General features: G+C 36.4%; 1 pseudogene; it reads right to left on the minus strand.

The window, feature by feature from the left end:
* Positions 1–36,212: 36,212 nt before the first annotated feature.
* On the minus strand, positions 36,213–36,332 carry LOC122488889 (annotated as a pseudogene).
* Positions 36,333–72,089: the final 35,757 nt, after the last annotated feature.

Consider the following 72,089-nt stretch of genomic DNA (forward strand, 5'->3'; position numbering starts at 1 on the left):
TTTAAAAAGGAAATAGGAAAAAAAGAATGAACAGGCTTTGGAAAGCCTTTTTTTTAAGCATTATTATTTTTGTGAGCCTCTAGACTCAGGGTGGTTGTATCTAACTCTAGAGAACATGAAAATTAATTCTCAAGCTTTTCCAAAGGTGGTAGTATTCTTGTCGTTGATGTTGTTGTTGTTGTTAAAAGCCAATTAACCCTGTGCTATTTCTATGAATAATTGACTTTTCAGGTTTGCTTAGAATATAGGTTTTCTGGTTTAGGTCACTCTCAGTTTTATTAAAATTAACACACCTTATATACACTCCCTAAAATTTTGTTAAGTTTTAAATGTGTTCCTAGCCTTCACAGACTCTATTGTTTTATAAGGATTTTCACTGAATTTTCTGTGAACACAGAGTTCTGTCACAGCTAAACAAAAAAATCTGAAACCAACATTCATGACCAAACATTTTTTAAAGCAAGAAATATAAATAAGAAACTTACTTTAAAATGTGTTTTTATATTAATATTGAGAATCTGGATTTACCTCACATGAAAGCTTGCAGCATAATTCTAAGAAATTAATCTATATTTTCAAATATAAAAAAAAAGTAATAAGAGCTCTTTGAAGCAAACATTATAGAGAGACTTTTTAAATAAGATGAGAGCAATTTGATCAAAATACTTTCTTTTTCTGCTCAGTTCAAAGCCTGACTCAAGTCAAGAGGTCATATGGTTGGTGCTCTAGATATATCCTTGGGTTTTCTTTTGTCTCATTATTCCTCCACTCATTCCTACCTTCAGGAGCTTACAAAATTTCAGGTGGAGGCAACAGAGATCTACCTCTCCTTGAATGGGAGAGGATATTATGTATCCCTTAAGTATGTGCTGGTAATTATAATTTAAGGTATTTTGCTTAAATCTTGCTGTAGATCAACCTGGATAGTCATTCCACTATGCTAATATACTCATTAAGATTAAGTCTGTGCTTAGTTATTGCATTGAAAATCTTCCTTTCATTACCTTTTGATGTTGTTTAAGATGAGAATACATAAAGAGCTGGTGTGGCTCTCTGTAGAGTACAGTTACAAACAAGGTTGTAAAATATCTAGGATAGCTCCCAAGTAACAATCACAGCCATAAAATAACTCTGGTGTTTAGCCATACACCAAATATCTTAAGTGGTAAAAGTAAGCACACACCGAAGTGTATCAAATATATTTTCACAATGTTATACGACAGTTTTTTTTAATTCATCTTATATTTCAAATTTTAAACAATGTATATTATTTTATGATCAACAAAGCACATAGTTGTTTAAAACATAAAAAATATGTTATATTATCAATGGAATACATTCATTCAATACTCACTTAGGTGAAGTTTTTTTTTTTTTAATTTTTTTTTTCAACGTTTATTTATTTTTGGGACAGAGAGAGACAGAGCATGAACGGGGGAGGGGCAGAGAGAGAGGGAGACACAGAATCGGAAACAGGCTCCAGGCTCCGAGCCATCAGCCCAGAGCCTGACGCGGGGCTCGAACTCCCGGACCGCGAGATCGTGACCTGGCTGAAGTCGGACGCTCAACCGACTACGCCACCCAGGCGCCCCTTAGGTGAAGTTTTAAATCTAAAAGAAGTCAATCCACAGGGGCACCTGGGTGGCTTAGTCGGTTAAGCGTCTGATTCTTGACTTCGGCCCAAGTCATAATCTCACCATTCATGGGATGGAGGCCTGCATTGTGCTGTGCACTGACAGCATGGATCCTGCTTGGAATACTCTCTTTCCCCCTTTCTCTCTGTCCCTTCCTCTATGCTCACACAACTCTCTCTAAAAAATAATAAACTTAAAAAAATAAAATAAATAAGTCAATCCCCTTCCAAAGGGAGGAGGAGAGAGAAAATTCTGTCAATGGCATTGTTTCTTGTTGCATCATAATATGGCAATTAAACTATATTCTACCCAGTACCATAGATCCTGGTCCACTTTGCCATAATGGCAGATGCCTGCACAGCTGTGGCAGTTAGGTCCCCATACTTGGACTGTCATAGTCAAAGCTTTAATGATCACTCCCTGAAGCCTTCCCTCAGCCACTGACCATACTAGAACCAGTTCTGCGCCATAACTTAGTCTGTGTATAAGCTCTGGGTTACCGACTTCACCCCACCCTCTCTCCTGCCTCCGAAGTACTACATTTCACCTTGCCAGGTCCTCCTAAAATTAGAAGATGAAATAAGGTTCCTGGGCTCCTAATTAAAATTAAACCACACTCTGGTGGTCAGAATCCTATAGGTTTCTCAAGGAGTCGCTTTTAATTAAGTCAACAAAACTGGATAATATATTAATCTCAGGACCATGGCTGTCTCCTGTCCCTACAATTGAACAACCATAATGTGTCATTTAAGCACTTTTTTTAATTTTTATTCATTTTTGAGAGAGAGAGAGAGACAGAGACAGAGCATGAGCAGGGGAGGGGCAAAGAGAGAGAGGGAGACACAGAATCTGAAGCAGGCTCCAGGCTCTGAGCTGTCAGCACAGAGCCCAATGTGGGGCATGAACCCACCAACCATGAGATCATGACCTGAGCTGAAGTCGGATGCCTAAATGACTGAGTCACCCAGGCACCCCATCATTTAAGCACTCTTACTTCAATAACAATGTCTAAGCCAGGTTACTGGAAGTCTACCTTCTGGACTGGCATTTTTGGTCCCTCAAAGTGAATAATCTATTAGCTTCAACTTTACATTTACTTTCTAAACATTTAGTATGTTAGCGGAAGCAAACATTATAGAAGCAGGACTAGAAGCAGGACCAAAAATCTTGTATCCTAAATAAATCTACCATTTCTCATTGGGAAACATTTTGTCTGATTCTTTCTCTCAGTTCTAACAAGTCATCAAAAGAGAAAGCTCCCCTTCCACTCTACACACCCAAAAGGATGTGAATGTAGTCCCTTTTCCTGGGAAAATATCAAAGCTCTGGCCACAATCATTGGAAGGTGTTTTGAAGGTAAACAGATCAATCTGTAGATCCAAGTGATTGACTTTTATGAATTGTTAATTGTCTTTTAAATGTGCAATTGAGTTGAAGAAGTGAATATTCTATTTTATGTAAAGTAAATCTCAGCATGGCAAATTTCCTATAAGAAAAATAATCAAAGAAGGAAGATATCTTCTACACTGTATTAGACAACTTCTGCATTCAAGTAACATCTTCCTTGAGGCACCACTAAGTTCTTCTCATACACAAAAGGTTTTGGGGTATTCTGTTTCTCAGGAGTGGTTACATGACAGAGACAATTAAACATTTCTAGAAATGAGAATCAAAGAGAACAAGTGTTACAAGAATCATAAAGGGAGAGTAAGGAAAAGAACTAGAGGGCCCCAAAGGGGACACCTAGAAAAGTGGGTGAAAATGATGCCCTGGCTTGCAGTGAGAAAACAGAAAAAGATTGGAAGGGAAAAGTCACTAGAAAAAGCAGTGTTTTTCTCTTTTTTCAGAAAAGATGAGAGAAATGAAATTCTGATATGTTTCACCTGCTAAAAATAAAACTCATTGGAAAAAAAGCAACTGCTATGTGAATAAGGACTCAGCCAGAACCCAACATTAGAGCAGCATCCTACTGAGAATAGAATAACAGCTAACATTTATTGAATATTTGCTAAGTGCCAGGCACAGTTCTAAATACTTTATATGTATTAACTCATTTAATCCTCATAATAACTCTATGAGGAACTGAAGCCAAAGAAATCTGGAAACAGAGTATGGGATGCAGGATAGAAAATCTCTCCTGGTGCTTTGCAGATTATGACTAATCTGGTGTCATACTCAGTGTGGGACTCCATGAGCCTGGACATTGTAGGATTCTTGATCAGCTTCTGCAGGCTACAAATCCAATGTTTTATGTTCAAAAGAAAAACAAAACAAAACCTCCTTAATGAAGTATGTGAACCAAGGATCACTGAAATATCTAGTGTATTTTCCAGGAGCTGACCAAAGTCAACTATAATGCTGAGGACAGTTCCGACAAACGCTTATATTGATATTCAATAAATACTGACCGCCTGAGCCTTTTCCAGAAGAAAAAGAAGTTGTTCAGCCAAAGCAACACATATATAAATGAATGGAAAAATGGAGCCACATCTCTGAGAAAGGTGTCTGATGAGTTTTCTTTGTTTTTGTTTTTGTTTTCTTTTTGGCTTAAGTTTTAATGAAAATAGTGACCTCTAAAATGTGGGGGTGGGCATGGGGAAAATACAAAATATGTAAAGAAATGACAATAGAAAATTCAAAGTAAAGATATATTGATCATGAAGATACTAGTTTTCACCATACCTTGATTTTTTTTTGAGCTTTCATTCAGATAACCAAGAAACACACAAAGAAAATAGGTTAAAACCCAATTTTTCTAGTTAAAAAAAAAAAGTCCCAAACCAGTCCAGCCACTTCATAAAGGGTGACTTTTCTCTTTTATTTCAACTTTATGCAAAAATTGCTCTCTGCTCTCTCAGCAGTATTCTTTACCCCTTTAAATTTCCAAACTGTTCTGAAGCTGTTTTATGATTGTTTTCAAAGACCTCGGTGAAGTATTGGAGGGTGTGTGTGTGTTTGCTCACACACACACGCAAGTGCATTCATGTGAGTTTTTAACAGTAAAAATAAGAAACTACCTTTCCATTTGGGTTAGAACTGAGATGAAATGAGGAATGGCCGCCACCAAGCAGAAAATGTGCTCACTTTATGTGTGCCAGTTAATTACGACACTTCAGAGGCGCTTCCGAAAGGATAAGGCAAGCTGCATAAATTTAGCTGTAATCCAGGCAGGCAAAACTAATTTGCAGGGGATGGCCTTATCTAGCCGCTGCAGCTTTCTCAGAAAATTAACCTTGGATATTTGGGCCCAATTCAGAAAGTGTTTGATTTTTTTTTCCTTTCCCTGCTCAGCATAAGAGAATTTTTGAATTCAGTACAATACCTGACTTTTAAGAGGCACTATGAATGCTGTAGGCAGTTCAGAGTTATTACTGACAAGCAAAAATATATATTTTATATATACATATAGATGATTGTCCTTCATGCCCATTATCCTGCCTTCTTACATGTGCATCAGAGGGTTTATCAGTGTAGGTATAGGGGCTTTTTTGGATTAAGAGAAGGATGCAACTCATTTTTTATGTACTTAGAAAAATTCATCAAAGTTCATTGCAGAATAAGTCATGCATACTGACTTGTTCATTCCAGTGGAAATGAAGAAATCCCCATAAAAATAGAAGTTTAATGAAGTGTTGGAGCCACGTCTTGCCTGTCATTGCAATTATCACTGATTTCGACCCTTTCTTAGTCTCCCACTACTAATTAATCTCACACAGCACAGTTAAAAGCTTACCATATTTTTCTTTACTATGCAGTCATTCATTCAGTCAACAATTACTGAAGTCAGCACGCCTTCATATGTGTGCTCATTTACTCATATACTCACTCTGTTTGTATTTCACTCGTTATATCAGTGCGAGAGGCAAAGATTCATATGTCAATGTTTCCAACGTGTTTTTAAATTTCTCAAAGCCATGTAGTATGTAAGCATCCAAAGAGTTCTAGTGTTTGCATGGTAATAGTTAGGTGCCCCCCCCCACACACACAAAAAAAATTTAATTTTGTTTTAATAGTACCTATAGAATAAAAATAAAACTAGTTTTATTTTTCTAAATTTTAAACTGAATTTTTATTGACCACCTTTAATAATAAATTCATAAGAAGCCCCATATGACCATCAGTAGTGGCTGAGCTAGAACTTTAATGAAAAGGTTTTTTTTAATATCCTATCTACAATATAATTATTGCTTCATTCATTTCAAACCATAGAAGTTACTTATTCTGAAGTGCCATGAACTCAACTGGCATTAATTGTTCTTGTAGATGTCACAATTAGGCAAAAAGGAGCATATTTATAATAATGAGAAAGCCATTTTAAAACACAGATTGCATACTGAATCATGAAATTTGAAGCAATGACTCCCATTGTGATCTAAATTTTCATCATGCTTGTTCAATAGCCAGGGCTAAATGTTATGGCTATTTATAGTTATACTCTAGGGTGAAAAGGGGGGATTAGATGTCATAAAGAATCATACATAATGCATAAAGACTCAAACTGTATTTTATGAGAACTGAAAAATTTAAGAAACTCTGGCTGAAATATGGAAATGCTGTGTGAAGTAGAACTTCCTCATACACAATAATGTTCGTAAAAACTTAGCAGACAAGAACACAGTAAACCCTCAAACCATCTTGGTCTGATCTGCATTTCTCCTACATATAATATATTTTAATGGGGAATTTAGTAAATACATTGAGGCTAACTTTGAAGGTCACTGGGGAAAAGATATCACTATGGATGCCAATGCATTGAATATCTGCTATATGTGTAATCAAAACTACAAAACAACTAAAAAGATGTTTGTTCATATAATTTACTTATCAATAAACCTTTTGTAACTGACTTTTTAAAAAGTTAATTTTTCAAGGCAGTTTTAGGTTTACAACAAAATCGAAAAGGAGGTAATAGAGATTTTCCATATTAACCCCTAGCCCCACACAAAGCAGAACATCCCCCATTATCAACATCACTCACCAGAATGATATATTTTTTACCAAGGGTGAACCTGTACTGACAAATCATAATCGCCCAAAGTTGATAGCTTACCTTAGAGTTGTAATGGACTTGTAAAGGATATTTTCTATTTCAGCCAATTTCTAAAAAATTGATCAACTCGATTATAAAGAGACTCAATTGACTCTAACAACACAAAACAGCAAGGTTCTATAATTGATCCCACTGTGCAGCAATCACCCGCAACAATGTAAATCCTTTGAGGTCAGGAGATTCTGTGTAACCACTCTGATTACCCTAGGGGCTAAAGCAGTGTCTACAACATAGAAGAAACAAAGCAAATGCTGGCCAAAAGAATGTGTAATTGAATAAGTAAATGTATGGATTCTGGAGGAATAAATGAAAAACATCATTAAGTTGTTTAACTTACAAAGAGACCTCTATGTTTTATCATCTCAGTACTCGGAGAAACTCTAGGGTGTCTTTGCTGGTGGCTCAAGAGTAAAGGACCTAAAACCACACCCATTAGCTCCCCCTTTGATTCCCACCACCCTCCCTTTCCTCTTACCCCACAAACACCCTTCTCATCTAACTTCAGCAAGAATAACTCTAATTTTAAAAGTTTTTGAGGGGCGCCTGGGTGGCTTGGTCAGTTAAGCGTCCGACTTTGGCTCAGGTCATGATCTCACAGTCTGTGAGTTCGAGCCCCGCGTCGGGCTCTGTGCTGACAGCTCAGAGCCTGGAGCCTGTTTCAGATTCTGTGTCTCGCTCTCTCTCTGCTCCTCCCCTGTTCATGCTCTGTCTCTCTCTGTCTCTCTCTGTCTCAAAAATAAATAAACGTTAAAAAAAATTTTTTTTAAGTTTTCGAAATATGGTGATGATTTGAAAGAACAGTTCGGTTTGATTTGCCCAAAAATTTCCCAGAACATTTCTAGTATATTAAATAAAATACATATGTTTTCTATTTGTTCAGTCTTTCTAAAAGGATGCATTAATCTTATCATGTCATATATGCTATAAGTAATGTAGTTTTTGTTTTTGTTTGGTTTAAACAATTATATTTACTGTTTCATAGTTGTTAAAAAAACATTTCCATCCTTTAGACTTCATTTTCCCAATTATACTAAAATGATCTCACATAATTTACTAACCCTTCCTAAGCTAAAATTAATCACATAACTCTTCCTTAGACTGCCATAGATTTTCAGAATTTGCTAAATAAAATGGTTTTCATCAATATAACATGCTTCTTTTATTCAACCAGCATTTATAGGTTGCCTATTATGGACTAGAGCTTTGCATAACACCGGAGGTAACAGTATCTGATCTCACAGAGTGCTATTCATTTGCTTTCTGAATCCTGGAGAACTTTTATAAATATTTAGAATCATAAGTATATGCATACTATATGTTTATAGTAAACAAGTCAGCTACAGAATTGGAAATGTATTTTAAAAACCAGAGCACTCCTCAAATTTTCATCCTTGCCCCACTTACTGGGGACACATCAAAGGTCATAATATAATGCCAGTTATAGCAATGATGATCAAACTCAGTATTTAAGACAAGCATGCTAAGAAAGGGAATGGTGCATCTTTTCAAAAGGGGGTTCCAAAATCCCACTTGTAATGTAAACATAAATATATGTGTTTTATTGAGAGCCATACATACACACACACACACACACACACACACACACACCAAACAAACCAAACAAACCAAAAAAACAAAAACAAACAAAAACAAACCACTACCCCTTATTTCTGCACCTTCTCTTAGGACAAATACATGGTTTTATTTCTTGGAGAACTTCAAGCACTGCCAGTAATTATATTGAGCAACATAGTCCCAATTTGTCTGGTACACTGTAACACAGAGTAGTGGCCTCCAAATTTGTGTACATATTCCTCAGAATGTATCCAGTAAGATTCCTTCATTGGGGTGAAGGAATACCAATATTAGTACTTTAACGTATATTTATGTTTATCAAAACAAAGTTCACTAATCATCAATATACTGATTGAACATTGGTACCCTCCCTGGTCCACATATGGAAAGTACGGGGGCTGCCATGCCATGAGTGAGGTATTCTGAGGGAACAATAGAAGTCCTACCATGTGAAAGGGCAGTAAGACTACCTTCCCTTTTATCATTCTTTTTGAGCATATCATGATACATTACAGTTTACACATGCTGTGTTACATACATTTATTGATTATGTAGCATAAAGCGATCAACAATTATAAAGCACACATAAGAATTGAAAGATTGGGGACACTACAATCTCAGGTGAATGGCAATAGCCCTCCTACTCCCCGTCCAAGCACTTCATCAGTCATGTTATAAGACAAGAACAATGATAATCCCATTTGCCAAAATGTCAGCCTAAAATATCCAAACTTACAAGGTCGCTTGAGTGATGGACTTATATCTACTCTGGGCAACTATGTTCTGTTAAGGAAAACAAAGTAATTTTGAAAAGATTGTTTAATCCACCTTTATCTTTTTCCTTCCCATTTTTATACATGCTATACATAAAGTAGTTCAGCCATATAATTTATACATAAATAACTCAATAGCAGGAGCTATGCACAGAATCTTTTATTAATGGGGTTGCACAATATAAAAATTTTGAAGCACACTGACCCAAAGGATTACATTATATTGTTACCAGCATCCAGGCAGAGGACACAAATGTCCCTCCGCATCTTGGTAGGAATCCCCAAACCCTCCTTTTTCCACAGAGGATAATGATTGAAAAAGAGACACAGTAATTACAGAAATAAGACACTCCTGATTCTATTATACTTGGTAGCATGCCTCTCATTTAAGCTTCCCACAATAAAATAATTTCATGGATAATGAGCTTTCACCATCCCCCTCCAAAGAACTAAACAACAGATTTAAAACATAGATAACCATTAATCCCTTTTATTTAGCCTCCTATGTGATAAAGAAGGAACCTGCAAAGACATGAAGATTTATTTACTTTTTTTTTAATGCTTATTTATTTTTGAGAGAGAGAGAGAATGAGAGAAACAGAATGCAAGCAGGGGAAGGACAGAGATAGAGAGGCAGAGAGAGCATCCCAAGCAGGCTAAGCACTGTCAGCACAGAGCCCCACATGGACCTCAATCCCACAAACCACGAGACAGTGACCTGAGCTGAAATCAAGAGTCAGACGCTTAACTGACTGAGCCACCCAGGCACCCGAGATTTATTTACTTTTTAAAGCTTCATAAAAATAAACCTTCAGTGCCTAAGCTTAGTGGTAAGTCAAGTTCCATTATTTAAAATGTTAATGTGATTCCTCTTGGGTTTTGGGTTGGGGGAGCTGTGCCCTTACTAGTGGGCATGTTAGACAGATGGTTGGGATGAGCCTTTATAGTCTAGCCACACATCCCCTAGTTCTGGGGAAACCACATTTCTTCTGACATCTGCAGGCTTTAGGAAGACCAACAACAGAAATCAGTCTCTAACTAGAATTTAAAATAACACTCATTTAGGTCTAAAATTTCTCACAGGAACATTTTTAATTCAGGCTTAATGCTCATTCGCCAAGCTTTGCCCTGAACCTGTAATTTGGGTCTGTGTCCTAATTACTATCTTCTAGATTCACATATTCAACACTCATAAAGTATTGGAGGAGACAGCATTGTAAATAGACAGTAAAGAAACACTGTGGCAAGAGGCATAATAGCAGTGTGAAAAAAAAAAAGGGTACAAAAGCAACAAAAGCTGACTGACCAAGTTGGCTGGAATGACTCAGGGAAGTTTAGTGTCATATTCTGAATAGGTCTCCAAGGATGAATCACATGAACAAGGGTAGATTTTTCAGGTAATTGTCCAGGGGGAGTGTACCACATATGCAAAAGAATGAAGGTGTGGGTATTCACAGGAATACTAAAAAACTTTTCAGGTGGTTTATAATGGCTGGGAATTGCATGGGCAAAGTTAGGATGCCAAAAGAAAGAGAAGACAGGGATAGGGTGGCAGCAGGTGAGGCTAGTAAGATAGATCAAGATGAAATTTTAAGAGGCTTTTAATACTTTCAGAGAATATCGATTTTATCCTGGGGTACTACAGAACCCTTGTCGACTTCTGAGAATGGTTAGATATTTTTTTTCTTAGAAAGAGTTCTTCCAGGCATCTCATTCTCATTTATTTTGTAACTTCTGACCCAATATGTATTCTGACTTTTGAGTCATGTGTTTCTGAATCCCTGACATTTTACCAAGTGGCTGACCCACATCTCTTACACACGGACTTTAGAATGTTCTCTATCACTTCTAGCCTCCTAGGTTGTCTGTACCCTGATATCACCACTCCAGTCCTGACTTTGGCTTGCATTGTAATATATTGATATATTTGGATAAACTCTCAATGGTCTAATTGGGAAAATCTTTGAGTATTATACTTTTCAGATTCAAAAATTTATATTTTAATATTTTAGGGACTTAAACTTTGTATAAATGTCTCCCCAGAGCATTGAAACAAAATACAAGAATTTTCTGATCTCAGTAATTTAGGAAAGCAAATTAAGAATGATGTTTTTCATCATTTTTTTTGTTTTATTACTTCTACAAAATCATAACGAAGTGAACTCCCCTCTCTAGTCTTTGGAGGGGAGGCCATGTACCTTTATAAATAAGGAGGGAAGTCACTCGGCCGCCGCTGAACAACTCTGGTGGCATCATCACTGTTAAGAATTCTTTATGTTGATGTGCAGTATATAGGACTTTGGACTGCAGGAGGTCATGGAGGATAGGATCGTCACAGCAGAAATCATTGGATCACTCCTAAAACTGTGCATGGTCTTGCCCCTCCCCCCTCTCAATCCTCCACCTTTGGCCCCACCAAGAGACCAACGATCAGTTATAATTAGTCTGGACTAAGCAAAACTTAACTTACAGGTAACACTACACCTCTTTATTTTCTTGCCTTCCTTTTTTTTTTTTTAACGTTTATTTATTTTTGAGACAGAGAGAGACAGAGCATGAATGGGGGGAGGGTCAGAGAGAGGGAGACACAGAATATGAAACAGGCTCCAGGCTCTGAGCTGTCAGCACAGAGCCCGACGTGGGGCTCGAACTCACGGACCGCGAGATCATGACCTGAGCCGAAGTCGGCCGCTTAACCGACTGAGCCACCCAGGCGCCCTTGCCTTCCTTTTTAATGTTTGCAGTCTAGTTACAGAAATTACCAAAAATATCCTCTACAGTGACTTTTAAGGAGACTTAAAACACTAAGATAACCAAGAGCCTCTTAAAGGTAACTGTTAACAAATTCTAAATACTCATTATTTAAAAATATTATTTTCACAAAATAACACCCATACTTTTTAAGTAACACTTTTCAAAGATCAGTTTTCTAGAATATAGCCATGCTGGTATACATGAAGAAAGTGTTACTAACGAGACATCAAAACACCAAGTGGTTACTTTTTAATTTAGCCCAAGGTAAAATTCTGTAGTTTAAAGCCAGTGATCCATTGTGAAATTCAATTTCCCAATTGCTTAATTAATTTATGTATACAATTTAATTACATTTAATATGGTATGCATATTTGAAATTCAGTAAGCTTCCAAATAAAAATCTAGGACAGGATTCCAAAAATACCTGAAATTTTATGTTTTTCTAAAGACAATCAGCAGGCATTTAAAAAATTAATTTTGTTTTACCCATATAAAGTATGTATCATTAGAAGACCAAAAATAGCCACTTGCTTGTGAAATATAGAAATTAATAGACTATACTGCTTCCCCAGCCCCCTACTACCAAAGTTCTTGTGAAGCTATCTCACACATTTATGTTCTCTAACTTCTATAAACATACTCATTAATAATTAATCTAATTTTATTTTTGCCATTTATTACTTATTTGACAAACTTTAAAAAAAAATAATGCTAGATAAAATAAAAACTGGTGACAAACTAAAGGGACAGCTCTATTATATCAGAAATGAACACCCTAAAGTCACACACAAAATTCTGTACTGGCAACCAAGTGACAATATCCTTGATATTGTGGAAAACTACATACAATAGGAAAAAAATTCTACTATGATGTTTATCTCTGATGTTTGGCATCAGGACACTGATACAAATTTTATAATGCTATTAAAAATCAATTTTGAGGGGCACCCAGATGGCTCAGTCAGGTGAGCATCTGACTCTTGATTTTGGCTCAGGTCATGATCCTGAGTTGTGGGATCGAGCTCCACACTCAGCTTAAGATTCTCTCTCTCTCTCTCTCTTTCTACACCTCTTCCCAGGTCAGTCAGTCTCTCTTTCTCTCCCTCCCTCCCTCTCTAAATATATATATATATATATTATTTTTTAAAAATAAAATAAAAATAAATTTTGAAAATATATTGGTAAAAAGAACATAATCGTGAACTATAAAATTTTGAATAGAAAGAGCATAGATTTTAGGGTGAATTTGACCTGAACTCACATCCCCACTCTCTCATTTACCCATCTGAGCCTAAATTTCTTCATCTGGAAGATATCTGCTCATTCACTCAATAAATATTCACCTTTCAACTACTTGGGGAAAGTACTGTGGAAATCTCTGAAAATATATTACATGTAAGATATCTGTACCCTGCCCTCCTGGAGCTTACTTTGTAGCTAGGGAAACATATATTAGACAGCTAATTACTCAAATATATGTTTAATTACCATCATGCCCACTCTGAAATAAAAGCACTTAACTTCTCTAGTCTGGACAGTCAGGGAAATCTCCAGGAGGAAGTGATATCCAAAATAAATGTGAACTGACAGGGAGTAATTAATTATGTATATTGGGAAAGAGGGGCCTGAAGCAGAAAGAAAACAAACAGCAATGGCCCAAGAGCAGGAAGAATCTATGCTTCTTCAAAGAACTGGGAAAGGACCAGAGGGATTGAAGTGCAGAGAGAGTAAAAGGAGAGAAGCCTCGCTGAAGTAGAATGTCTGTTTAGTATTTTACTTTCTAACCAACATGAAGGAGCTACTGAAGTGATTTAAGGAGTAAGGTGTCCTGAGAGCTCTGACATTTTTTGAAAAGATATCTCTGATTATAATGGAAAGAATGGGTTCAGAAGGGAGAAGAGTGGGGAGAGAGATGGGAAACCAGCTAGAAAAACACTGCATCAGTCCAGCTGAGAGTAACAGACATTTGTAAGAGAGTGGTGGCAATGGGAAAGGAGAGAAGAGATTCAAGAAACATTTAAGTTACATTTGGCAGAACTCGAAGTTAGATTGTATTATATATGATGAGGCTGGAGTGGGTGGGTCATTTCTGGGCATCCTGAGTTCAGGGTGCCTGGGAGATATCCAAAGGGAAATGCCCATTAAGCAATTGGATATACAGATACAGAGCTTAAGGAAGAAGTCAGAGCTACAGATATTCATGTAGATAATAACATTACCTCATATCAGAGAAAGACATGTACTCTGAAAACTATAAAACACTGACGAAAGAAACTGAAGACAACACAATGAAATAGAAAGGCATTCCATGCTCAAGGATGGGAAGAAAAAAATGTTAAATGTCTATACTACCCAAAGCAATCTACACATTTAATGCAATCCCTATCAAAATACCAACAGCATTTTTCACAGAGCTAGAACAAACAATCCTAAAATCTGTATGGAACCACAAATACTGAATAGCCAAAGAAGCCTTGAAAAAGAAAAGCAGAGCTTGAGGCATCACAATTCCAGACTTCAAGTTATACTACAAAGATGTAGTAATCAAAACAGTATGGTACTGGCACAAAAATAGACACATAAATCAATAGAACAGAAAAGCAAACCCAGAAATAAACCCACAACTATAAGGTCAATTCATCTTCAACAAAGCAGGAAAGAATAACAATGGGAAAAAGACAGTCTCTTTAACAAATGGCATTGGGAAAACTGGACAACAACATGCAAAACAATGAAACTTTTCTCACTTTCTCACACCATACACAAAAATAATTTCAAAATGGATGAAAGACCTAAATGTGAGACAGGAAACCATCTAAATCTTACAGGAGAACACAGGCAGTAATCTCTTTGATATTGGCCAAAGCAACTTGTTTCTAAATGTGTCTCCTGAGGCAAGAGAAACTAAAGCACAAATAACCACTGGGACTTCATCAAGATAAAAAGCTTCTGCACAGTGAAAGAAACAGTGAACAAAACTAAAAGGCAACCTACAGAATGGGAGAAGATATTTGCAAATGACATATTTGATAAAGGGTTAGCATCCAAAATATATAAAGAATTATAAAACTCAACACCCCAAAACTGAAAAATCCAACAAAAAATGTGCAGAAGACATGAATAGACATTTTTCCAAAGAAGACACCAGATGGCCAACACATGAAAAGATTCTCAATATCACTCATCACCAGGGAAATACAAATCAAAACTACGATGAGATATCCCCTCAAACATTGCAGAATGGCTAAAATCAACAACCCAAGAAATAACAGGTGTCAACAAGGATGTGGGCAAAGGGGAACTCTGTTGCACTCTTTGTGGGAATGCAAACTGGTGCAGCCATTCTGGAAAACAGTAAAAATAAACTTAAAAATAAAACTACCTTATGACCCAGCAACTGCACTACCAGATATTTACCTTAAGGATACAAAAATATTGATTCAAAGGGATACATGTACTTTGATGTTTACAGTATCATTATCTACAATAGCCAAATTATGAAAACAGCCCAAGTGTCCACTGACTGATGAATGGATACACAATGACTGAGCATCCCCACAAGTTGATAAGGGAGCATTCAGGCTTAAAGAATAGATATTTCTTAGGGGAGGAGCTCCTTTTGAGAAATCTGGCTTAGAGGTTTGGAATCTGAACATTGTTGACTTAATATATGCTTTACCACATGAATTTTTCTCTATCATTTGAAGCTTTCCCTACAGAAATTGTTAAATGGCTTGGTAGGGCTCTAAAATAAAACTTCCTTTATTTCAGTGACTATATACAATGGAATATATGTATGTATGTACACACACACACACACACACACACACACACACACACAAATGGAATATTACTCAGCCATCAAAAAGAATGAAATCTTGCCATTTACAATAACATGGATGGAACTAGAAAATATGCTAAGTGAAATAAGTCAGTCAGAGAAAGACAAATACCATATGATTTCACTCATGTGGAACTTAGGAAACAAAACAATTGTGCAAAGGGCGAAAAAGAGGGAGAGAGGGAGACGCAAAAACAGACTCTTAATTACAGAGAACAAACTGATGGTTACTGGAGGTGGGGGCAGGAGGTTTAAATAGGTGATGGTGATTAAGGACTGCACTTGTGATGAGCATCAAGTGTTATATGGAAGCGCTGAATCATTATATACTTGAAACAAACATTATACTGTATGTTAACTAATTTGAATTCAAATAAAAACTTTTAAAAAATAATATTACCTCATATCTGTCAGGTAAAATCAATATAAAATGTGCCTAATGATGCCTGAAACTTAGTAGGTATTCACCACACTCCTAAGAAAACTCCTCTTCATAGTGGATTTCTTCCCTGAGTGATGACAAGTAGACCCCATCCCATTCCCAGAATCCTGATTGATAAATGAACAAAGTAATGGCTTTGAGCCCACAAGTTACTCAGATCCTTTCAAATGACCTCTGTGATGACTCCAAGAGCATCCTACAGGTCACCAAAATAAAGTTATATCTTAGAGTGTTGCCCAGCCATTTGGCACTAAAAAGTAGGCAAATTAGAGCCCCAAGCTTTCTGCAGGAAAAGCTTCAAATGACAGAGAAAGTTTGATGTGGTAAAGCATGGGTTAAGTCAACAGTATTCAGATTCCAAACCTCCCAGCCAAATTTCTCAAAAGTAGCTCCTGCCCTAAGAAATAGCTATGCTTCTTAGCCTGCATGCTCCCTTATCAGCTTTTGGGGATGCCCGGTCATTTTGGGGTTCCCTGTGTGGTAATTATATCTAGAGTTTAAACACAGTTCTTATAAAAACATATAATCTGGAGGGACATCAGTCCCCATAACAAGATAATACTTACCACAGAACTCTAGGTACAAGTCTATTCCCAAGAAAAACATTTATAGACTTTGGGTGAAAGATTGTTTATAAAAAAAAAAAAATTAAGTATCTCTCCTCTATCCAAGCAATATATCTTCCCTTTTCTTTTTCTTTGTTTCCCCCAGAACAGGATATAATTAATTTCAAGAAACTGAGTAGGTGAGTGTATACTACCCATGTTCAGATTTGTGGCACCTGTCCAAATTTAGCGAATTTCAGTTAAAAAGAATCTTCAGAAATATAATTCTTGTCAACCAGCCAGTAACTGCCTACAAACTGCTTTAAGCACAATTAGTTGAAGCTTTATTTTTCTTACCCTATATTGGACTCTTCTTCCCCAAAGTGCTTTAACTTTTCTCAGAAGTTACAAAATTATGCTATTGAGAAAAAGCCCTGAAATCTAAAGCTAGAAATGTTTTCTGTATAGATGGATCGATGGTATATGATAGAGGTAGATAAATAGATATACTTATATTAAACCATTTAAATTTTGTGTGAATCCGCCAAATCAAGATCATTCCCTTTACTACTGCAGGAAATGCAGATTTCCACTGAGTTCATACACAATTGAATCAATTTAATTTTTATGAAACACAAAATTCTGAGAAACACAAGGACACAGCTATAGTATAAGGAAATTTTTCATGATGTCTTATGAAAGATTTATACTGAAATAAAAGCATGATCCATTAGCCTTCTATCAGAGCTTACACATTCTGCGAGATCAAGACTGATGCTGACTTGTAGCTTCAGAGAAGGAGCATAGAATATTAGAAAGGCATCTGCTGTGGGATTTGTGGCAAGTCACTTAACGTGTTTGCACTGGTTTGCTAACTCTAAATGGGGTGATAATTCCTACCTGGCAAAACTACCTGAGGACTAAGCCATTATGTATATATAGCTGCCACAAAGTAAATACTCATAAATGGGGGCCATTATGATTTATTACTGTTAAGATTATTATCGATCTGAATTTCATTTTAAGATCATTTATGTAAGCATCGCACCAGTTCTTACCCAGTATCAGTTCATCACAGGAAAAAAAAAAATACTTCATTGTCGGGAGTCCTTGATATGTTAAGTCCTTACTGAATAACTAGTAAGTAGGCTACGTTGTTTTCTATCAAAATGTTGAATCAAGCCTCAACAAGATCAGTCAAATCATTAGCTGTCGAATTACTGTGTTCTATCAAGTTGGCATAGTTCAGTGTTTTAGTGTTTAATCTAAAGATGGTTGCAACTTTTGCTTGCTGATCTTTTACAATGAGAACCAATTAAGGATTGTTTTTTAGTTGGAGGGTGGGACTTGGTATAATTATGTTAATCATTCTGACTTATATTAACATGTATAAAGCTATCATTTGTACTATGCCATTACACATACAATGTGCTGAGTAAAGTATACCTAAAAAAAACTGGAATTTTTAGATGCCCTATAACAAAGAGGATACATCTTATCCAACCTAAAGATATACCAAAGCAACTAAAATAAATAAGTGATGAGGTAACAACCTAAAAAATTGAACTCTTGATTTAAACTGACTACTTTTTTTCTCTTATTTTTGTTTGTAAAATTCTAAATTCTGGTAATGGTTACGCAAGTGAATATAATTTATTATAATATAAAATAATTATTAATGTTAAAACTATGACACTATCCCATATACCATATCTGTATGAAAATTATAAATTCTAGATAAATACCCAGAGATGTTTCTTCTACTTTGTGGAAAAAATATCACTATTGGAAACATTAAAGAAATTAAACAGATACTTCTTTTTTCATACCAATGTTTTGTTTTAAATGAGAAGTTCTATGTTGATTATAAACTCAGAAGGAAAACAAAGTTAAATTTCTTATTTAACATCACAAATCTAAATTTAAAAAAATAAAACAGCCTCAAAATCAAGTTAACTAAAAGAACGTATAGATAAATATACCTTTTTGTTCCTTCTTCAACTACCCATGGGTAGATTTGTATCTCCTCCTGTTCAGCTTACCAGGACTTCTTGCCTCAGTCTTTTTCCTCTGTCCTCCCTGCCAGTTCAGACTTCACTTGGGCCACAAGGTTATCCATCTTAGAGCCCAGCTGTGCTCATGGGAAATCTTGCCAAAGCCATCAATTACTTCTGCTGCCTACCATATGAATTCCAGATGTTATAGCTTTGTCAGTCTGAACCCAGAATATCTTCTCTTCCTTCCCTTTTCCTACTTTCTAAACTGTTCTTTCCAAATCCTGTTTCTCAAACACTTGTCTGGTGAGACATCTTTCAAAAAGAAAAGGCAATGGAGCTGGGAAGAGTTACATGCTAATACCTAACATGGCTTTCCCTAATGTAATAACCTTAGGAAGGAATTAATAAATTCTAGGAAGGAATTAATAAATTCTATAGCAAAGACACCTTTTTTTCTTTTAATCTAACATGCTAGCATTTTCCTTACTTATTTGACTTCAAAATTAACACACTCAAACAAAATTGACATAGTTTCTCTCTTTTCCAAAAATTACTTATTCAGATGTTCTATGCACACATTTTGGGACATTCTGTTCTTAAATTTGCCCTGTGCTTCAGGCAAATTGAATACGTGTCCACTCTTTGGTTATACCTGTGCTGTGACACGCTGTGCCACCCTGCGGTGTTGCTCCGTCTAGAACACCTTAGCTTCTCATCTCTGCTTACTGATTTATGCATATGTTTTACTTCTCCGACTATGTTGAAAGCTTTGTGAAGCACCAGATTACATCTCCTTAATTTTATAAAGTCTTCCAGAATATCATACATATAGCATAAATTTTCCTATTTGTAACCTGAATGAGTGCACAGTCATAGCTTACATAGCAAAGGCCCTTAGGGAGGGAAGAGGAGAATTAGGGGAGTTGGGAAGGAACAACGAAAATCATGGGAGAAGACAAGCTCTCTCAGCTATTATACAGTCAAGAGAAAAATGCTGTTTCTATCCCTGATGGCGGCATGAGGTGCAAGTGGAGCTCCACTGTTTGCAACGTAGAGAAAAAGAGAAGCAAAGCTAACAAAAGAACTAGTACTTACAGCCAGCCTCTTCAAATAGAGGACATGCTTTTGAGATGACAGGAATTTTAGAGGAATAATTGAGGTTCTCAACTTCTGTATATATTCTGTCCCAAACCCAAAAGGTTTTCCTTTCTCTCTTCCCCTTCACATTCAGCAGCTTTCCACGTGACAACAGAAAGTCACAGCTGTCCTATGGCTCATTGCCTCCCAAGGTATAAATCTTCCACAGCAGCAAAGGCACAACTTTACTACTGCTTTAATCAAGGCATCATAATCAACCCTCCCACCCATCCATATAATTTGACACCTTACATTTCATAATTACATATGAAAATGTATAATATATTTATATTGTTCTGACCAATTGTGTATTAATATTTATAATGATAACTGAAAGAAGGAAAAAAGTGTAATACAGTGAAAGCCTTTGGTTATATGAAAAAAAATAATTTAAATTTATAAATGATTTTTGTTGCAGAGAAGTATGATAGGGTGATCAATAAAAGTCTTTCAAGCATTAAAGTATATTACATTAGGATAAAATTCTCTGCAGAAAGTAAAATGAAAGTACAATTCAAGGAGAAAAAAGAACAAGGTAAAATTGCCAACTATTATATTAGATCTTATATAAATACAAAATTTGTAGGTGATGGTTCCCAAGCTACTTGTGATTTTTGAGTACTGCCTTGAAACATTTAAAAGAATGATGAAAAATTTTATTTCTTAATGTCAATACTTATAAGATGCTGGTAATTAGATACTTTCTAGCTATTTCAAAAATTTTCAGTTGATAATGAAAAATTATAAATATCTAGTTAAAAATGTGTGATGGGTACATTTTTTCAAGTTATTTTTAGAGACATGTGGGGAAAAAAAGAGATCACAGACTTAAGGCTAAGTAAAAGGAAAAGTCTTGAGCCCAATGGCTACCACCCTGCCTCTAGATTAGGGAAAATCAAAAAATAAAGACAAGAAACAGCTACTGATGATCAGTGCACACATATACACACACCCTCCTTTGCCTCATTACACCTAACCCCTATCCTTGGCCTCACTCCTCCACTAGCTCCACCTCTGTCACACCTGCTGGTTAAAGCCAAGAGTTTCATTCACTGACAGAATCACAAACCCGGAACCCTAAGCTACTCCAGACCAATGACCTTTGGCTGTCACCCTGTCCTTACCCTAGAAGGACCCACACTTCTCTAGCTAGAGGATACAGCAGGAAGTGGAGGCTCCCAAGGAAGTGGCAGCAAAGACCCTGACCACAAAGGAAAGGCACACAAAAGAGTGCACTGGAGTTAAGTGTGCAAAAGTATTTTGAATGAGGACAGCAGCAGGCCACTCCAGAAGCTGAAAAGCCTTAGAGACGATGCCGTGACTAAGGTTGTGAGCAACACAAGGCCTGAAAGATGGAGCAGCCTTTATAGGCTATGTAGACTGATGCAGTGGAACACTTGTGAGCCCTCTGGGGCCTTGTGAGGAGAGGGAGACTTGGGTTCAATGATCCAGAATTGGCGGGGGGAGGGGGAGGGAGGAATCTGAGCCAGAAGACATCAGAAGGCCCTGAGGCAAATGCCTATCTTCTTTAACTGTTACTGTCTTCTGCTGAAGACCTCCATGGTTGTATGGGCCACACTTAACATCTTTAAATTCTGGGAAATCCCCCTTAGAATCACTTTCATTCTGTCCTCTTCAATTCTAGTGTCAAAATCACATAGAGGGCTAACAAAATATTTACTTAATTAAGGTTTAAACATGCACAATTTTAAAAAATAGCTTAAATGCTGCACAGTGAAGGAAACAGTCAGCAAAACTAAAAGGCAACCAACATAATGGCAAAAGATATTTGCAAATGACATATCAGATAAAGGGTTAGTATCCAAAATCTATAAAGAACTTATCAAACTCAATGCCCATAAAACCAATAATCCAGTGAAGAAATGGGCAAAAGACATGAATAGACACTTCTTCAAAGAAGACATTCAGATGCCCAACTGACACATGAAAAAATGCTCATCGCTCATCAAATACAAATAAAACCACTATGAGATACCACCTTACACCTGTCAGAATGGTTTACATTAACAACTTAGGCAACAACAGATGTTGGCGAGGATGCGGAGAAAGAGGATCTCTTTTGCATTGTTGGTGGGAATGCAAGCTGTTGCAGCCATTCTAAAACAGGATGGAGGTTCCTCAAAAAACTAAAAATAGAACTACCCTACAACCCAGCAATTGTATTACTAGGTATTTACCCAAGGGACACAGGTGTGCTGTTTTGAAGGGACACATGCACCCCAATGTTTATAGCAGCACTACCAACAATAGCCAAAGTATGGAAAGAGCCCAAATGTCCACCGATGGATAAATGGATAAAGAAGATGTGGAAGATGTGGTGTGTGTGTATATGTATGTGTGTATATATATATATATACACACACATACATATATATATATATACACACACATACACACAATGCAGTATTACTCGGCAATCAAAAAGAATGAAATCTTGCCATTTGCAACTACGTGGATGGAACTGTAGGGTGTTATGCTAAGTGAAATTAGTCAGAGAAAGACAAAAATCCTATGACTTCACTCATACGAGGACTTTAAGAGACAAAACAGATGAACATAAAGGAAAGGAAACAAAAATAATATAAAAACAGGGAGAGGGACAAAACAGAAGAGACTCATAAATATGGAGAACAAACTGAGGGTTACTGGAGGGGGTGTGGGAGGGGGATTGGGCTAAATAGGTAAGGGGCACTAAGGAATCTACTCCTAAAATCACTGTGGCACTACATGCTAATTTGGATGGAAATTTTAAAAAATAAAAAATAAAATTTAAAAAAAAGGTAAAAAAAGATTTTAAAAAATGGACAAAACTTGAACTCACGCTTTACAAAAGAAGATATACAAATGACCAATATGCAGAAAAATAGGTGCTCAACATTGTTTGTCTTTGGGGTAATGAATTTTAAAGGCACAAAGAGATACCATAGATAACATTCCACACCAACTAGAATGGCCAAAATTAAAAAGACTGACAACACTAAATGTTGGCCATGATATAAAGCACTGGGATGTAGAATGGTATTTTGGTGGAAAGTAGTTTGGTGATTCCTCAACCAGTTGAATATAGAATTACCATAACAATTCCACCCCTAAATATATATCCAACAGAACTGAATACAGATACTCAAATAGTTGTATAGGAATGTTCATAGCAACACTCTTCACAATTGCCAAAAGGCGGAAACAATGTTCATCGGGCACTGAATGGATAAATAAAATGTGGTATATTCATACAATGGAATATTAGTCAACTGTAAAGGAATGAAGTACTGATACATGCAGATGAATCTGGAAAACATTATGCTAAGGGAAATAAGGCAGACACAAAATGTCATGAATTGTATGATTCCATTTTGTATGAAATGTTCAGAATAAGTAAATCCATACAGAGAGAATGCAGACTGGTGATTGCCAGGGGCTGGAGGAAGGACAGAAAAGGGTGTGAATGTTTAATGGATATAGAGCTTTCTTTTGGGATAATAAAATTTCTTTTGGAGCTACACAGAGGTGGTGGTTGGATAACAATGTGGATGCAATGACTGTCAGTGAATTATACACTAAAAAATAAAGGGAATGAATGACTTCTATATGCACCAACATGGATGGATCTCAAAACATTATTTTGAGCAATCAGATACAAGAGTATATGCCATTATGATTTCAGTCAAAACTGGTTGCTTATGTAATATGGGGACTGACTGGAAGGGAACGTGATAAAAACTCTGTATATAAATGTATATAATGTATATAATGTACATACATATATAATGTATATAATGTATATAACTCTGTATATAAATGTTCTGTATCTTGACTGGGGTTATGATAACAAAGATGTATGGGGCGCCTGGGTGGCGCAGTCGGTTAAGCGTCCGACTTCAGCCAGGTCACGATCTCGCGGCCCATGAGTTCGAGCCCCGCGTCAGGCTCTGGGCTGATGGCTCAGAGCCTGGAGCCTGTTTCCGATTCTGTGTCTCCCTCTCTCTCTGCCCCTCCCCCGTTCATGCTCTGTCTCTCTCTGTCCCAAAAATAAATAAATGTTGAAAAAAATTAAAAAAAAAAAAAAAACAAAGATGTAGATGTATATTTTTGCGAAAACTCACTGAAGTATGTACTCAAGTCCATTTAAGTGCATGTAAGTGTATGTAAATTTTATCTCAATTAAACAAAATAAGTGTGTGGGAAAAAAATAGCTTAAATGCTCAAGTTTTTCATGTTGATTTTCCACATTAATCAAATTCTAAAGGTAATTACTTCATCTTCCACTTCCTTTATCTGGGTAAATCAGGCTGCCTCCGCCTAAGGTAAACACACCAGACCACAACACATTTCAGGGTCATTGTCAGAGCACAGGATTGTCAATTCAGTCCTGTCTAGGGCCACACGGGCAGAAACAATGGGAAGTGTGATCCAAGTGTTTAGTGCCATCAAAATATGTCAGCAACAATGCTTTAGTCTCTTACCCACACAGAGCTAACACATTTTCAGGTACTTGCCAACATGTAAATTAATTTAAAATGGTTGAAAATTATTTCTCCACATAAAATAGTTAAGAAAGTAGCTTTTGAAATTTATTCCTGGCCAGAGGAAGTTCCTCTAGAGTTCCCTTGGATAAACCTTTGTCTATGCCTGGGAACTGTGTGCTGTGACTTGAAGAAATGAGAACTCCCTTGGAATCAGATGACCTCAATTCCAATCCAACTCTACCATTTGTTATTTGTGTTTCCTTAGAATCTCAGATACTTCTTCTATAAAATGAAGATAGTGTCTGCCTCAAGGGAATATTAAATAAGAATACAAGTAAAACTGGAGCCAGTGTTAATTCCCTTCCTTTCTTTTTGACACCAGAAAAGTATTATCACAGCATTAAATGCTTAGACTCGAATTGTTCTCCACCTGAGAGCAGAAGAACAATGAAATGAAATAGAAAGATAAAAAAATAGACATTTTTGTCGGTTCAGCAAAAAGACCAACTTTTAAAAAAAAAAAGCAAAAACTTGCAAATTATATGAATCTAGGTTAATTGTTCAGGAGCTTTTTCTGGTTGCAGTGAGCACTTAGAAACTTAAATCACTTCCGTTCATGAATATTAAATCAAATACATCTAATTTAGCCTAAAATGATCTCCCAACATAAATAAATGAGTCATATAATGAGTCACAGAAGAGTATTAATTTTTTTAAATAAAAGAATACCAAGAGGATGATTTGACTTTAAGGAACTAGTTTTATTTTTTTAGATAGCAACTAAAGACTATAGACATGACAGTGGAAACATTTTGGATAATAATAATAATGGTGATAATAATGATAGTGATAACATAGTTAAGACTTACTGGTACTTATGTTCCAGGTACTGAATGCTAATATAGGCATTGGTGGGACAGTTTTACTTATATTAATTTCTTCCAGCCTTACAACAATCTTACACAATAGGCATTATTATCATTGTTATTGCTGTTGTTATTCCCACTGTTAAGAATGAAAAGGGGCCCAGAAAATTCCCACAATGAAAAAAAAGAGGAGCTAGGAAGTAACCCTAAAGCCGGCTTGCTTAATCACTAGCTGGTAACATACCAGAAAAATAGTGGACCTGAGGACCCTAGAAATCAAAAGTAAACTGTCAAGGGAATTTGCCTTCTGATTCTCTTCTTACTCCATATCCCTATTGGACAGATATAAGCACGGATCTTTTGTTAGAGCCAAGAAAAGGAACATATTCTGCTTAAATCAATTTTATTAGCACAAATTTAGTTACCCTTTTAGCAGTATGATTTGAAACACTTAATATCATAAAACTGATAAGATTTTCATTGTTGTTTTTGTTTTTACTAGTGAGAAAGACTATGTCAATAAAATACAAATTGAGAAATTTTAAAATGTACCCTCATTTTAATTTTATTATGCTAAATAAACCCTTTAGCATATTATAAAATACATGTTATAATAATAGGTTCCCATTTACCAAGTCAATACATAAAATGGTAACAATTTTCTATAATACTCAAGACATGAAAAGGTAGAGATATGATGAGTAAAGTCTTGGTTTTATTATTATTGTAGCTGTTATTTCCATCTCAGAATTTATGGTACTTTTCTCAGGAACTGCAGCCTGTTTAAGAAAATGGATCGTATCTGCCATGAACAAAACAATCATTTCTAATCCATATCTAGGATTTCAATATAAGGATGAGATATTCAGTGACACTTGGAAGACTCAGCTTGAATGACTGTCAAATTCTATACTAGCGCTGGAAGCCCTCTCCAACTTTGTAACACCATCAGTGGGTTTCAAGCTATCATACCTTCACATCTTTATAGAAAGGGAGTAACAAAGGCTGATTAGTTTATCTAGAGGAATTAAAAAAAAAAAAGCAGCCTCAGAACAATATCATCTCTATTTCAAGGAATCAGTTCAAATCTAGTAGAACTGTATCATCAATGGTAACCTTAAAAGCAACAACCTGGGTGGCTCAGTTGGTTAAGCGCTCCACTCAAATTTGGCTCAGGTCATGATCCCACAGTCATGATTCCCAGGTGGTGGGATTGAGCCCCCTATAGTGCTCAGCACTGAGTGTGGAGCTTGCTTAACATTCTCATTCTCTCTCTCTCTGTTTCTCTCTCTCCCTCTCCATCTCTCTCTCTCTCTCCCCCCGCCAGTCCCCTCTCTGCCCGCCTCCTCATGCATGTTCTCTTTCTCTCTAAAATAAAAAATAAAATAAAATAGAAGCAACAACCAAAGGAGTGTATTTCTTTTGGCTCAAACCACATTTTATTGTTTTTTTACTTATAAATCACTGAAGAAGCTCAGTAATGACAGTCTCAGTGGCTTTCAATTCTTTTTTTTTTTTCAAATTTTTATTTAAATTCTAGTTAGTTAACATACAGTGTAATATTGGTTTCAGGAGTAGAATTTAGTGATTCATCACTTACACAAGATACCCAGTGCACAACACAACAAATGCCCTCCTTAATACCCATCACCCAATTAGCCCATTCCCTGCCCACCTCCCCTCCATCAACCCTCAGTTTGTCCTCTACAGTTAAGAATCTCTTATGGTTTACTTCCCTCTTTTTTCCCCCTTCCCATGTATTCATCTTGGTTTCTTAAATTCTACATATGAGTGAAATCATATGATATTTGTCTTTGTCTGACTGATTTATTTTAGCATAATATACTCTTTCCATCCATGTCCCTGCAAAACACAAGATTTCATTTTTTTATCACCAAGTAATATTCCAATGAATATGTAGCATATATAATATCCTACCTTCATTATCCATTTATCAATCAATGGACATTGAGACTCTTTCCATAATTTGGCTATTGTTGATAATGGTGCTATAAACATTAAAGTGCAGGTGCTCCAGTGAATCAGTATTTTCATATCCTTCGGGTAAATAACTAGTAGTGCAATTGCTGGGTAATAGGGTAGTTCTATTTTTAAGTTTTTCAGGAACCTTTACACTGTTTTCCAGAGTGGCTGCACCAGTTTGCAGAAATTCAGCACATTTTTTTTACATTGATTTTATATCCTACAACTTTGTTGAATTCATGTATCAGTTCTACCAATTTTTTGGTGGAGTCTTTCAGGTTTTCTATGCAGAGTATCATGTTTTCTATGAAAAGTGAAAGTTTCACTTCTTCCTTGCCAATCTGAAAGCCTTTTATTTCTTTTTGTTTTCTGATTGCTGAGGCTAGAATTTCTAATACTATGTTAAGTAACGATGGCGAGAGTGGACACACTTGTCTTGTTCCTGACTGTAGAGAAAAAGCTCAGTTTTTCCCCAATGAGGTTGATATTAGCTATGGGTCTTTCGTATATGGCCTTTATGATGTTGAGGTAAGTTCCATCTATCCATGCTTTGTTAAGGATTTTTATCAAGAATGGATGCTATATTTTGTCAAATGCTTTTTCTGCATCTGTTGAGAAGATCATATGGTTCTTACCCTTCTTTAATTAATGCGGTGTATCATGCTGATTTATTTGTGGACATTGAACTACACCTGCAGCCCAGGAATAAATCCCACTAGATAATTGTGAATAATTCTCTTAAGATATTGTTGGATTCAATTTGCTAGCATTTTCTTGAGAATTTATGCATCCATGTTCATCAGGGATATTGGCCTGTTACTCTCCTTTTTAGTGGGGTCTTTGACTTTGGAATCAAAGTAATGCTGGCCTTGTAGAATTAATTTGGATGTTTTCCTTCCATTTTTATTTTTTGTAAAAGTTTCAAAAGAATAGGTATTAACTCTTCTTCTTTAAATGCCTAGAATTCCCCTGGGAAGCCATCTGGCCCTGGACTCTTATTTTGGGGAGATTTTTGATTATTGATTCAATTCTTTGCTGGTTATGGGACTTTTCAAATTTTCTATTTCTTCCTGTTTCAGTCTTGGTAGTTTGTATGTTTCTAGGAATTTGTCCATTTCTTCCAGATTGCCCAATTTGTTGTCATTTAATTTTTCATAATATTCTAATTGTTTATATTTCTGTGGTGTTCGGTATGATCTCTCTTCTCTTTTATTTGTGATTTTATTTATTTGGGTCCTTTCTCTTTTCCTTTTGGTAAGTCTGTCTAGAGATTTATCAGTTTTTATTAATTCTTTCAAAGAGCCAGCTCTTAGTTTTGTTGATCTACTGTTTTTTTTTGTTCTGTTTTGTTTCTATATCATTTCTTTCTGCTATAATCTTTATCATTTCCCTTCTTCTTATGGCTTTAAGCTTTATTTGCTGTTCCTTTTCTAGTTCCTTTAGGGGTAAGGTTAGGTTTTATATTTAACACTTTTTTTCCTTCTTCAGGTACTCCTGTATTGCTATATACTTCCCTCTTATGACTGTATTTGCTATATTCCAAAGGTTCTGGACTGTCATGTTTTCATTTTCATGTGCTTCCATGTATTTTTTTTATTTCTTTAATTTCTTTGTTAATCCATTCATTCTTTAGGAAAATGTTCTTTAACTTCCATGTATTTGTGGTCTTTCCAATTTTTTTCTAGCGATTGGCTTCAATTTTTATAGTGTTGTGGTCTGAAAATATGTATGGTATGACCTCAATCTTTTTGAACTTGTTGAGGCCTGATTTGTAACCATGTGATATATTATGGAGAATGTTCCATTTGCACTAGAAAAGAATGTGTATTCTTCTGCTTTAGGATGAAATGTTCTGAATATATCTGCTAAGTCCATCTGGTTCAGTGTGTCATTCAAAGCCATTGTTTCCTGGGGCACCTGGGTGGCTCAGCCAGTTAAGCATCCGACTTCGGCTCAGGTCATGATCTCACAGTTTGTGGGTTCGAGCCCCACATCGGGCTCTGTGCTGACACCTCAGAGCCTGGAGCCTGCTTCAGGTTCTGTCTCCCTCTCTCTCTGCCTCTCCCCTTTTCATGCTCTGTCTCTGCCTCAAGAATAAACATTAAAAAAAATTTACAAAGCCATTGTTTCCTTGTTGATCATCTGCTTAGATGATTGTCCATTACGTAAGTGGGGTGTTAAAGTCCCCTACTGTTATTGTATTATTATCAATGAGTTTCTTCATGTTTGTTACTAATTGATTTATTTGCTTGCTCCCAAACTAGGAACATTAATATTTACAATTTTTAGATCCTCTTGTTAGATCTACCCCTTAATTATGATATAATGCCCTTCTTAATCTCTTGTTACAGTCCCTGGTTTAAAATCTAGTTTGAGTGAGGGAAAGAAAGCAAAAATAATATAAAAACAGAGAAGAAGAGAAACCTTAAGAGACTCTTAAATACAGAGAACAAACTGAGGGTTGCTGGCGGGGTGTTGGGTGGGGGAAGGGCTAAAAGGGTGAGGTGCATTAAGGAAGACACTTGTTAGGATGAGCAATGGGTGTTATACCTAAGTGATGAATCACTAAATTCTATTCTTGAAATTATTATTACACTATATGCTAACTTTGATTTAAATTTAAAAAGAATAAAATATAGTTTGAACAATAAATAAATAAAATAAAATAAAATAAAATCTAGTTTATCTGATATAAGTATAGCTACTCTGGTTTTGTTTTGACATCCATTAGCATCATCAATAGTTCTCCATCCCCTCACTTTCAATCTGCAGGTGTCTTTAGGTCTAAAATGAGTCTATTATAGACAGCCTATAGACAGGTCTTATTTTTTATCTATTCTGACACCCAATATTTTTTGATGAAAGCATTTAGTCCATTTACATTCAGAGAGATTCTTGATAGATATTGATTTAGTGTCATTGTATTACCTGTAAAGTTGGTGTTTTAGAGATTTTTCTCTGTTCCTTTCTAGTCCTTGTTGCTTTAGGCCTTTCTTTTCCACTCAATAAGTCCTCTTTAATATTTCTTGTAGGGCTGGTTTAGTGGTCATGAACTTTTTTTTTTTTTGGCCTGGGAAACTCTCCTTCTATCCTGAATGACAGCCTTGCTGGATAAAATATTCTTGGCTGCCTATTTTTCCCATTCAGCACATTGAATATATCATCCCACTCCCTTCTGGCATGCCAGGTTTCTGTGGAGAGATCTGCTGCTAACCTGATTTGTCTTCCCTTGTAGGTTAGGGTTTTCTTTTCCCTTGCTGCTTTTAGGATTCTTTCCCTATTTCTGTATTTTGCAAATTTTACTACAATATGTCTTCGTGTTGGCTGGCTTTTGTTGATTTTGATGGCAGCTTCTCTTTGCTACAATTTGGACTTGGCCTAAAATTCTTAAAAACATTGTCTACAGTTGTCAAGCAATTTTTGGTGCCTGCAATGTGCCGGTGATGACAGAGGTATCAGATCAAGTGAATAATTAGCAGACACAGTCTATGACCTTGTGCAGTTTATGGCCTATGTCTGTTCACCTTGATGGACACTAGATTCTGTGTGAAAGGCCAAGGAATGATGTACAGTCATAAGATGATGCAGTGATGTAAGCGAAACAAGAATAGAGGAGTTGGTCACACAAGTCAGAATGAGATAATGGAATAGATTTGAAAGTAAGGAAGAGAAAAGTGTCCCCCAAAGACTCAGGAATACCCGGCACTGCCATTCAGTGATCTGAGAGTACTCTTCTTATAACTTTTTTATAATACCAAAACCTTTCATTATTACAGCAATCTTCATGAGGAGCCTAACTTTATATCCTTAGATTAATATTTATTGTTTCTAAAGCAAATAGTAAGTTCCCATATTTTATTATATTATCTTTCTTTTTCATTAAAAGTAACATGTACAGAGATCAGGATCTAACAATGAGGTGACAAAAAGTGAAAAACTATAAATGTCAGCTCCTCATGAGCTGTAAAGCTTAGTGACTAATACTGTACCGACCATGTCTGTAGTCAATATACACAACATACATATATTTTAATTAATGACGTATCATCTGAATTTTATTTTTAGAAAAGGATAAGCAGGAATAAACAAAATTAATTTCATATATCTATAAAAAATAATTTATCTCCAAAATGGGTTTTCACTATTAAATATGTATATTATAGGTGTAGTAACTGTATATTATAGATCCCCTATATTTAGCAATTAGAAGTCATGATTATTTATAAAAAAACATTTTTAGTCATATGATGACAATGTCATTTAATTTATTGGAATTTTCAAACATTTTTATTGTTTGTAATAAAAGTGCTTTGGAGGATATATAATATTTCCTCCATTCTTTTATAAACTTTCCTTTGATTTTTAATTAGAAAAACTCATCTTGTTCTTATCATTTATTTTAAGGTAACTATTTTGTGAAAGTAATGTTAAATCTGTCCCAACCAAAAAATTTAATGTGGTTTGTTTTATCAATAATTATGGAAACTCTGACCAAAACAATATTCTCTATACAAACAAAGCCGGCTATAGCATAGACTCACTATCTATGGGGTGGTATCAAAGATGATTTAAATAGGATTCCCTAGCAATGGATAACTTAGGTAAAATCAGTGCTGGAAATCGAATGGTGAATGAAATAGACATGATCTCTGACATCTTAGCGCAGCCTAATGAGAGGAATAAGCACTGCCAAGAATGGATCTCTGTATTTGGAAATTATAGAAAGGACAGAAATGATTATTTGAGAATGACACAAACTCCAACCTATACGCTATAGTTTATGAAATACTTCACATAAGATACAACCTTGGTGCTGTATCTTAAATTAGCGTGGAGTTGGTGTTACTCCAAGCCTGTCTCATTAGTACATATTTCTAAGATACCACTAGTTATAAGACGTGTAATTTTTTAATGTTCATTAAGAATTTTTAAAAAAACACTGTCAGTTAAAGATGGTACATCCTTGTTTGTAACACATATCCCATTTTCACAGGTATTAAAGTATGAACAAATGTGCTTTATGGAATCAGTGAAATCCAAAAAAGAAAATCTCATTCAAATCTCCTGCTGGTCTAGCCTTTTCATCATTAATCCTTCTTCAGTGTCCCAAGTTGGTTCATGTCCCATACCCAGTGTCAGAATAGTGACTTCCTTGTAGCCAGTTTTCTTTCCTAAATTCTATATCGTCTGCCCCCCTTGTTGCAATAGATCAGCACAGCCACTTCAGGGAGCATCCTTAATCACATCCCTGTGCCTTTTCCAAGGCTGATGCTAATGTCTACAGCACAGATGTGTCCAGTTGTTGAGACCAAGAGAGCTCATGCTTTTTTGAAGTGCTTCCTTCCAAATGTTGTGTTTACAGTACTACCCACCTAGTAGACTGTTGTCACAAAGGTAGTGCTGGAGTGACTGACAGAAAGAAAACAAGTTACTGGAAATTGAGACAAGAACATGTGGCATGAAGTAAGGAGAGGCAGAGAAGAAAATAAAAAGTTCCCAGGTCCTAAAATTTCCATGAGGCTCCCTGCTGACCATCATATAACCTAACTGGAGTCAAGACCCTGTCTTCAGGTTTTCAATACCTTCCTATGCTCTAACTTACCACTGACTATGCTAAAGACCCTAGCAGCGTAGCACCTGCTTGCTCAAATGATGCGATACCCAGTACAACCCCTGCACTTTCCTGAGTAATTGCTGTAAGAAGACCAAGTAAAACAAAGGTCAATTCCCCAGATATAATATTCCCCAACAGAACTATATATTTTGAACTAGAAATGGCTTCTTTATCCTTGTGTATATTTTATTTGCAGTTCAGGTTTTGTTCTTACTGGTGTTGTTTATAGGAAAAGAACACCTGTTATGTCAAATATTACCAGAGGTCTCTCTTACTGAACAGGAATTGGGGAACTTTGTTACATCCAATATAACACAAGCAAGCAAAGTCCTGTCCACAACATTAAGAAAAGGGCATTCGTATTTTCAGGTCTAACCATTTCAAGTATAGTTATAATTGGAATAATCTACACAATTCAAAGTGTGGAGCACACTGGCTGCTCAAGTTTTGATTCCTTAGCTAGAACTTACCGATACCCTAAACAGCACTTTGTGAAAGAAAGAGAAAAAAGTGGCCATTTTGAATCACAGAAAGTTCACTTGCAGCACCTGCACAGAGACATCTGTAAAATGGCTAGTGAGAGGAAAATATGTCTCACAAGGTAGGCTGTTGCCTCTAAACTCTCAGTTCTGTTCTCACATCAAGATAACTAATCATTAGGGATAAGTGCCTACACTGTTTTATTTTTAGCTCTTTTGAGGAGAAACCTATTATTTCTTTCACTCCTGGATGAGACAGAAAATACTCCCTTGCAGTGTAACAACATAAACAATTCTGCTGATTTTTTCAAATTGTGGGGAAACACCTATACTTATTGCAAATGGAGAATAAGTTATGAATCACAGAAGTAAAAAATTACTTCTATTTCTAAAGTTCTCCATAGGTTACAGATAAGGCTAAGGACAACCTGCTTCTACGTGCAGTGACTGGAAATGGTCCTGAGAGGAATCTAGCACAGTGGGGTTTGGGCCCACTTGTGTGTCACTCTTGTGGGACGACAGTGGGGGAGACTCTAATTTTCCTTTGCCATCTGCCTACACCTCTGGCCTGGGGAAAAAGTCGGCATTAACCAAACGAAATGGAATGGATTTCCCTACAAGAAACAGGAAAGAAGATACTAGAAGGGGGTTAGACAGATATAAACAATGGAAGTTCCCCTAAGAGAGATGTTTCAGTGACCTGGGTCCATCATCAACTCTAAATCCCCCACTTGCCACTGAGGTGTCTTCCACTTACTGCACCATCCTAACAAGAGACAGCATGGTAATACTTCCTTCCAGTGTTAGTCCATGAGTAGCCCTCCCACATCCCTTGACATAGGTGGCACATCATAACCCATTCAGACATCAGCAACCTCCACCTGATTCCAGCCACATCATTGACTTAATATTTCTAAATGGAAATTTACTGATCCAATACTCCTGATCCAAGGAGTGGAAACACATCAATGTATTAACTACCTGACTAATTACTGTAAAATCATAATTGAAATAAAATCTATTTCCTATGACTTAGATGCTTATTTCAGACCTATTATATGCTCTCTTGGTATTTCTATTTTGTAGGGTTTTATTTCAAAGTAAAATTTGACCATCCTTTACATTGAATGCTGATGATGTTTTTAATCTTTCCTTTAATTAAAAATGCATTTATGGTACAGAATTATTAAAACAACAAAAATCTACTGAGATCCATAGGCATATATCATTTTTCTTGCCTTCTGAGAAAGCTAGCCTAAATAGCTGATGTAGATTAAATACGTTTTGGGAAACCCAGCTGGCTCAGTCAGAAGAGCATGCAACTCTTGATCTCAGCTTCATGAATTCGAGCCCCACATTAGGTGTAGAGATTACTTAAATAAACAAAGTTTTAAATATATATGCATATATATATATATATATATATATATATATATATATGAGACATTTCTAAAATTTTTTTAATGTTTATTTATATTTGAAGGAGAGAGAGACAGTATATGAGCAGCAGAGGGGCAGAGTGAGAGGAAGACAAAGAATCTGAAGCAGGCTCCAGGATCTGAGCTGTCAGCACAGAGCCTGATGTGGGGCTCAAACTCACAAACCATGAGATCATGACCTGAGCTGAAGTCAGATGCTCAACCAACTGAGCCACCCAGGCACCCCTAAATAGGATTATTATTAATAAACTATTTAATTTGGCAATTCAAATCCAATTTATGTAACTGGCTGCAAATATTCTTTAGCATTGATATAATAAGAATGTAACAATCCACTCTTTATTTCATATTTATCTAGCTCTTAGAATTATAGTTTATACTTCAGACAGTTAAAAATGCCAGATATTGGGACGCCTGGGTGGCGCAGTCGGTTAAGCGTCCGACTTCAGCCAGGTCACGATCTCGCGGTCCGTGAGTTCGAGCCCCGCGTCGGGCTCTGGGCTGATGGCTCGGAGCCTGGAGCCTGTTTCCGATTCTGTGTCTCCCTCTCTCTCTGCCCCTCCCCCGTTCATGCTCTGTCTCTCTCTGTCCCAAAAATAAATAAAAAACGTTGAAAAAAAAATTTTTTTAAATGCCAGATATTTATGTTAAGATGGCTTCAGCACTGAGTTAAAAAAAAAATTAACTTAAATTGGCTTACATATTAAAGAATTTACTGGCTCACCTACCTGAAAGACTAAAGTAGGGTAGGCTTTAAATTTGACTTAATTAAGAGACTTCTCTAAACTCTCTTACAGTTCAGCATCTTGCTCACACTGCAGCAGTCTGGGCATTACATTTTTTCAGGACAACATATAGAAGAGGAGAAATAATTTCCCTGGATTCCAAGTTTTCCATTCATACTAAGATCAACTTTTCCAGAAGCCTTCAGTAAACTTTCCTCATACTCTTTAGCCCAAATTATATCAAAGCCCATATCTGCACGAATCATTGATAAACATAATCAATAAGCCATTTTCACCCCTAGAGCTTGGCAAAAGGTGAGCTACTCCTTATAGTAATGAGCTGCATTAAAACAGACTTCTTATAGAAAGGGAAGAGGGGGAAATGGGTGTTAAGTAAGCAACCAACTACTAAGATGAAATTTGAATAATATAATATTTTGCTAGAGAACATGAGTGGAATTGCGTAATTTGGAAAGGTGTTCAGTATGTTGGCTTTTCTGACATCCTGAATGTTACATTATCTGAGCTGACTGTGGAATTTGCTATAGGCATCATCCTTGGAGTCTTGCCAAACCCTAGCATGAAGCTGTATTTGGGTGGTATGCAGAAGACAAAGGTAAATCAGCCATCCTCTCCTTTCCATTGCTATTTCTGGTTCGTCTACACAACATATTTCCTTTTCTTTTTCTCTTAGAGAGAGACAGAGAGAGAGAGAGAGATGGGGGGGGACAGAAAGAGAGAGAGAGAGAGAGAGAGAGAGAATGAATCCTAGGCAAGACCCACGCTCAGCACAGAGTCTGACGCAGGGCTCGATCCCACAACTGTGGGATCATAACCTTAACAGAAATAGAGAGTCCGACGCTCAATTGAATGAGCTGCCCCTACACAAAATATTCTAGGTTTGGCCAATTTGGTTCATGGAAATTTTAATTAGCAATAATTACGCCTCAGATAAACCTCATTAACTATGATACTGCCACTGTACAAAGCTAGTTTATGGAAATTTCAGAACAGTAATAATGTATTTAACTTTTCGAATTGTGGAGAACATTTTTTCAGTATAAGAGTAATATTATCATTTAAAAATACTGAAGATAAGATTTAAAAATCACTAGTAATCCAACCTCTCTAATCCAGTCTTTATTAGAATTATAGCCTTTGTTTTTCTACTAAATACATTATAAACTTCTCTCTATATAGTTATGTAGTTTTCATATCCGTATTCTTAATACTTGCATGAAATTTTGAGGAGTGCATGTAAATAATATAATTGACAATAACGAAGTGGAAAAAATAAAATATTGGCTGTTTCCTACATTTTCATTACTTCCATTACTTGAGGGGGTTAATTTGTTTTCAACCTATCCTAGAAATAAGGTCATTGTTCTCATAAGACAAAGATGGCAGCATGACTGCCTATCTCTCCATATGAACACCATTTCTTTCAATTTTTACTTTTAATGTTTATTTATTTTTGAGACCTAGAGACAGAACATGAGTGGGGGAGGAGCAAAGGGAGAGGGAGACACAGAATCCAAAGCAGGCTCCAGGCTCCAAACTGTCAGCACAGAGCCCTGTGTGGGGCTCAAACCCACTAACTGTGAGATCATGACCTGAGCTGAAGTTAGATGCTCAACCGACTGAGTCACCCAGGCACCCCGATCTGAACACCATTTTTAAGCAATAAACTCTAGATCCAGATAAAGGAAAGAATAATTCAATGATACAACACAAACAAAAAATGCTATATTTGAATGCCAGAAAAATCAAGAACATCATTAAGAAAGAAGGTGTACTACACTATTAATCAGAAGACATACTGCAGTGAAATGCTTGGGAAATCTCATAGGAGTGCCTTACCCTGTTTACATTTTAGTTCATCCATATAACAACACATTGTCCAGGTATAAAACTGAAAAATAATCACTGCCCCTACTTGCTGCCACGAGATATGGAGATTGATAGTATTTTGTAGTCTTTGAAATAATATTTACTTTTCTGGTTACAAAAGAAATATTTATGTTTACTACACAAGTTTTTAAAAACCCAGGAAAAAATATACAAAAGCAAATATAAACTACCATAAACCTACTACTAAGAGACAATTTTAATATATCCTTTAATGTTATTTCTACAATTTGTATGTCTAATACTATAAAATTAGATATAGTTCTGTACATTCCCTCTGTTACTTCACATTGTGAAGGTTGATTTCAAGCCATAGCCTACGAATCTAAAATTGAATGACATATTATGATAGACTGCACATTATGTCAGGATAACAAATCAAAGAATGATCTTCAATATACCTGCATCAAATACTTCCCTACTATGTAGGCAAAGCAAATTCCTTTGATGCGGTCACCAGGCAATAATTGCAAAGGCAGTGGTTTCCTGATGTTGTTGCACTCTCCCCCAAGAAATATTAAAAATGGATGGCCACAGTAGGTCACCAGGGATAGGCTCATGGCCCACTAATACTGCATAGCTCTATACATGCACAATATGGAAAAGATGATCATCTCTATATGCTAAGGAACTTAGTGTTAAGTGAAAACTCTAGAGTCAGCACCCCATACAACACTTGCCTGCCCAATCACTGAGCATTCATCTGGAGGTGTGGTCACTACCTTAAGGTATCTAGTCCAAAAAACTCTACCCCAGTCACTCAGCTTGAGTCTGATCTCTCCCTAGTCCAGAGACTAGAGCCACCTATCTCCACTCCACAATCTGACAAAATGTTTTATGCAGTGTTAGCCTTAGGAAGACAGGGCAAAGGACCATAAATCTACTGGATTGAAAATAAAACTTCCCCATCACTTGTGGACACCTTTACATTTCACATAGAAGGTTGATCCAGGATAAGCAGTCTAGAAATAAAGTAGAAATGTTATCTTTTTATTTGCTTCTATAAAATGATGTGGGCATCTTCCTAAGATTCAGGAAAATATTCTATGGTCTGTGTGCACCTGGGTGTGACAACTGCCAATGCAAAAAAATATACATTGTTTTCCTTCCTACACACTTGACAGAGTGTGGATGTTTCTGTGTGAGAATTTAATACAGCTGGAACATCAGTATCATCAACCTTGTCTCTTCCTTCATCTATTTTTATAATGGCATCCTCCTCTTTCATCAATTTCAGTTGAGCATGTGTGCGTAGTCTGCTCTCTTGGATTGGAACTTCTCATTTGTTTCATTTGTACTGTGACCACTCATAAACATTCTATGGTAGGATGTGGAATCAGAATGGGAGACTCAGTCTTCACTGCACCACTGAGTTGTATGACTTTAGGCAAGTGACTGAATGTCACTAAGCCTCAGTTTCCTCATGTGAAATGGAGTGAATAATGCCAAGCCTTCTTACGTTAGAGTTATTTTAAGGTTCCAGTGAGATAATGTTTATCTGAAAGCTCACTCACTAAAACGCAAGCATAATCATAGCTTCAATGCTTAAACCCTTGAATGGCTTTACTCTCAGTTTAGCATAAGCTCCAAAATGCTTAATGGAGTCCTTCATCACCCTGCCTGATTTCTATCTAGCCTCATCTCCTGCATCTCTCTTCTGGCATTCGACCTTCCAGATACATAGCTCATTTCATGGAGTCATTTCACTTTCAGATAGGAGATGGGGGGAAAAAGTTAATTTGACTATCTTTTGAAAACATCTGCTACCTCACGGCAAGTTCTTCCAAAGCTTGCCTCCAAAATGGCCTTTTAGGGTATGAATCACAGCTGCCAAGCCTCTTGCATGCTGTTCTGCAATACTGAGAAAGATCCTTTGAATACCAAAAAATGCAATATTAATATCAGTGATCTTGGTATCATGACTTTATGTCTGGCCTTCATAAAAGATCATTTACTCATTTCAAAACTGTTCCTAAATCAACAGGTGTTGTGCCCTGTTCAGCTAATTCAGAATGGAGTCAACAGCAGACGGATAAACAGCTTGGCATCTGGCTTTGGCCCTGCTGCAGAATTGCCAAGAGAAGCCCAAGCATCCTGCATCACCTGCCTTTTCAAAGGCTTCTGTTGTCGTACGAATGGCTCATTTTGTGACTCCAGCAATGCTTGAAATTGGCTGTCTGGTATCACAGAATGCCTGACCCTGACCAGGGGGCAAATGTCAAACCATGCCAGAATGTACAGCTTGGTTTCATAATGACTAGCAAGATTCACTTCTTAGGAGAAGGGCATTGTTCTGGTTTGATGCCAAGAACTATAGAAAATTATTGCATATTTAATTGAAAAGTTCACTTTGCTGCTTGCTTGTCAGCCATTTTAAATACTGAAATTATGGAATTGCACCCCCTACTTTTATCCTCTCTCTTACCTTTTTCACTGCCATTCATCAAAATCTTGAGTGGAAATATAAAAGCACTTGATGTACTCTATCTTTTCTGAGTTTCTCCCAGGTCAGTTTCCCTAGAAGCATAGCTTGAAATGGATTTTCTTGGGCAAGTGATCTACTGAGGTAGTGCTTTTGAGAAACTAAAGAAAACAGGCAGGGCAGGGGAAGAAGCTGGACCGTGATGTAGCTTCAGACTGCTTCCACAGAGAGCTTGGGAACCTGAAATGAACTTCATAGGTTGTGTCAACCAGAGGTGAGGTTCTGATAAAATTCTTATCAGCCTAGAGTCAAAAAAATAATGCACCCATGAGCTCTAAGCAGTCAATACCCACAGCATGTACGGATGGGTGCACCAGCCTAGTAATGGTGATCTGTACAGGGAACCGAAGATTGTACCCACTTCACAGATCTAACATATTCATCCCATAAATCTCTACCATTATAATTACTATGATATTATTGCAACCATTGTTTTTGGTAAGCAAACCTATATACAAGTGGAAACTATCTTTCAGCTCTAAACTGAGCTGTACCTATTCAGATTCTATAAATACAGCAAGAAACTAAGAATTTTTAAAAGAGATGTAATTTACTTTTATCCCAGCAAAGTACAGATAGCTGATCATAGTCTATAGGTAATTCACAGAGAACAATGGATGGGTACCAATGGTTTTTGCTGAACCATCTTATTTCAATTTCACTATTATCATTGCAAACAAAGTAAAACAAAGTAAAAGCTAACCTGTTCTCCAAGACTCATACCCTAAGATGACCAAATAAGGATTTACCTCACTAGTTACAATTCAGTACAACTCATCTTTATATCATAAAAGCTCATCCAGAATTGCAATCTTACAAATGCAAACTACACTGCATTTGATATTTTACTAAAAAGTATTTTGATTATTAAAGTCCAATGATTTTGACTTCAATTCCTTTTTATCCTTGCATTTTCTTTGAGAGTTTTCAAAAACCCATTATGACTGTTTCCAATGTTCTCATATCCAAATGTTTAAGAGTATTTTTCTTCTCATTTACCAGATTTTTAAAGCTTAAATAAGTAAACATTATTTTTGTATTTTCTTTCTCATCTAACACTTTGTTCTATTCTGTTTTATACTACAGAGGACATGAGGGCACTAAGTAGGCAGACCTAAAAAACCCAAATTGTTGATAAGCCAATTTTGATACTACAGTGATGCCTTGGGCAATAGTGCAGACATGCCATAACCTTGCAGACCACACTTAAGTGAATTAACCAACAACTTAACCTGGGACCCTAGGCTATCAAGGAGTAGAGGAATTGTCTTCCTACCTTAACCCCCCAAGTACACCAGAAATGGAGGGAGCTTAACCTCTAATGAAGCTTGAATTTCCGTGCCCTTCCCACCATATCTTCTCACTGTTCACACTGTATCTCCTGTTTTGTCCAAAGCCTGGGAAAGGACCTACGATGTTTTCACACATTCATCTATTTTTCTAAATTTTACAGAAAGAATATATGCAAAATTCCTTCTCTTAAAGAGGACTCCAAAAATTATAAATTTCACGTACTATGAAACTTTGATTCTGCCATGCTTACCCATCACCAAGACCAGCCATGTTGGGAGGTGATGAATAAGAACTGACTTTTTGTCATCTGAGGCCCACATATCTTTGAGGACAAAGGAGTAGATTAAGAGCCTGCTTTCATCAATTCATCATCCCTATGGCTAAAATCTTTATTTAGAAATGCTTATCCTGAGTATTCCCACCACATCTAATGGAAAAAACACCCTAGAGGCACTAGCATGTGCAGACTTCATGGTCTCTTTTTGGTTTTCCTGCTCTGTTTGCCACACATCCTTAAATGACAGGCAGGCAAGGGGCTCCCAAGCATTTATGTGAGGATCCAAGACTGTCTCTTCAGCCATGTGTCTGTGGCACCTGAGTCTGCATATGCCATTTAAAATTAAAAGGCCACAGCATTTCAGATTTAATCATAAGGCTGCCAATTAAGGTATCACTTGTCTTTCCATAAAAAATCATTTGGGGATATTTTTCTTTTATCCCCAGGCTCTTATTTACTGTAAATTTCCAGCAGGCAATACAAACTACAGCTGCTCAACCTGTTTGAAAACTATCCGGCACAGATTCATTTTCAAATGGACACTAAATAAATACTCGTTGATGATATGTGATAATCTGGGGAAGATTTTCATTAAAGGTGTTTGATTGGGATCAAATTTTTATGAAGACACTTCTGAGCCAGGATGACTTTTTTCAGAGACATGACTGAACCACTTCAACCATACTAGATATGGAAATCCCTACTGTTTACACCAGCTCCATGAATTATATAATGCCTCTGAAACCTGAATCCATTAATAGAGTTAGAAAATATGTTTTAAAGTATGAGAAGAGCTAAAAATGGTATCTTCTCCTCTAACAGGGAAATCAAATACTAATTTTGTTTGAAGGAGAAATACTAATTTTGTTTAGCAGTGCAAGCTCCTCAGCTAACACATTAAATTCTACTTTTGACGAGAGATATTCAGTTATTATTTTCGAAAATATGTATTTCCAGTTTTTTAAAACAAGCAAATGTATACCAAGACTTAGAGCAATAAAGTGGTTTTAAAACAGTTGTCTTGGCCAGTCAGGTAATGCCTGTTTCTGTAAAATATAATCCCAAGCACTTTTTTTCTTCATCCCATCTGGAGTTCATAGGCTTGAAGCTCCCAGACAATTTTTTTTTTTTTGGCCCTGTCAATGCTCCCTGGGGAAAGCTTGGATTTCATTTTGAGGTCAGGCAGTCAAGGCAATATAATTGTATAAAATCAAAGGAGGAAAAACCTGAATCCCTGCCTTCTTTTGTTCTCTTTGTTTCTATGGATAAGGTCAGAGGTCTGGGTCACTCTCCTTGCACCTTCCAAAGGAGTAGAGAAAACGTTCTTCTCTCCTGATCTTCCCTTTAAGGATTCCAGGGCCATGGTAGTGGTTTATGTCTCTGTCTCATAGGCCCTACCGTCAGAATTCTGATGTTCAAATTATAGTCACATATTAGGAAAAAAAACCAAATCTGGCCACTGGATTCATTCATTGTTAAATCTGTTAATAAAAAATAGTAGAGTCACTGCCTAATACACCATAATATAAAAATAGGAAATTTTTTGGTCATAGTAACTCCACCTAATATAAACCATAGTAAATTAATTTTAGTGATTAGATCTGTTATTTATAGTAATCACCTGTGCCAGTTAAGTAGTGAAGATTGCCTCCTGGTGTTTTAGGAACAGAGTACACACATGTTGAATACTTCCACAGCTCAGCACAGGTCAATTTCCAAAGCAAGCACCAGCTTAGCACTATAATCCATACCATTTACTGTGAAATGGTTGCTCAATTCACACCGTAGTTGCACGTCCAGACACCCCCCCCCAAAAAAAAAAAAATCAGCCTCTTTCCCAGGACTCAGAACTCTGAACAATCATAGTACAGCAAATAGCACCAGACACTATCTGGGAGACAGCCCACTACAAATCAGTGGCTGCTTCATCCCATAATCCTGGAACGGTCAAGTTGTGCACCTCCGCCAAACCCTCAATCCCACATTAACTCCTGACCCATGGCAGATCCAAAACAGAATAGCCTGAGAAAAGTCAAATGTTTGAGGGTTTTTAGGTGGCATTGGCACAGATATACAGAACATTCTCTGTTCAAGTACCCAATTTTGAGCTAACAAAGCCACTGAAATATCAGAGATTTAAATGGAAAGAGGGCTAGTTATCATATTTCTTTGCCAAAGACCCCAAAATACTAGCACAGCTTACATTACCTACATAGGGCATTATTTATACTACAACTCATCAATTAAACATGTAGAGTTTTGAATAGTGTTTTTCATATGCAAAGAGTCAGTATCAAATAATAACAGTAGTGATAGTAACAGTTAACATTCTCCAAGCACTAATATGACGAGACCTGGCCTTAAGGGCTGTGCACATCATTTCACCTGACCGTCATGACACCCCTATAAGGTGATATACTAATATCCTTGTAACTAAAATACTGAGTTTGTATCCCTATTCTGCCACTTATCTATGGTATGACCTTGTGTAAGTCTGTGTGACCTAGTGCAAGTCTTTTCAGAGTCAATGGATGAAGAGCTTCCTATAAACTAATAAATTTGCAGGTAAAATTATTTTATTTTCTACAGGATCAGGTGTCGATGTGCCCACTTGTGATGACTGGCTATCTGGAGAAGGAAAATGTTTTAAATTCATCAGTGTTTGCTGAAATATGACAACCTTCCCATTAGAATACGTGTCATCAACTTCTTTCAGCATAGCCCACCAAGATGGAAAGAGCATAAAGTGCGTGAAGTGTGTAAAAGCTTTCACAAAAGCAAAGAAAGTTTTGTGTAAGCTGCAGGTGGTGAAATTATCCATTCCATCTAGGCTCTATTTTAATAAGTTCCTTTAAAGATGTATTTTTATTATATCCTACAGCTATTTAAAAGGTGTTTTAATAAACACTTCTCTTTTATAGCTGCCAATCTTTTTCATCGTCTCCCTGTGTCCCACAGAAGTTATCAACATCAACACACCATATCTTAAAAGTATTCATTAACGAGGGTAATTATTTGAGAGTTGGGCCTCTCTTTTCCACTTCATGTTCTTAATCAATGATTCTGCAGAAAGTTGCTTCACCGTGTGGGGTTTTGTGAGCTGAGTTTTTTCCCTCCATTTTGGGTCACACCAGGGCTGCTTCTGTGAAATTCAATTAGAACCTTATAATAGTTCTCTGTAAATTTCATTACTTCAAAAACAAACGGTAAGATCTTGAAAAGAGCCTACAACTGCTAGAGAGAGTTTATTAACACTTTGTCAGAATATGTGTTTTTTGTCTTAGGCAGATCAATCAAACCCACTTCAATTGGTGAGTCCCTCTGCTCTCAATGTGAAGAAAACAGACTTGTCTTGTCCCCTCAAAAAATGTTAAAAACACCCAGTTCTTCATAGCTATAACACTATTGGGGAATTTTTCCCCTTTCAGCTTGAAAGAAAAAAGTAATTTCTAATATGGCATAACAATTATTTAGGGACCATAAATGAGTTAGAAAAAAAAAGATTATTTTGGAGTAAAGAGCCTAGAGAGAAAGAAAATTATGTAATTTTAACAAGATTTAAACCTCATTTACCATACTCTTTAACAGAAAGCAAAGGGGAAGCCAGCCCAGCAAATCAACAAAATTATGAGCATATTTAAAAATGCACACACACAAGGGAAGCAAACTGATCAAAATTAGGGAATATCAGCATTTAAAATGTAACACTGTATTCAACAATCTGCTATTTAATTTTTTGTGATTATGTACAAATAGTAAATAAGAGACAGTAATGTTTTATAAGAAAGGGCTAGTTTTAAAGCTATAATTTAGAATAATCTGTGTTCACAATAACACCAAGTAAAACAAAAATGAAGAAAAACACACACATACATAAAATCTATATTTTACCAATCTTCAACAGGGTCTTTTATTATCCCCAAATTCTAAAGAGCTACTTCCTTCTAAAGTCACTGCAACATCTAACTATAGGTACTCAAAATAAAAACAATAAGATTGAATGATAGTACCTTTAGGGTGGACATAATAATCAGTATGAAGAAGAAAAGAGGTTGATAAGGAAATCCAGCAATAATGGAAGGATTGTGAACTGAATGCAGGGATAATCAGACAGTTTTGGGATGGAACGAGCTACATAGCAGGGAAAATTGAATAATTATTTTTACAGACTTAAATGCATCATTTTGAATAACCAGAATTGGCTATGTGATTGTTAGTATATATACTTCCTGTATTTATTTATGAGCTTTGTTTCTGCTTTCTCTTCTTAAACTGTAAGCTATCAAAAGAGCGTCTTTTTCCATTATAACTAATTCCTTTACCATACTTGGTTCAGCACTCTTGCAATGTTCTATAAAGTACATTAAATTTATTTGATGGATTTGATTTGATAGCTTACCAGTATGACAACAATTTTGTTAGTATTTTCATGGCAATGAAATCAGTAACAATCATGTCCATTTCTATTCACTGTATGGCCTTTACATCAAAAAGGTATCATTTTAACTAGTTAAAGACTATTGCTTCTGACTGCCTTGGGGTCAAGCAAACAATAAATAATCACATAATAAATTTTCTTGAATACTTTCTTACAATAAATATTTACATAATGCTTTATGGCTTGCAAAGTGTTTGCTAGGATATTATCCCATTTATTCTTGCTTAAGCTCAAAATATTTCATTGAACTTCTGTTAATTTTAATTTTTTAGTAATTTCTGTTTAAAGAAACATCAGGCCCAAAATGGAGTCACTTGTGCTAAGCCCTATATCAGCAAACCACGACTTAGTACCTAACCTAATTGCAACTTCAGCTTCTCCCAGGAATGTAAACTTTGGCCAATCAATCTGAAAATACATGGTCATCATTAGTGAGGAAAACTGCCCAAAAGTCCCCTTTAATCCCCTTTAAGAAGGGGACCTTATCTGAGATAATGCATTCTTTCCTAAAAAACTTCCTTTTCCTATCCCCTTTCTGCTTTTAAAACCCTTCCTTTTCTACAACTTATTGTAGTTTTTTTTTTCTATTTGATGCCCATAACATAGCCAATTTAATCTTTAAATTTACACAGTTGAATTTTGTTAGTATTTTTTTTGTCTATATCCAACCTACTTTAACCTTCAAGTGGCAAGGAATTTGTCAAGGGTTGGGGAGGGTGGGAGGAACACTCACAAATATCTTCAATCACTGAATTATAATTAATACTTTAGTTCTATCAGTTAATTTGTAGGATGTCAGCTAATTTTAACTCCCTATGTGAGCCAATTTGGTAAATAAATTCAGTAAGAATTATCACAACTAAAAATATACACCTAAACTATCAGGTGAAATATGCCTGTAATGTCTTTGGTAAATGTCTCCTTTTTTACTTGTTTTCATTTACAATTAACCTCTGGACAAAGTAATTAGGTTATCTTTAAAAGTTAGGGTTCTTCTGTTATATTTATATTTTTGGCATAAAGGCTCTTATCTCATCATAAGAAAATTAATGCACACTAAAGGAAATTAGACACTAACCCACACTTTTGGATTACACATCATAACTGAGGTTCAAATATTAGAATTTGAGCTGCCCCGGGGCGCCTGGGTGGCGCAGTCGGTTAAGCGTCCGACTTCAGCCAGGTCACGATCTCGCGGTCCGTGAGTTCGAGCCCCGCGTCAGGCTCTGGGCTGATGGCTCGGAGCCTGGAGCCTGTTTCCGATTCTGTGTCTCCCTCTCTCTCTGCCCCTCCCCCGTTCATGCTCTGTCTCTCTCTGTCCCAAAAATTTAAAAAAAAAAAAAAAAAAAAAAAAAGAATTTGAGCTGCCCCCTGCCAAAAATTTCAATTGGCCACTGGCTCCTGCATTTGTCCTTCTAATGCCCCTCCTTCCAAATTTTGCTAACCTTAGTTATGTAGGACCCTAAATTTCAATCTCATTTGTCTGCCCTCTGAGACTATTGATATCATGCACATTAACTCATCTCAGTCCATTCCTTTAGGGTTGGTCTCATAAACTAATCTGAACTTAGGTGCCACTATGAAATAGTGTATTTGCATTTGAATAAAGACCTTCTACATATCTGGTAATTTCAATGCAAAGAAATGACTTCAGTGATGATTACTTCAAATGCACATCTACAATTTTGTGGGGAACATGAGGGAATTCTACTCATACCACACTGTGATTTCATTTACCTACTGTGCCTACTCACTGACTACAGGTTCTGACTACAAGCCCAAATATGTATGTCATTTATCCATTGAAATGAATAAACTATGCGTGTTGCTCTCAGAGAGTTTATATTCCAAGGCAGTAGTTCTCAACTGATAAGAATGACCTAAAGTCCCTGTCTGGGGCAAAGATCCTGGGGAATCTGAGCTGCATGTGGTCAATTTTGTTCCAATCAAGAAAGGATAATACACAAGGAAGGAAATACCAACTTGACAAAGTAATTATAAGTCTGTTGAATTAGTAATAAAAAGTTAGGGTTTGTATTTTCTATTTGTTTTTATTTCATTGTGCTACTAATTCATTTTGTTTTTAAAAAGTCTGTGAGAGATTGGCAATTTTGTTTAACAAAGTGAGCTAAAAACATGTCTACACAAATCCTGCGAATGAATGTTTATAGTAACTTTATTCACAATTGCCAAAACCTGAAAATAAACATGTCCTTCAGTAGGTAAATGGATATATAAATTATAGTATATCCAAACGATGGAATATTATTCATTAAAAAAACAATGAACTATTGAGCAATGAAAAGACATGGTGGAGCCTTAACTACATATTACTAAGTGAAAGAAGTCAACCTGAAAAGGCTACATACTGTGTGATTCCAATTATATGGCCTTCTGGTAAAGGAAAACTTGGAGACAGTAAAAAGATCAGTGGTTGCCAGAAGTTAGTGGGGAGAGAGGGAAGAACATGAAGATCACAGAGGATTTTTAGGGCAGTGAAACTGTTGTGTATGATATTCCAATGGTGGACACATGTCACTACACGTTTGTGAAAACCCATAGAGTCTGTACCCTAATATAAACTATGAACAATGTGTCAACATAGGTTCATTGATTGTAATAAATGTACCACTTAAGGGCAGGATGTTGATGGTGGGGAAGGGTGTGCATATATGAGGGCAGGAAGTGTATGGGAAATCTCTCTACTTTCCACTAAATATTGTTGTGAACCTAAAACCGCTGTAAAAAAAAAATAGTCTACTATGAAAAAATTGCCCTTCACTACCAATAGTTTGAGAGACACTGCTCTATTTTCATTATGCTTCAACCCCAAACTCTACAGCTCCTCTGACTATATGAAACATCCTGGTAAATCCTTTTAGGAGGCAAGAAAAATGAGGGGGTAGGAGTGATTATTCACTGCGTGTCACAAAGCTTCTTGTAAAAATTGATAGTATGTATTAAAATTTAAACATTTTAGAAATATAAAAGGTAAAATGTAAAAGCCCATCATAACCCATGACCCAGAGGTAAGGAAAATCATCAATATAATGAATTTTACTTCACTATTTTATCTTTATGGCATAAATTATCTATACTCACTTGCAACTTTCTTTTCTTGTTTACTTCATCTTGTACATTTTTCCATGCAAAAAAATAACGTAAAAGTAAAAACTTGGAAGAAGTAACATTTATTGTCTATGTGCCAGACTATGATCTAAAAATTTTATAATGTATTATCAATTTGCTTCTCATGAAATGCTATGATGTACGTATTATTGTACCCATTATGCAGATTAGAAAACTGAGGCCCAGGAATGAAATCTCTTCAAGTTCACACAACTTAAATGGCAGATCCCAGAAATTGTAATCTATATAGTTCTGCTTTATTCTTTGTAACGACCTACTTAGTATTCCTACTTTTTAAATGTAGTGATTTCTATTTTAATACACATTTAAATTATTTCATTTTATGATTATAAATAATGCTGTGACATCCTGTACATGTCACTTTATTCACTTATATTAGTGCTTCTATGCAATAAATTCCTAGATGTGGAAAGCTAGGTCAAAGGTTTCAATACATTTCAATTATGACAGATGTTGGCAAATTGTCCTCCAAAATGCTAGTATCAACTGATGACACGAATCATGTATTTGAGTTCTTAGTTATTTATTTTTACAGTTACTACATATTATCATTTAAAAATTCTTTTTCAACCTGAGGTGTGAAAATATCTTACTATTATCATAGAAAAGCTTAAAGCTGCATTATAAAGATGTGACATTTCTAGAGATGGTTGTACATGGCATCTGGACTTATGAGTCAAATTTCTCTCTCTTACACCCCTTTCTGCTCTACTTGGGGAAAGAAGGAAGGGACACACCTTCATGAGAAGCCCTGGCACTAGGTACAAACGACAGGGTTTGGCCAAAGCTTTGGATCATCTTTTAGAAGGTACTAATTCAACTGTTACCAACTTGCTGTGGTCAACCACCTGTCAGTCATTCTTCACGAAGCATAAGACTCTAGGTTGTTAACTTTGCTAAGGGCTGCACAGGGAAAAAAAAATCATACAAGACCTATCACCACACAATATTCATTGCTTTTCCTCTTCACTGTCTTCTACCTTGAGACCACCAAATACTTCATTTGCATGACATTTCTTCACTTGAGCTGCTATTTGCCGTTTAAATGGCATCTTAGCATTTAAGGTCCTCCAGCTGTCTCCCTTCCCTTCCTTCTTTGGCCGACACTTTTTCTGGAAGTTTGTGAAAAGGCTTGAGATTCATGAAGTCTAAGGTCTTCTGACGATACCAAATGTAGCAGGAATGGAAGCATGATTAGCACTGTGTGACATTATGTCTCTTTAGCAAGGTTTGGCTCAGGTTATAGAACCTGGGCAGCTGCAACACAGACAGAGGCTGTGGCCATTTCCCTTCTATTTTATGATCATCCTGTTTCATTACTTTGAGCTTTCACTACATCCAGGCCTAGCAGTCTGTAGCAGCAGGCTGGAGAGATAAGGCCTTCGGGTAATAAATAAAGTAGAAGGTTAAAACCACTAGAAAGGGAATGTGGGAAATTGTAATGACAAGGCCATATGTTTAGCCTTGGATATGTGCTCTAAGAATAGTTGGGAGCCTTTTTACCCTCTTTTAAGAAAACTTCACATTTACATCTGTCTATCACCCAAACATTCATAAAAGCATATGCTTCACATCCAGGCACAGACTGTTTGATAGCACCCATTTCTCGTTCTAGAGGGTTAAGTGCTAACAGCAGAATAATACAAGTGGCTTCCAGTGAAGATACAATTCTATAGAATTCTGGGTTTTACTGAAGAAAGGAATTAGAAATATATAAATTTACTGATGATTGGCCACAAATAGGATCACCTTTTCTATTTACCCAAATGTGTAGAAAACAGAGTTCTGAAAGAAATGGTGTCAACAACAGAGGGTAAATTCTAACACTATTGCATACAAAATTAATTGAACAATATGGCCAATTGATAAATAAACAGAGGGTGGGAAGAAATCCTTGCTAGTATTCATCATGTTATCTTTGACACAATGACTTGCATAACAATTGAAAAAAATAAAACCCATAATATATGGCACCTCATTTTACTTTTCATTCAAGCTCTCAATTTTAAACATGGATCTGAATTCCACTGTTAAGAAAACATAAGCCAATAATTGTTTGGGAAACCAGAGAATAAAGAAAATTTAAACACCTTTCCTATGCACAGAGGAAAATATTTTCAATGCAGGTTTAGTAATATTTAGGATTCTTGCCTCGTGTAGCTCAGCTTTTTTAGGTTTGGGGGTGTTTGCTTTTCCTGAACACCTCAAATTTTGCTTTTCCATATAATCAAGAAAAAATCAAATCGAGGTTGGACAAAAAGCTACAAATGAAAGGAGTGGCCTGGGAGGCATAAGATGTATTTACTAAAGCACAAAGGCTCCCCCTTGTGATGTGTTATGGGTGACTGAGGCAGCCAGCCAGAAGGCAGCAGGGACTAATGCTGGCTGGCAGGTGTGCATCTGAAATACCAGTCACTGTATCTTATTATTGCCTTTTAATTGATTCAGATCTCCTCCCCTCTAACTATAGAATCAAGTAGTCTAAGTAAAAATTATTAAAAATAGCTACAAGCATTTTTTTAGAAAGCACAATAAATTCCAAATGGATTAAAGATTTAAATGTAATAAAGTACCTAGTGAAATTTTGATGAATAATTTTATGATCTTTGACTGGCAAGAATGTTCCAAACAGGACATCAAAGTCACAAGCCATAAAAGAAGCTGCTAGATGTGATATATAAAATTCCTAAACTTCACTTAACTGCATTTCTTAAACTAAAATTAAAATAAAACTAAGAAAAATATATGTGCAATTTACAACAGACTGGTAGTTAAAACACTTCTGAAAACGTGAGCTCTTATAAAATTTTCAAGAAAGGGACAAATACCCCCTCAAGGCTAATAAACTCACTAAGATATATCTAACTACACTAGTAAATATATATATATGTATATATATATATACACACACACACATATATACATATATATATATATGCACACACACACATATATATTTTTTTTAATCAAAGACCAATATGATAGTTTTTTTTTTCATTTACATACCATCTTGGTCTAGATGTAAAAGAATGATAATAGTCAATGCTGAGCTTGCATAAATATTTTAATACACAGACAGATGTATATACAAGCTTTTTAGGTGGTAATCTGATAATATACACAAAAGGTTGAAATTCATGTATTTTTCTAACCTGAAATGCAATTGGTTATTGAATAGAAATTCTTGCATCAATAAGCAATGAATATCCATAGTATTGCCTATTATAATGAGTTATTGAAAACTGTATTAAATAGTTTCAGATTTGATAAATGAACTGATTTATTTTACAAAAGAATACTATGCAACTGTTAAAAATGATGATATGTTCATGCTGTATGACTCCATTAAATGTCCAGGATAAAAGTCTTAAATGAGAAAGCAAATATTGCATAGCCCTATTTTCTATATTTTTATACACATCCTAAATTCCTAGGAAATTCATAGTTTATTTGTCAAGAATGGTTACACTGGGAAAAGGTGGGAGGAAGTTTGTAGAGGGAGAGTGTAAAACTGGTGATTTTCACTAGTCTTGATATCTTTCTCTATTTTCTGAGTGTTATACAACAGACAGATAAAACTTTTACAATAAAAATTATTTTCCCTTAAAAATTTAGAGTAATAAAATCCTCATTTTATTTTTTTTCTCCATCCTAACTGCTTTTTAAAGACTTCAGATATGCACTGGCAACAGCTAAAGTCATCAACAGGAGATTTTTAATCCATGTATTGACTAATAACTCTGAAAAAAGTTCACTCTAGCAGTTGATTTTGGATATAGATAACTATAGCTAAAATAAAACTTTTAGAATGTAGATTTCTGCAATTATCTCCTCCAAATTACTTCCTCCAAATTTTACAGATAAAAAAAAATTTAAATTAGGAAGATGAAATGCCTTTTCCAAGTCACAGAACAATAGGCAACAAGCCAGAATGAAAATTCAGATACACTCACTCATCAACCTCCTGTTTGGCTACAAATCTCATTTTTGTGACTTATATTGTAAATGAGTATAGGAACAGAATTTCAGATCGTTCTTATACCATGCTAGGGTTCGCTTGAATAATGACATAAATAATGATACGGCGTATGCCTTATTAAGAAGGACATACCCAAACTACCCTGACTCAAATATGCCACTAGTCACAATCACGATGCTGCTGTTGCTGATAATGATATACTACCATAGAACTGTTGCAGTGTGCAAGCCAAGTATTAAATGCTTTATATGCATTATCTTGTTTAATTTTCACTTCTTAGATAGAAACATTGTTTCTGCATTTTCTTGAAGAAACCAGGGTTTAGAAGACTGACTTGTCCAAAATCAGAGCTGGTATGACTTTCTAGTGCCTTTAAGGTATATATAACTCCAAAATTAAAAAATAAGGATTTTTCATTGTTACTAAATTGCCTCATAAAGATGGCCAAAGATTCAAGACATGTCACATGTCTTCCTGATAGGTTAGAACTAAGCACCATTCCCATAAGGTCCAGCATATTATAATGTATTATCTGCCATGTTGCAACATATTTTCATGCCTTCCGTAAAAATGATCTCATAAATAATGTGTTAATCGATAGTCAGCCTTTACATTACACCTAGAAGCACTGACCCATCACATACTCATCAGAAGACAGTATGTCTTTCCACTAAACTGTTTTCAGACAACTTAAGAGAAAGTAGTGAGAATACCAATAAATCACTACATAGTACACATCCAATTATATTTTGGTACTGGTTTAAAATAGGAAATAGATGTAAATCCTTAAATCTGACTTTATTAAATTTGCTATAAATCTCCTTCCTCATTCATGTGCTCTTTTTGTTACATTCTTCTCATGTGTTTTCTTATTATTTTAATTTCCCCTTAAATAATTCTGTTTATATTTGTCTGAAGTGTTAAACTGTACTTTTATTATTTCTCCATCATTCATAGTCTAGGATCCATGTACCATTCATTCATTCATTCCTTCTTAAGCAGTATCCCTGGGAAGCAGCAAGGATGAGAAGTGAGGGAAAGGAAGAAAAAACAACCACTACAGAAATGCTAAATAGGTTGGAATTTAGAGATTTAACCCAGTGAACCACTGGTTCTACAGAGAAGATAGAGACCATAAGGCAGAGTCATCCCTCCTTCTCCCCAGGTTTAAATGTGAAAAGATTCTTTCTCAACTAAACTCTAGCCAGGCCTCTCTGAATCCTCTTCTCAACTAGGCCTCAACCTTGACCTATAAAAACTTGAACAAACACCAACATAGTTTCTAAGAGCTCAAGTGTACTTCCTTAGGATGACCTAGCCCCCTTAAAGTGCCTGCCTAAGAAAACTCAATGTTTCCAACCCAATTTACTGTTTGTTCCAACCAACACCTAAAGATGTTGGGCTCCTGCATCTAAGTCTCTGTGGGAGAGTAGGAGCCTCACTTCAGTAACTGCCAGTTAGCAAATCCAGATGGATTTCACATGGATCAACCCACACTTCCCACTTTTTGTAATTTTTCATTTTCCTGAATCTATTCAACTCCCACTCAACACACTCCCTGTTTCCACATTTTCCCTTTAAAATGCCCAGTCATCTTTGTACAAACCCAAGTTGAATTCTGATCCTGCTGGATTGACTCTTTTCCCTATTGTAACAGCGTATTACTGGTCTAAATCTGTCCTTACCACGTTAACTATATGTCTGGCTTTATTTGTCTTTGACAGATGGCATTACAGGGGCAAGGATATTTGGCAAGAAAAAACCTGGGAAGAATCTGGAGGCACTTCTAGACGTGGTAGACAAGCATCTCCTTCAGTTTTCTGAAAGTTATTTTCCTTTTAAACACTCTTTCTCTGGAGAATATGGTGGTCAGACTCAGCAGAGAGGAATCATAGGGTGTCACTTGAGTAGGGCTTGCTTTACACTCAAGGGAAAAAGAAGCAGGGGAGGCTTTCAAGTTTTCCTTAAGTCCCCACCAGTCAACTCACTGGGATGAAAAATGAGACAGGAATTTTAACTACTAAACAATAAATATTATCCACTTGCACTTAATCAGAGTTAACCCCCAGGAGAAAGTTAGAATACTTTACAGACTTGTGTCAATGGTGCGAACAAAATGGGACCACATAGGAGGATGTGAACAGTGGGAGTGAGAAGTGTCTGTGAATCCAATACAGTAGGCAATGGGTGGGATTCCTGCGCCTGAGGGTAGGAAAGCAAGGATAATAGTGAAGTGTGTGGTAAAGTGTACAGGACCCAAAACCTTCCTCTGCCCCTGACTACTTATGTGTATGTGAGTAATCCTGGATATTTTACTAACATTCTCTAAACTGGAATAATTTTCCTTATATAAAGGAAGTAGGAATACCTGCCTGGCTAAATAATACAGAAACTACATAAAATGCTTAGCCCCGGGCCTGGCACATAAGAGTGTAATTGGTTAGAGTAAGATTTCCCTACTGCACTGTAACTGCAAACTTGCATATGGGGTTGCCAGATTTAGCAAATAAAAATACAGGATGCCCTGTTAAATTTCAACTTCAGATAAACAAGGTATAAATTCTTCAGTGTAAGTATGCCCTGTGTTATATTTGCCTTTTATTTATCAACATTCAAATTTAACTGCAGATCTATATTTTATCTGGCAATGATACAGGTTGAATTCAAAACTGGAGTTTAACAGGTCATGAGTATCCCACCTTTGTAAAACCAAAAATAAACAAACAAAAAATCCTATAAGCAATTGAGACCCAACAGTTCTCTCTAGGACTCAAGAGGAACTGAACCAAACCAGCTATGATACTCCCAATTCTCTCTCACACACCCTATTCACTCCCATCCCCAGCCTAGAGAGTTGAGGAAACTGTTGGAGGGGGATTTGTTGGAAGAAGAAATGGTCAGCCTAGGAAGACAGTAGTTTTTGTCACCACCCCCAAACCAGCTCATCTCCTTTCCTGGGACGGATGAACTGGTTATGCACCTGAGCTGCTGGAACACCCCTAGACCTATCAGATAGCAAGTTTTTTGTTATGACAAAGATGCTTGAGTTTCCCTTGAGTCAAGTCAATAGTTCAGAAGAGGTGGAAGTCCCCCAGCTGGATGATTTCAAAGGGTCCCGAAGAGTTAAAGTCAGAGCCAACTGGCTTGAATCCAGTTTACATCACATTCAGTGCAGTGATGACGTTCTAGTGGGCCTTCCAAAGCATTCACAAGTGAATCTCACATGAAGACAACATTCAGATGCCCATTATACAGAGAGCAATGATGGCCTGTCAATGTTAACCAGAGAATATGTAACACTTCCAGGTAAATGAGAAGATTGAACTCTTCTCTAGCTCCTACTCCTCAACCTATCAGATGGAACCAGGAGATAGAAGAGGTGAAGAAAAGAGATCACAACTCTATCCCTCACCAAGTCTATTAGACTGAATCCTTACAAGTACTGAGGGAAAGATGACGAGGCCTAAATTAGATAGGAGACACAACTTTAAACTGAATTTGACTGGGCTAAATTTTCTAATAAAAGAAATCTAGCCAATCAGTTTTGAAATAGTAATTGAGAAAAAATAAAATTATTTCATGTTGGGACCCCCTCTGAATTCAGAGTTTCCCAGTTGGCACTTAGTCAGTATGTACAAAGTATAGCCAAATCACATTCCATATGGGAGCTTCAATGTAAGAGCTCCTTAACTAAAGGAACAAGGCTCTGAAGTATAGGTTGTTGAAGTGGATAAAGTAAAGGTAGATTCCAATTGATAAATAAGGGCATGAAATTTAATTGAAAACTGCTAGGCAATAAAGATCAGAACTGTGGGGCCTCAGGGAAAGGCTAATAATAACAAGGCAGAATATGGTTTCAGCTACCAAGTCCACTTTGGGTTTTGGAGATTCCAGGACATGGCACCCTGGTGAGACAAAACAGCTTACTCATGGACTTACATTTGGAATTCTGCCTTTCAGTTAAGTGCCTCTGAAGTGTGAGGTCATACTTCTCAAGAAAAAGGGCATGGGAAAACCATTTCAAAGTTAGTGAATAAGAAAAAACCTCTTTAGATTAGTTGCGTTGAGACTGTTTCTAATAGGAAACAGCAAGACAGCCAGCCACTAGATGGAGATTTGCTTCCAACAGCTGCACACCCACTCCTTGGAGCTCTAAAAACAAAGAATGGGAATGTTCGAAACTCCACCGAAGTATCATGGCCCCCACACTCATGTCACAAAATTACTACTTTCTTTTGACCTCTAGGTCCTTCTTGTTTAAATTGTTCCTTTTAGTCCTGTTTATATTTACAATAGAGCTTAGCTCTCAATTTGTTAAGTAGTTTTCAGGAGTAGCATCAATATTAGGTGGCATCGGTTCCTCAGAAAAAGAGTTGCTTGTAAAATGGATAAGGAATGATGATATTTTCTTCTCATTGTTCTTATTATTTAGTATGTATTCAGAACTAACCATATATACTTCAAAACACTATATAATGTAAATAAACCCAGATTTGTAGGTTTACTGGTTAATGAAAAAGATTCACTGATCTTTCAAGGGAGTTTGTCAAGTGAAGTTCAGTATTTAATATACAGAGCCCTCCTGAAAATTTCTATTCGTTTAAGTTTTTTACTAAAAATCACAAATCATAAAATAATCCCAAAGTCCTGCTAAAATATAGTCCTCAAGGAAATTGAAATAGCAAAAGAGAAAAAAAAACTTTATTCTAATTACAGGATGCAAGAAAAACTTATGCCACTTCTCAGACATGTTCATTGGGGGCAGAAGCAAGGATCTGGCTGTCTCTGTAGTAAGTATACAGGGGCTTGGAATGGTATTACCAAATTCCTGCCATATGGAGAATCTAATTTGCCAACACTGAGGATTACATGTGATAGACGTGGTAGACAGAATTCTAAGATGTCTCCCAAGATTCCTGCCCCCTGGTGTACAAACCCTGTATAATCCTCTCCCCTTGAGTAAATATGACGAGGTAGCCCCCCACCCCCGCCCTCCACCCCGCCATGATTAGGTTACGTTCTAAGGCACAGTCCACTTTCAGAAAAGGAGATGAATCTGGGTGGACCTTACCTAATCTGGGGAACCCCTCATAGTGATTGGACTCCTCCTGGTGAAAAGACGTGTGAAAGGGATTCCAATGCAAGAGAGATTTTCAGTGCTGGCCTTGAAGCAAGAAGGGGACCACGTGGCAACAAAAGCAGGTGGCTGCAACTGCAAGAAACTGAATTCTGCCAACACCTGAATGAACATGAAAGTAGATTCTTTCCCAGAGCCTCCAGAAACACGGAAAAGTCATCCAGCCAGCACCCTGATTTTAGCATGTGGGACCCTGGGCAGAAGAGGACCCAGTTAAACCTAACTAGACTTCTGACCTACAGAACTAGAGCTGAAAAACGCCTGCTATTTTTTTCCCTAAGTGTGTGATAATCATGATGTAGCAATAGAAAACAAATGCAGAGGACACTTCACTTAAAATTGGTTTGGCAGAAAGGGTAGTTGAATTAACCTAAAAAAATAAATAAATAAGGCAAGAGATACCATACCCTAGTCTAGTTATGAGGAGAGTATCAGACAATCCAAATTGAGATATTCTACTTTATGCCTGACCAATACTCCTTGAAACTGTCAAGGTCATGGAAAACAAGGAAATAACTGTCACAGACCAGAGGAGACTGAGGAGACATCAACTAAATGTCCTGTGTATCCTGAACAGAATCCTGGAACAGAAGGACATTAATGGAAAAACTAAATAAAGAATTTAGTTTTAAAATAACTAAATACAGGATCTGCAAAGTATCACAGAAATATAAAACATAAATGAATTCAATAGTGAGCAAGTGAAGTTTAAATATATATATATATATTTAATTTTACATACATTAGATGCTGTTTTAGTCATATACTAATTTGATAAAATACAAAAAATTATTTATAGCCACTATTTGTAATGTAATACTTCAGTTTTTTTTTAAACAAGCATATCATGCAAAAAACATATAGCATTGACATACTGATCTTTTCTTTATGAACTCAGTGGATCCCCAAGGTCAATCCAAAGCAAAAATGAGAAGTATAATATCCTAAGGCTTTTTATACCATTCCACTGCTATCATAGGTCAGGCAGTAGTCAGAAGATTATAAGATGTCATCCTCTAATCTGAGCTTGTGATACTTAAGAGATCACTAGAGAACCCACAAGTTTAAAGATTCTCTTCCAGAATGTTTAATGTGCTTTTTAAAGGTGAACTCAAAGATTTACCTGCAGAGGGGATAGAGATCAGGCCCAGGGTCCCGCAGCAGCCAGCGTGACACTATTAACATCAAATACAATACATTCCTTATTCTGCTTTAATTATCAATGCTAATAGAAGAAGCACAGGGCAATAAATTCAGGATTTAGCTGGCAAAGGAAAGCTAGTTTTCATGTTTCATTTTTAAAGGTATTATATTCCTATTTAAAGTTAAGTGCCCTTGCCTGTTCTTCAGTCTAGTTCTTGCTATATTCTACAAAGCTCTTACTGAAGCAAAGAAGAGACAGAAGATGCTGGTTTTAATTTTTTTGTGTCTTCAATTATTTACAGTCGACACTCATAATTAAAGAGCACAGACTTTGAATATACTGCCTTTCTTTGCCTTAAGATAATGAGAATTTTATCTGATTTTTGAATTGCTATTTGTCCCTTTGAGAACATGTAAATATGACATTGTGTTTGCAACAAATTTTCAGTACATTATCTCTCTCTCTCTTTTTTTACCCAGAATAAGCCCCGCAATAGTTAAAAAGGACAGAAATTACTGTTCCCTCTATACAGATAAGAAAGTTAAGGCTCAAACAGAGTGAGTTGACTGATAATGTATTTGAATTCAGGTATTTTGACCCTTGGTGCAATGCTGCTTTGTAAGTAAATGTGCCTTTGGCTTCTTCCCCACCCCAGCAACCCCCTGCCTTTTTGCCACCTATAGCCATACTCAGTAGAGACTAAATGTCATTGCTGAACTCGTGTGGTTCCCCCAAATTCCCAGACTGTCTGCTAATACTGTTGATAGCCTTGAAACTCTTATTCTTCTTCTCTCTTTTCTAAACAAAACTTCAAAATCCTGCTTGACCTCTGACACCTAGCAAAGCCCCTGATCTATCCTAGTTAAGGCCAAACTCATGGATCAATAGAGTACCATTTGGCCCTGGACCTACCACAAAGGGCCTAAAGTTTAGACTTTGACATTGTCTCTAGATGAGGACATATGGACAGTCAAGGAGACACTCACCATAGAACTTTAAAATTATATCTAATTCTAACCACATGGCCTATACCTAGTGTGCCCATACACTTGCGCTTTTATAAATCATAATTAACATCACCACTTGAATGACATAGTTACACTGCATTGTAATTTTAAATTTTTATTTGTTTAAAATAAACATTTGAAAATTACCACAATTATTGAAACCCTGTTTCTACATTACTTCATTTTTTTTACTCAACATAGTTTCAACATATTAATTTTCATGGTTTATCTTAAATTCTAGGAGGTCCCCTTTCCAGAGAGATCTATATCTCCATAAATGAAAGGATGAACAATAGATAAATGTATACTCATAAATGTATTTACCATATTCTAAGTGACATAACTTTTTAAAATAAAGAGCTAAAATTAGGGCTACCGGCTACCATTGTTAGTAACTATTTTAATAGATGCATTGCCTTTGAAGAACTCATGATAGAAAATGAGCAACAGATTTTGAGATGAGGATGGCTGATTCGTTAATTCAGAAAACTAGCTCTTCTATTTTTCAAATATGAATTAGCCCAATATAACTTGCTTGCAGGAAACAGTGAAGAACAAACAAAAAAGTAGAGGTAATAAACTTTTAACAGAAAAGCAATCTCTTAGTATTTAGAGCAATTCAGACAACCATTTTGCATTTATAATATCAATCATTTTTTTTAATTTTTTTAATGTTTATTTATCTCTGAAAGAGAGTAAGAGATAAAGCATGAGCAGGAGAGGGGTAGACAGAGAGGGAGAAAAAGAATCTGAACCAGGCTCGGCGCTCTGAGTTGTCAGCACAGAGCTGGATTCGGGGCTCAAACTTACAAACCGTCAGATCATGACCTGAGCCAAAGTCGGACACTTAGCCAACTGAGCCACCCAGGCACCTCAATCATTTTTTTTAATGTTTATTTTTTTATTTTTTGAGAGACAGACAGACAGACAGAGTGTGAGTAGGGGAGGAGCAGAGAGAGAGTGAGACACAGAATCCCAAGCAGTCTCCAGGCTCTGATCTATTAGTGCAGAGCCTGATGTGGGGCTTGAACCCATGAAACAGGAGATCAGGACCTGAGCCAAAGTCTGACACTTAACCAACTGAGCCACCCAGGTGCCCCAATATCATTTTCTAATCCACTTCTCATTTACCAGCATTCAGCAGCCCTCATCCTTTGCTCCTGCCAAGCCAATCTCCAGGTGGTCTCCACTATTTTTTTAATGTTTATTTATTTTTGAGAGAAAGAGCACACACCCATGGGGAGGGGGGCAAAAAGAGAGGGGGACAGAGGGTCTGAAGTGGGCTCTATGCTGACAGCAGTGAGCCCAATGTGGGACCTGAACTCATGAACCATGAGATCATGACCTGAGCTGAAGTTGGACACTCAACCAACTTAGCTACCTAGGCATTCCACTCCACTCTTTTTTCTTATTCATTTTATGCCCATGCTCCTTCCACAGCCTGTGTCACCTTCTAAAGAATCCTAAAGGTCTCTTTCATACATGAACATTCTCTCAGAAGGGAAATCACTTTCCTGACTTCACCCTATTTGTTAGGGTGTATAATTATGTGTACAGTCACAGAAAAGCATCCCCGCAGCCCCAAGACATGGTTAAACAAGGACTACAGCAAAAACGGATAACTGCACTCTAGGAATTGACATGTGATATATTCAGAAAACTATATTGCTTTCCACTTCTGCTATCTGTCCTTTCATATCCAGCACTGCCTTCCTTACTAGAAACCCCTTTCTCTCAGAATCAACTGCAGCCATCACACGTTGAGAGGCAATCTGAATTTATCACGAATGAAGGTGCATTTCCATTCCCTCCCACTGTTTGAAACCACAAACACTGTACTGTTTTTAATTCTAAGTAATTTATTTTTCTCCTTTTAATGAAGGGGTTACGCTAACTGTCCTGATTTGAAGGTTTTCCTCCTTGAGGAGCTACAGCAGTCAAAACTGGCCCCACTCCTCACGCCTAGAGCCAAAAATATTTACAAGTGCCTAGAAAAAACACTACTGTCCCTGAAAGAATTAAGTGTACTCTACCTTCATTCTCTTATGAATTTCTTTCTCACCCTTCATTTTGGTTTCATGTGAATATTTTTTTGTGCAGAAATGCAATATATTTCATTTAGTCAGATCTCACTGTTCCTTTAATCTAGGAAGCGGTCTAAGAAGGTCAAAGTCCAAAGAGGACAAAATGGCAGTTACATGCGGCCAAAGGTAATGCATACTGTGCAGGCCAAATAGAAATTTTTCTAATGATCTGAATGACTGATTTACTAAGCCAAATTCTCCCCAGTGCCTGGATAGAAGCTCAAGAGAGCCCCATGGAAGCAATAGGGAAATAATTCTCTTCTTCTCAGTGATGTGGAAATTAATGCCCAGGAAGGTTTACGACTCAAGCAGGAATCTGTACCCCTGGTCCAGTTTTCTGTCTCTTGGACTAACCTGTCTTAAGTCAAACACTCTTCATTCAAAGAAGGGATTTTAATATGCAAAATATTTAAAATTACCCTCCAGTGATTGTTGATTTGGGTCATTAACCACTTATTGTTGTATTATATTTATTGATGGTAGACAACAGATAAGACAGAGAAACTAAAATGTCGGCCAAAAAGAAAGATGTGCAGTCACTGATTGCATTCTTGTCTCATGTTTAGAAGCTCAGAATGTACCTTAGGCTAGAAGCGGTTGCAACAACACACATTTACAGATTATGAAAAGGGCAAAATGTTCAGAGTCTGCATTGTTCAGCACAAAGAATCCCCAAAAGCTTCAGAGACATGTCCTTTTAATGAGAAACAATAGTTTGCAGCCAGATGCTCCTCATCATTATGAACACTTTAGCACCAGAAAGAGGCACAAAAGGGGGCTACGAGCCCAGCACTTTGAAAATAAAGGCCTCTACGGATAAGTACACCTATTAATATAAATGGTTCTGAATAGATTCAGCTTCTGCTCCAAGTCTGTCAATTAACAGCAATAAAAATAATATTTCTATACCATTCCAAGAAAAAACAAGACATCAAGCATATCTGGAGATACCTAATTTTCTACTAACTATGATCAGATCTGTCGCATGAAAATAAGAACAAAGAATACCCCCTTGAAAATACTGATACCGCTTAGCTTGGTTTTACACTAGAAACAAAACAGCTAACATTATGCTGATTTGCAGCTGTTCCACTGCTGAACAGGAACAGTCTAAATATATTTCCATTTAATAATACAAATGAGAATATCAGCTTCATGGCAAAGTTGCCATGAAAAAATAGGAGTAAATGAACTAATGATATCATACTTCACTGGTATTTTTTCTTCTCATATTGACTTGAAGAAATGACAACTTAACTGAAACTTGCTTGTCTATGAATTTAAAATCTAAATAGGTACATTAAAGTATTATCAAATTACAATAGTATTTAAGAATTTGATGTCAGACACCATGAGTTTAAATCTCAGCTCGAATGCTCACTAGCTGCATGACCTTGAGCCTGCTATTTCTAAATCTCTGCTTTCTTATCTGTGAAATGGGGACGTTAAAAAGGTCCACATCATGGGGGTGATGTAAGAATTAAATGAAATAACTCTCATGCAGAATTTACCACAAGATCTGGCATTTAGTGTACTCTTAATATATGTTCACTTTTTGTTAAAATCTATAATTTAAAGGCATCTTAGGAGAATTTGAGAATTGTCATCTAGGAATTTCACAAGCAACTTTACACTTGGGAATTGTGATAGGTATTTTAAATATGACAATAATATCAAAAAAATCAAATTCACTGCCTAAGCTCTTTTTCCATGGAGGTGCATTAATGCAAATTAGACAGAATGACTTTTCCCAGTTATAATTGGGCTGAAATGAGGTGGAAGGAACAGAAAGACAATTAACTTTTAGCTTTTTTTTTTTTTTTTTTTGGTAATCTCCAGCAGTTCGGAGTAGGTTTTAGTGCCTGATGGTTGTAGACTGTCAATGCTGCCAGGCGAAATTATTCAGAGACCTTCAAGGGGCTTTGTTTATCTCATTTTTCAATTAACCTTTGCGTTTTAACTTCATCATAATGCTTATGCCAATTCACACCAAAGAACAAATAAAAAATCCCCGTTTGCCATCACTATTTCTTTGCTTCACATATCAGCTTTTATTTTTCCTTTTTAATGCATTAAAAATGCATGAAGGATGTAAATCTCAGATTGCAAAAGACCAACAAAGTGGCAAATGATTTAATATAAATTAAGTTTTTCTGTTAACTCTTTTTTTTCCTTATTTCTTCATATGAGGTAACAGCAAAGTTGAGCACTGCTGAAAGCAAAGATCAAACTGTGCTTGAAGATTGGGATTTTTGTTATCATCTCAGTTTGAGATTCCTAGGCCTACAATGGTACATGTAAAATGAGAGACTAAGGTGCATTTCTTCTTCCTTGAGAGTCAGTGTCAGTAGACTTGAATCTAAATCTGTGTATCTCCTTCACATGTGTGTTAATGGCACTAAAACACCTCCCCCTTATTCTTAGTAGGTCAGCACCAAGATATAAAGAGCCTTTTAGATAAGCATGTCCAGATTTTTTCACATTATTTGAATAGCATTGAGGTTTTTATTCCTAAGTGAATAAAGTTCCATCCAGACCATTAAAATCCCCTTTTTAAAAAGGGCCAAATGATGCAGGGAATGTACACCATTTTACCTTATACTACTCAAGGACTAAATAATATAAAATTTGATATGTTTTTTTATGTTTAAGAATCTTCCTTGGAAACACACAATAAATTCTGAATTTATTCACTTCAGCACCAAGCATTATGTAATCTTTGAGTACTGAATGTCTATAATGGGTGAATGTAAGTTTAGGGCCAACCTGGCCATTTGCAAGCATTAAGAAAAAGACACAATCAAGAATGCCAGCAATCAAGTAGAGGTGCTTTTGAATGGACTACAGATTTCAACATAAAGAAAATATTAATGGAAATCTTTAAATAATGACTCTGTTCAATAGAAGGCTGTATAGAAGCCCTACATATGAGGGAAGCAATATGAATGTGATCCAATGATAAAAATAGAAATATGAGTTTCTGAAGGTGACTAAGTATGCCTGGCCAGACAAGCACCATTATTGTCTTCCAAAAATAAATATTATAAAAAGTTCCATAATGGCTGAGTTACAGACTAAATTCATATTTCCACACAACCGAGTCATTAGGTAACCTCAGAATAACCTGTAAAACAGCCCTAAACCTTGACTTGAATGAATCACATCATCCTAAGAATCAAATGCAATCTAAAGTCATTACATTGTTTTTCCTTTCAAAACACCAATACTGAGGTCAATATTTCAATATCCTTGCTTTATCACTTCATATGCCATTAAAGTAAACGATGATCTGACTTCACCAATCTTTTTCTTACACAACAAAAAAACATCAGTAACAGTTTTTGATCATTACAAGCCTCGGAGAGATGTGAGCTTTACTTGTAACCTACCAAATAAAACTTTCTATGTCTTGTTATTCATCCCTATGACTAGGCAGAAAAGAATTTGATATTTTATTCTTTGGAAGAAAAATAAATCATTGAAAAAATCATCCTAAATTTAAAAATGTATTTAACTCAAGGGGAAAAAAAAGAGCAAAAAATTAGAAATATAATTTTAATAAGGAAGTATCAGGAAGACTCAAGTACTTTTTTTAATATAAAATGTTGAAAACAATGCTAATTCAGAAAAATGTTCTGAACTCAAAGGTAGTAACCATCTAGATTCTACACTTCAAAAGGATCTTGAATTCCAACAGCAGTAGCCCCAAGGAAATTAATGTAGCACTCTATTTCATCTTTCTGGTGTTAACAAATTTTTTCCTAATGCACTATTCAACTTTTAATGGAGGTACAGTCAGAGAGAACTGCCAACTTCTGTGAAATTTTGAGCATATGATGCTGTCATAAAGTTTCCATTTTGCTGAAGACAGAGTGGTTGCCAAGGGATTATGAACTGTGCCCTCATCAATACTAGAGATCTCACTTTCCAGATCACTGGACCCAGAGATATGGCCCACAGAGCATGATGAAGGTGAAGGAAACAGACTCAAGAATATTCTGGTTGACATCAAGACACTTTAGCAGAGGAAAAGCCATCACCTCCATTACTTGCAAAAACAAGCACAAAAAAGAACATAATAAAGTACATGTTATACTTTAGAAATATAAAATATTAACCACTGACATATTGATCATAATCTTTAGTTTGATGGTACATGGAAAGCTGGCCAATCATGGAGAAATATTTTATGCTTTCTAGTATTGGTATATAGATGTTTCAGCTATGTATATGCCAACTAATGGTCCACATGTATGTATATGTGTTTATATATCAAGAATTAAACAAGTAGCTGGAAAACAAATCGTGCCCTTTAGTTTTTCCTTTCAGAAAGCATTTTGTTTTGAACAAAGTCAAAATTCTAAATAAATATTTCATAATCTGAATATTCATTGATTTGTAAGGAAGTATTTTTGTTCATTACATTTGTCCAATTCTTTCCATATATAGGTTAGTATTGAGTTTCCCAATGATGTATTTCTATTAAAGAATATAATAGTTTGGGTTAATACCCATTTAAAAATATGTTCTATATTCCATATATAAATATCCTCATTATAGTAAGCTCCATGTTTCAATCATCCTCATAAGGCATGAGAGAAAATAAGAAGACCTGAGAATTGAAGATATGATGTCATAATAATTTTAATAGGTCTTCCAATAGGGTAATAGTATTGCCTTGCTCTTAACATACTCACAGTGATTTAACAAGCCCAAAATTATATAGGAATTATCAGGAAAAAAATCAAAAGAGCAAATTCATCAAGCTTATCATTATAAATAAGCTAAGTAAATTCTTACAAAACTTACATTGGGATACAAATAATAATTAATATGAAAATGTTATAATTATATGGATTAACTTTACTTTTATTCTGAACTTCAAATATAACAAACACACTTCTCCTTAATTCTGGTGATGTAAGAGCCATGTTAGGAATAAAAAAAACTGGGGTGCATGGGTGGCACAGCCAGTTAAGTGTCTGGCTTTGGCTCAGGTCATGATCTCATAGTTCATCAGTTTGAGCCCCATGTCAGGCTCTGAGCTGTCAGCACAGAGCCTGAAGCCTGCTTTGGATTCTGTCTCTCCCTCTCTCTCTCTCTGTCCCTCCCCCACCCATGCTATGCCTCTCTGTCTCAAAAATAAATAAACATTTTTTTAAAAAAGGAATAAAGGGGCGCCTGGGTGGCGCAGTCGGTTAAGCGTCCGACTTCAGCCAGGTCACGATCTCGCGGTCCGTGAGTTCGAGCCCCACGTCGGGCTCTGGGCTGATGGCTCAGAGCCTGGAGCCTGTTTCCGATTCTGTGTCTCCCTCTCTCTCTGCCCCTCCCCCGTTCATGCTCTGTCTCTCTCTGTCCCAAAAATAAATAAATGTTGGAAGAAAAAAAAAAAAAGGAATAAAAAAAACCTGCTGCTAACATTTACTAGGAAGGATATTTTTCCACTTAGTGCCAGCTCATTTCTCAAGTAATTATCTTTCATAACACATTTTTGGTTCTCCTATTTTTACTAAACCTTTTTTTACTTAAAAAGAGGATAAATAGGTCAATAGGAGATGGTACACACATGTAAACCAATACTCAGTCTAGAGTTTCAAACAGATTTAGTAGAAGTAAATTTATCTACTGTGATCCTATAGGACGATCGAGGTTACACAGGTTACTGTAGACTTGAAAGAAGAAATGAAACTCACTAGCAAGGAGGCAAGGCACATAGGGAGGCATCTAAAAAAGTCCAAGTCCTCCACTCAAAATGTGATAACAACATTCTCTTCAGGAGAACTACTGAATGTCATCTAATCTATGGTGCCCTCAAGGCTAAAACACACCATTATTTTATGGACTACAAATAATTTTTTTAAGTTATCAATCATATTTGTAAAATAGCATAGATTTAATATGTATTCCTATTGCAGACATACTAAAGTGTAAAAAATATCAATCTCACAACCATTTATATTGAGGCATAGAAAAGCAATGATTATTTGAAGAGCTTGAAGATGTAGATTTCATGTTTCCCAAAAGCAAAAATCACCACCAACAAAGTCTAGGTGGTTGCTGAGGGGTGTGTGTGTGTGTGTGTGTGGATGAAGGAGAGAAGACAAATCCAGAGAATCTGAAGATGCAATTAAAAAGCAGAATAGGTCAACTTTCTTACACCACACACAAAAATAAACTCAAAATGGATGAAAGACCTCAATGTAACACAGGAAGCCATCAAAATCCTCAAGGAGAAAGCAGGCAAAAACCTCTTTGATCTTGGTCACAGCAACTTCCTACTCAACATGTCTTTGGTGGCAAAGGAAACAAAAGCAGAAATAAACTACTGGGAACTCATTAAAATAAAAAGCTTCCACACAGTGAAGGAAACAATCAGCACAACTAAAAGGCAACCAACAAAATGGTAGAAGATATTTGCAAACAACATATCAGATAAAGGGTTAGTATCCAAAATCTATAAAGAACTGATCAAACTCAATACCCAAAAAACAAATAATCTGGTGAAGAAATGGGCAAAAGACATGAATAGACACTTCTCCAAGGAAGACATCCAGATGGCCAACCGACACATGAAAAAATGCTCCACATCACTCATCATCAGGGAACTACAAATCAAAACCACAATAAGATATCACCTTACACCTGTCAGAATGGCTAACATTAACAACTCAGGCAACAACAGATGTTGGTGAGGATGCGGAGAAAGAGGATCTCTTTTGCATTGTTGGTGGCAATGCAAGCTGGTGCAGCCACTCTGGCAAATAGTGTAAAGGTTCCTCAAAAAACTAAAAATAGAACTACCCTACGACCCAGCAATGTACTACTAGGTATTTACCCAAGGGATACAGGTGTGCTGTTTTGAAGGGACACATGTACCCCAATGTTTATAGCAGCACTTTCAACAATAAACAAAGTATGGAAGGAGCCCAAATGTCCATCAATGCATGAATGGATAAAGAAGATGTGGTATACATATACAATGGAGTATTACTCAGCAATCAAAAAGAATGAAATCTTGCCATGTGTAACTACATGGATGGAACTGGAGGGTATTATGCTAAGTGAAATTAGTCAGAGAAAGACAAATATCATAGGACTTCACTCATATGAGTACTTTAAGAGACAAAACAGATGAACATAAGGGAAGGGAAACAAAAATAATATAAAAACAGGGAAGGGGACAAAACAGAAGAGATTCATAAATATGGAGAACAAACAGAGGATTACTGGAGGGGGTATAGGAGGGGGGATGGGCTAAATGGGTAAGAGGCACTAAGGAATCTACTCCTAAAATCATTATGGCACTATATGCTAACTAATTTGGATGGAAATTTTTAAAAATATGCTAATTAATTTGGATGGAAATTTTTTAAAATGAAATAAAAAAATTTTTTAAATTAAAAAAAAAGCAGAATAAGACATTAGGATGATCTTGCACATTGAGTGCCATTACAAAGTACAAAAGGAATTAGGCATGGAGGCAATGATGTGATCTCATCTTTCTTATTGGGACTTGATACCCAAGCCAGGTTGGAACGTCTGGCCTAGATTTCTGTACCAGAACAGGCTGGAATGTCTGGCCTAGGTTTAATAATCCCCACAGTCTAGCAGGAGTCTATAATTGCAGAGCGCAACACAAACAGAAGTACAGGAGGTTACCATCCTGAGGACTGTCTCAATTTATGTTTGGCCAGCTGCTCATGATCTTTGTTAAGACCTCAAAGAAAATGTACATGGTGAGGTGCTATAGAAACTGTATATCACTAGGTGCAGAAATTCCATCATATGGTAAATTTTTAAGTAAACATTACATCAAAGTGTGAGTAATAAAATCTTGTCTCTTTAATATTCATTCAAAGTTCCCACTGACCTTAAAGTAGAATTAAGTACAGCACAACTGTCCTGAGAGAATTAATCATTTCTTTATCACTAGTCAGGAATCATTTTCCCAAATGCCAAGTCTTGCCCTCTAATAATTCACTTTTACCTTCTGTGGATCCTTGGTTGTGTGCCCAAGCCCTCTCCCTGACCTCAGCAGAACAAGTTGGCTGCAGTGCAGGCTGTCCTTGAAGACCACCTGGGAGCCTCAGATGGTGCTCAGTGCAGCAGCCTGTCGGAAACGGGCTACTGCCAGCGCGGAGCAGGAAACACCTGCGCCTCACAGTCTGCACTGGCCACTCTTCCACTCCCAAGGATCTTTTCAGATACAGGTCAAGTCTTTCTCCAATGGCAATTTAGGGACAGGTATTCCTCAGTTCATCTTGTCCCCACTGCAACATCAATGCTGAGTAAGGACTTGGGAAATGGGGAAGGATAAGAGAAATTAGAAGAGGAGTTGAGTTTCCTTTAATTCCCAAATGCCATTTATCTGACCAGGATTTCGTTCTCAGACCTTACAACAACAAGTGTCCTACTTGTTATAAAGGTGCTCCAAACACACACACACACACACACACACACACACACACACCCCACATAAACAATTTATTGTTTAAACAATGAGTTCATTAAGATTCAGCAACCAATCCCACCAAGATTTGTGGAGTTTTCAGTTTCTACGGTGCTGGATGCTAGGGCTCCAGGCATGATCCCTGCCTCATGTTCTAAAGGGAAAGACAAAACACAGCTTCTTATATTTAATAAAATGTAGAGAAAATAAAGAAATACTTAAATAAAATTACTTGCTTTCTCAAATCACACTTTTAGAAGATCTTTCAAGGAAGACCTGCCATCTATAAGTAAAAATAGAGCTCCTAAATGGGAGATGCTTCTAGTTTTCTAAACTTGGTTTAAAACTTATGCTTCACTTTTCTTGGTTAACTTTACCCCCAGTTGCTGTTTGGCTTAATATACAATCGAGACAGTATACTTCAGTTTTTAAATATCTGGAAAATATTTACTGTTTCAGAAAGAGTTTAAGATTTTCTTTCATATCCTTCCCCTGAATTGATTTAAGGAAAAAAAATATGGTTTTGATGACTGTTTTTGCAATTCATAGCACAATGAGATCTCAGTAAACTGCAACTGACCAGTGATTCTGCTAGATAGTCATATTTTACCAACTATGGCAACACTTAACTAGTGGTTTCTCCTTTACATGTAAGAATGTTTTTTTCCAAATCCTTTATCTTTATTAGCATAGTTGAAATAAAGAGCCCTAATTAGAAATCTGTTTTTTGAGATACCTATGTTATATGTAGTTATACTTACTTGTATCAAAAATATGAAGGCTCAACACCTATTTCATTTTTTGGTTGTTATTACTTAAATGATATTAGTAAATGACAATGTCTAAAACTAAATCACCTTGGAGTTCAGAATTTTCTTTTTTCTCTTTAAGAACAGAAGTGTGAGTAAGGTACAGTGCCAGGTTTTTGGAGTTATTTATACATGCATTAAAATTCAGTTGTAGGTTTTAAACCTGACTGGTTAACCTTAAGGTATTTATGAGTCCATTATGAAAAACCACAGTATTTTAATATACTTCCCCAAAAGTGATTATTCCATTTTAACTACTACCAAAGGAAAGAACAAATGTCTGTTTTTTTCCAGTTTTGTTTTTGTTTTTGTTTTTTTGCTTTTGGTGCATAGTATAAAAATAACTAGAGGGGCGCCTGGGTGGCGCAGTCGGTTAAGCGTCTGACTTCAGCCAGGTCACGATCTCGCGGTCCGTGAGTTCGAGCCCCGCGTCAGGCTCTGGGCTGATGGCTCAGAGCCTGGAGCCTGTTTCTGATTCTGTGTCTCCCTCTCTCTCTGCCCCTCCCCCGTTCATGCTCTGTCTCTCTCTGTCCCAAAAATAAATAAACGTTGAAAAAATAAATAAATAAATAAAAATAAAGTAACTAGAAA

The sequence above is a fragment of the Prionailurus bengalensis genome, chromosome A2 (assembly GCF_016509475.1).
Source record: "Prionailurus bengalensis isolate Pbe53 chromosome A2, Fcat_Pben_1.1_paternal_pri, whole genome shotgun sequence".
NCBI lineage: Eukaryota > Metazoa > Chordata > Mammalia > Carnivora > Felidae > Prionailurus > Prionailurus bengalensis.